Below are 71845 nucleotides of genomic sequence, written 5' to 3'. Positions count from 1 at the left end.
GTGTATTTTTATGTGAACACCAAAACCCAGCCTCTTCTGGTGGTACAGCTGCCTGCAGGTGTTTTTTGTTTTTAAACCAAGACTTTATCATGGGTTCAGAGATTCAGAAATGAGTGTCTTTCCCTCTCATCAGCCCCTGCTGCCAGGGGCTCCCCAGTGTTCCCAGAGCTGTGAGCTTTGTGGGTACTGTCGGCCCTCATGAGGGATGGGTGCTTCCTTCCCAGGGCCTGCCTCTCCTCTGCCCTCCTTTTCCCCTCTGCACGTTGACCTTTGTCATCCTCACCGCTAAGATTCATGCTTAAGCATGTGTGGGGAAAATTGAAGTTCCTGTGCCCAGGATCCTCACCTGACCCTAAACTACTTGATGATGTAACTGGCCTGCTGCTAGGCTACTGCTTCCACACCTGCAGGCAATAATCTAGCATTGACTAAGTCACTATATAAAGAGCTCTGCCCAGGGCTCTGGGTGGAGGCAGAGATAAGGAGGATTTACAGACCTGTAGACTGCTACTTACAGATGTAATTCTAGTGCTTGAACTATCTCTGGGAGAACAAGCTGGGTAATAAACCCTTTTACCCCAAGAATGTTCCATTGTCATTCCTCTGAATCGTAGTGAACTTGCCCAGGGCTGAAACCCATTAGCAAGACAGCATGAAATCTGCTAATGGGTTGGGCTACCAAGGTGGATTTCACCTTGGAAATGCCCAGGTATTTCCAAGGGACGGTGGGGTCTCTGCTTGAACCTTTTTAGAGATAGGAAGCTCACTACTTACCAGGGTTGAGCTAGTACCATCTGAATAACGAAAATGTCTTCCTTGGAATAAACCCAAACCTTCCATTTGTCTATGTCCCCTCATTCCAGTCCACCTAGAATGCATACCCCCTCCTCTTCCGACAACTGTCTGAAGTCAGCTTGCTTCCTTGGCCCAACTCTCTAAGCCAAATACTGCAGGTGTTGAGTCCTCCCCAGGTGGACAAGGGCTCCCCACAGATCACCCCCAGACGCCCTTCCCATCCTCTTCACTCCCCTCTGGGCTTGCCTCAAGGTGGCCCTGTGGCACCTGAACCAGCTAGAGTGCCAATTCTCTAACTCCTCCTCAGGAACTCCACAGAAGAGCCACCTGGGCCTACTGTTTATAGCATGGGCCCTGGAGCGAGACAAACCTGTGTTTAAAATTCAACTTGCGCCACTTCTCAACTATGTCAACCTTCGCAGTTTGATAAATCCCTCTGAGCCTCAGCTTCCTCCCTGGAAAACGGGGAGAGTAATGGTACATGCCTCATAGAGTTGTTGTAACACCCACGACCTGCCACATAGGGTTATCATTTTCAACCGGAAGTGTGTGTGGTGAGGAGAGGTAAGAATAAGAGTCATATGGGAAGTTTTCTAAATTTAGGTGCCCCTCGCTATCCAACTCTTACTCTCTTCCATCACAACTGTACCCATTCAGAGTGCGGGATGCTTTCACATACTGGGTCCCACCCCAAATATCACACCCATGAACTACCAAGTTAGACCCTCTTGGGGGGTGCTTGTAGAAGGCTGCTCTATGTGAATGCAGCCTACAATGTGCTCTGGGTCTTTGGCACCCCTGTGTCCACCCTCTAAGGGCCCAGAGGGAACTATCAGTGGAACCCAAGTCCCCCCACACACCCTGCAATACTGCTGCTAAATCAAGGCTGTCCCACCCCACATTTATACTGGGCACATATTTGTCACAATAACCCAGTTCACACTACTGATCTCGGGGGGGCTGCGGTGGGATTAATGTAGAGCTTGTCAAAGAACAAGTGTTGGGCAAATGTCAACTCAGCTCATGGCCTCACCTAGGATGTAAGCTCCCAGGTACAAGAGACCCTGACAACTATTTACCTCACATCTTCTCAAAGTAGGGAGCACAAGGCTCTGCCCAGGGTTAGCCTAGGTCCTGTCTGCCAGCCCTTTATGAAGTTTGAGGTGGCCTTGTTCACTGAACTACTGACCTGGATCACTTCCTTAGCTGAGGGCTCTGTGTACCTGGAATGTTGTAACCTATAAAATGCAAATGTGTTACCCAGAAGGGAAACCTATTAAAAACGTGTTTAGGGTCCATTAGCCAGTTGGGGCCTCACCTAGTGGGACTCAGGCCAGGGCTGTGCGCTGGGAGAGAAAAGTTGAGGGAAGACAAGTCCAGATGGGGGAGCCCGGGATCCCCAGATCAGAGGCTGCCGACCACTGGTGGCAGATCATAAAGGAGACGCAATCGCAGGGCTTAAAACATTCGCTCCCTTCTGCCCCAGGGTCTGGTCGCCTCTCTGCACTTACTCTTGAGTGAGGTCCCCTCGCCCCCCCCCCGTCCCCCGCTGCCTTTTCCCAGGCCTGGGCGAGGTGGCTGCCCAGCAGCCCCGGTTAGCTGGCTGCCTTCGAAGGCTCTGCGGTTAGTGTGTGAGCTCGGCTCCGGCTGGGACTGAGCAAACAGGAAGCGGGGCACATCCTGCGCGCCGACCTGGGCCGCGCCCCGAAGGTGTAGGCCCGGAAGGTTCTGTGAGGGCTCCTTACCCGGCCGTCCCGCCGCAGGAGCCCCAGATGGCCCGAGGCCTGCAGCCGCGCCAGCGCCCCGCGAGGCTGCCCTCCGCCCCGGTCCGCCGAGCCCAGGCCCTCTGGGTCCCCAGCCGCTGCCCCGCGCCGCCCCGCGCGCCGAGGCCCTGCAGTTACCGCGCTCGGGCCCTGGACCGCCTGGGACGGGCTTTCGGGCCAGGGAGGCGAGCTGGGGACGCGCAGCCTTTCTATGAGTCTGCCTAGCAGGCTGAAGAGGACAGAGCAGCAGTGGGGTTTCAGCGTGGGGGAAAAGACCCGGTCTTTCCTGAGCTCCCCCGACGGACCTACGGGTCGGGTCGGAGGGCGTGGGGCAGGCTGGGGGAAAGGGGAGGAAGTCACAAGAACATCTTGGGAACAGGGGAGGGCCAGCCCAGGGTTTCACAAGTGCCACAGAGTGGAAAGCCTTAAAAAGACTCACGCCTTTTACCCCATGATTCCCCTTCTGGAAATCTATCCTATGGAAAAAATCGTGGATGTGAAAATTTACCTTAAAGTTGTGCCGTGAGGAGTAAACAAATGAAGCCAACCTAAGTTCACCAGTAGGCACTGGGGAAATAATCATTGTACAGTCATGCAATGGGCCACCCCGCAGCCAATACAAATCACACAGTAGAATATTTCAGAGCTGGAGAAAATCTTTACCATAATGTGTTCAGTTTGTGAAATGTGACTTTTTGAATTTTTAAAAATTTAAACACAGATTTATTTAGGTATAATTGACATACAGTAAACTGCACATTTTTAAAGTGTACAATCCTTTGAGTTTTGACATGTGTATACACCCATGAAACCATCACCACAACCCAGGGAGTGAACATGCGCATATGCATCACCCCCAAAAGGGTCCTGTGCCCTTCCTAATCTCTCCCTTCCCTCTCCATCCTCCCAAACCACTGAGCTGCTTTCTGTGCAATATGATTTTTGTAAAAAAAAAGAATTAAAATAAGATATATTTTCTATAGAGAAGCAGTGGGGATGACTACAGGGGTGATGGCTTTAGGGTGATGACTATAAATAGGAGTGACGGTTGAAGGAGTGATGGTAGTGGTAAAGAGGCAGGCAGAGAGATGGTGCAACTTCTGGTTCCTGGATTCTGAGAGAAGAGGCTTGAATAGGCCATAGATTGTCAGTTGAGGGCCACCTCCAGGGAGACAGAAGGGCAGGACTGGTGATGATTGACATGAGATGGCAGGGTAGGGACTTTTCTCTGCATGTTCAACCTAAGAGCCGTCTGCATGAGAATCTCTGGAGACTGAAGCTGGGACTTACTTCCTCCCTAGGGGCCGACAGGGGCTGCGATTGCTGCAAGAGCGGGTCACGTGCCATGGCTTCCTGTATGCCGCTGCTGCCGGGTGTCCATGGCCCGCACCCCCAAGCTGCCACTGCAGCAGTTAGACTGGCAGCCAGAGGCTCAGTCCATGCCGTGCCCCCGGGACAGTGCTGTCAAGGCCTCGGTATCTCGACACCTAGGATTGCAGGGACGGAGTGTCACCAGGGTAGAGGACGATGTTACGCCGCAAGCCATCTAACGCCAGTGAGAAGGAGCCCACTCAGAAGAGAAAGGTGAGAAGCATCTCTGAGAACGCACTTCTTCCTTCCCTCCACTTTCTCCACCCATCCCCTCCAGGACTCTTGGAAGTAGGAAGAGCCAAAGGCCATACTTTGAGTCTGTAGGAGAGGGCCATTCTCCTGAGGGCAATGGGACAGGGACCCAGAGGTTACTAGAGTAACAGAAGTACAGACAACACTTTCAAAATTCTAGACAAATGGAGTTACAGAACAGACTTAGAAGTCTAGAGCTCAAAAATTCAACCCTGCAATTATGGGACAGAGACCTAAAATTAGGGGCTAGAATCTTAGACTAGAAGTTGAGATTTATAAAATGTGATTCTCTAGTTGAATCTTAAGACTCTACTCAGTGCTCGCTCCCCCTCGCTGGTCCTGACACAGCTTCTGGCCCATCATAGCCTGTCAAGAGCCTTCTCCCTCTAACAGCCCCACTGGGCCGCCCAGTGAGGAGCCATGATGCTCCCAGGGCCCCCACCCTTTGGTTGTAGCCCGGACTCTGCCCACTTGGTTCAGCGATGTTGCAGCTCCTCACTGGAGAGGAGGCCAACCTGAGATGGGGCCTAAGGAGGTTTCCAGACTCACAAGAGGGGAATACAGTGGAATGGCAGTGGAATGCAGGGGGCATATAGGTTGTTCTCAGGCAGGGAGAAAGTATTTGTGAAGAAGGAGAGATGAAGCTGGTGAGATGGGGAGGAGGTGAGGGCTGAGGAAAAATCCAGTGGGGGGATTTTAAAGGCCAGGAAGAAAAGCAGCTGTCATGGACAGCTGAGGTATTCATCTTCCTGGAGCAGCAGCCAGACTGGAAGATTCCTTGAAGGCTCTGGCAGATTTAGGTTTCTTTAGTTGAATTTGAGGATTTCTAGACTTAATTCTCTGTTTCAACTGTTGGATTCTCCCAGCCAATCAGCAAGTACATTCTGCACACCCAGCAGGTTCCTAGGGCCCAAAGCAGGTCTGAACCAGGCCCAAGTGGCACAGGCGTAGCCCCAGGCCATGGTCCAGGGCCTCCAGGCTGTTGCTGCGCCCTGCAAGTTTCCCCTGGACCTCAGCCAGGTACCCTACGGGGGAGCCCCTTGTCAGGAGAGCTGTTCCCAGGCAGAGGCTGAACCTGCTGAGAAGCTGAGCCAAAGGGTACTGGGGTGTGCATCCTGCCTCATCTCAGGTCTTGGGGTGGCTGCCACTTCCCGCTCCACTCTCCCCTCACCCCAGCTGCTTCTCTAAGGTCTCAGTGGATGTGGGTAGTGGGGGTGGGAGGAGATTCTCAAGTCTTCACCCAAGTGCCGTCACCCCCATCCAAGCCCCACTCGGTGCTAGGCCCAGCACACTTGCCATTGGCTGCCACTCCTCAGCGGGCAGGTCCACTTCCCCTTGCTGCTGGGGGTGGGAAGAGATACTGCTCTAGACACTGCTGGGCCCCAAACCACAGGGGAGCTGAGCTAGAGGAAGGAGTCTGAGAAAGAGCTGACACTGACACTGGGACCCTGTGTCACCTCAGGCAGAGGTGCCCAGGGGCACACAGAGGCCAGAAACCCCCATTTTCTTTCCCAGCTTCCATCATGAAGATTTTGGTGGCTGGGCCTCTGGGATTTCCCCCAGACCTCACCCAGGAGAAGTAAAGCCCATATGGCACTCTGAGGTCCACGTCCTCTAGGGGAAGGTCATCCAGGCAAACCCCATCCCACCCCTGCCAGAGCCTGGGCCAACTTCCAGAGCCACTCCCCAAGCTCCATTCAGTGGAAATGCCCTTAGAAAAGCCAACCTTGCAGAAGGTGGAGGAGTGGAGACAGCACCTCCTCCAAGCCCGCAGGAAGCAGCCCAGCTGCAGGACTGGGACCTGTGGCAAGTCCCTTCTGTCAGGGGCCACAGTGACATGGTGGAGGGGAAAGCCCAAAAGCAAGTGAGGCCTCTCTTTCCCACCCCTGCTCCTCCTCCCAGGCCTGCCAAGTAGAGAGTGTGTGGAGCAGGGAGCAAGGAAGCAGAGTGGGAATCCTACCGGCTCTAGCTGTAGGACCTTGGACAGTTCATTGACCTTCTTTGGCCTTTAGTTTCCTCATCTTGAAAAAGGGGGATAGCCCTTATCTGCCCATCTCAGGCAGTTGTACTGATTGCCTGGAACAAGAAACGTGAGAGGTTCTGTCGCATGTGTACATGTGCCCACGAGGGGGTACATGCTGTAAGTGTGGGTTGGGTGGGGGGCATGCTGCAAAGAAGAGCTAGCTAGCCTCAGTCTCAGCCCTGAAGTGGAAGAAACAAGACTTAAGAGCACTAAGAGCCAGTGCTGCTTGAGGACGCATCAGATGCCAGCCACCATGCTGTGCATACCACCCACCTCTTAGCTCATTGGTTCCTCATGGCAACTTTGTGACGTAGGGGCAGATATTGTCCATCTCCAGTCTTAACCCTTTCTCCCTCTACTTCTTTGTCCCCTTAATGATCTCAAACGTGCTAGAAGAATCTGATGGGCGTAAAAGATTCAACCCATCAGGACAGGAGCTCTGCAGGGCAGACTGTGGCCACGGAATAGAGGGCTCTCCAGGTAGCAGAGCAAAGGTGGGAGCAGGCCCTCTAGGGTGGTGGGGTCACTTGTTGTGCATCATGAAGGATTAGGGGGTCCTCCAGGTGGGGGTGGACATACCCTTGGCTGCTCTTTAGAGACTCTGTCTCCTTCAAGGTTTCTGTCTGCATTCCCTTTAATCTGTTGGGGTACAGGAAGTGGAAAGGGATTTGTCCTGGGACCTGCCTCCCCTAAAGATGGTTGTACCCCACTACATCCCTTTCTATCACACCTCAGACCTCCCACCAGGGGAAATGGAGAGGAATCTAGGCACCCATACTGTCCCCTCCTTCTGGTCTCTTCCTGCCCCTATCTCACCCAGCCCCAGGACACTACTTCTTTGGCATGACTGGCCAGGACATTCCACAGCCTTTTTTGCTCCACCTCCCACTATGCTTGCCATGTTCAGAAGGTCCCTAACTCTCATTCTTATTTAAACCCTCCCCAGCTCCTCTTGGCAAAATCCTGGCTTCCCTCCATGGCCCAATGTGCCGCCTCCTCCGTGAAGCCCTCCTGAACACTTCCTTCTCCACATTCCCACCTGCTTTCCTGGTGGGAAACACCCCCTGTAGTCATCACTGCACTTAATCCATTCCCATACTGGAGCATGACTTTGTGAGCTCTGAGCACAGCAACATGCACAAGCTTCCAGAGTCACAGACCTGGGTTCAAATTCCTATTCTTGCTGCTACCAGCTGCATAACTCTTCCTAAGACACTTCATTTCCCTGAGTCTCAGTCTTCTCAGCTGGTAAGTGGAGCTGTGGGATGGGCTGTGGTGATGCTGGAGTGAGCCAGCACACACCAAGTGCTTGGCAGGTTATCAGGCACATGGGAAGTGTGTAACCCCTTGTAATTGGATTCCCGCACATGCACAGGCCAGTGCCAGCAGCCCAGAGGGAGCTTGGTACATGACTGGCACACTGAAGGAGCCAAGGTAGTTGCAGAGACACCTGAGGAAAGCCAAGCTTGCTTAGGAAGCAGGGGAAGAAGATGGCAGCAGGGGTGTTGTGCTGCTCTGAGGGGATGATCAAGGGAGGCTTCCTGCAGGAGGCAGTGCCTTTGAAACTCAATTTGAAAAACCTTTTTATTAAAGCATAAAAAATACACAAAGTACAGAAATCATGTGTTCCACTCAATGAATTTCCATAAAGTGAACACCCCCCTATAGGCAGATCAAAAAACAAAGCACTTCCAACACTCCAGAAGCTTCCCTCATGACCCTGCCAGTCATTACAATGCACCCTTTCCTCAAAGGTAACCACTATCCTGACTTCCAAAAGCATACATGAGTTTTGCCAGGTCTTGACCTTTCTGTATGAGGAACCATATGGCATACTCTGGTGGCTGGCCCCTTCCACTCAGCAGTGGATCTGTGAGATTCACCCATGTGGGAAAGAGCTGTACTAACTCAGTGCCATGTCCTCTTCCCTTGGATGATCCTGCCGCAGTCAAGTAGCCATTCCACAGTTGAAGGGCAGGCGGGTTGTTTTCAGTTACATTGGATTTTGAAGGCAGGAGAAACTTTGACAAGGATAAGGATGGAGTGTTCCAGGTGGGCACGCCCTGGGTAAGAGCCTACAGGGGGTCACAGGAAAGGCTAAGCGCGCTTGGAGGTTCGACCAGTGTTGCTGGGTCACAACATGCACCTTTCGTCCTCAAGACAACTAATGAGGTTGGTGCTCTCATCTTCATTTTACCCATTGCTGGCTGACAGAGACTGAGGTTCTGGGAGGTTAAATAACTTGCTGAAGATCACACATCCCAGAGTTGAACTCAGCAACATCTCATGCCAGAAAAGTAGTTCTTTCCAGGAGGCCCACATATGCCCATTGGGCATGGAAAAGGGGGCCAACACAGTACAGTACTTCTGCCCCCCTGGATAGGACTCCCAAGAAGGCCTCACCCCAAAGGGAGGCCAGGTGGAAAATTCAAAAAGACTCAAGAATTTCAACTCATACCTGGGTGAGAGGTCACTACAGGGTCACCAAAAGGCATTCCAGATATTTCTAATTATATCTGTCCCTGGGATTGCTGGTAGGCCAGACAAAAGGCCACTCTGGCTGGCCCCCACTCTGAGTTTCCCAAAGAACTTTTCTAGTCCCTTCTATGTCCCTGGGCTGAGGAGTGGCCATCTGGGCTCAGGTCCCAGCGCCAACCCCACAGCCCTTCTGAATTGTTTCCTCCCACTTTGGACTAAAGCTGGGACAGAGGGGCCCTGACACAAGGTCCCAGGAGCCAAAGGCCCCCCTCCCAGCCCCCAGCCTGTAGATTAATGACAGGAAAAGGAAAGAACTGCAATTAGAGGGCAGCCTGGTGGGGAGTTTACTCTTCCCTAACAAAGCCCACTTCTGGCCCCCAGCAGCCCGCCTGCTTGCTTTCCAGGCTTGCCAGTCCCTGGGGCTTTAGGGGCGACTTTCAGCCTCCCAGACTGCAGAATGGCTGAGCAGTGGTGGAGGGAAGGCCACAATAGGTCCCACTGGCCTATAAATAGCAGTGAGCCTGCCCTCCTTGGGCTTAAGCCAGCTCAGTGCCCACCCTCTCTCTGTTCCGTCTTTTCCAGGCAATAAGAGGAGGAAGTTACTCAGGCAGCTGCATCCTTGCCATACAAGGGAAGGAAATAAATGGAAGGTGGAGGAGAGAAGGTGAAAGAAGAGGAGAAAAAGAGGAAAGAATAGTGGGTGGGGAAAACCAACGATGGAGGAGATGCATGGGAACCAGAGTGGCCACACTGCAGCCATGCTTTCCGCTCCCTACGCCCACTCGCAGTCCCCTTTTCCAGCTCCCCAGTATAGCACAGAACAGGCTTTCTGACCATGGCTGCAGGTAGCCCACTCAGGGGGCCCTCATGGTGGTGGCATCTGCTTGGCGTGACCACCGACCTGGTTTCTGGTCGGCTAGCTCATCACGACCTCTAGAAAGGTGTGCAGCCCCTGACCCTGATTGCTTATTTGCCTTTGATCAAGACCCACTAAGAGAATCAAAGAGCTCCTGGCAGTCCCTGGGAGTTGGGACCAATTGCGTGTGTGTTGGGGCAGGTGGTATTTCCCTGCCCGGGAGGATTGTCACTGGATCCCCCCTTACATAGGAAAGAGGATGTGAAACTTTCAGCTTTGTGAGGGTTTGGGGCTTCAGTTCTTCAAGCCCTTATCTTTGGTGTCTGCAGTCCTGCTCTATCTGTCTGGTCATTTGTGAACCTTGGTTCCTGTGTGTAGCTCTGGTCTTGACTGTTAATCTTGATGCAGGCTCAGCCCTCTCTTCTGGAATCTAAAGCCTGTCCTCCTTACCTGCCTGGCCCTGGCTGCTGGCTGCTATCTTGATATGGGCATGCATATGCATGTACACAGTTAAGAAAGCTCATTTCCTGAAAACAGTCTCACCAGGGCAAACAATAGGTCAGGACTAAAAGTGGGAACACCAGCACAGATCAACAGTAACCAGCTCATCACATTTCTGGCTAAGGTCAAAGGCTGAGTTGAAGAAAGAAAATGACAGCTTTCTTTTACTAAATTAGCCCTTATCATTTGTGCCCCAAATCTGTGGGCACCTTCTCTGAATAAGCCTCTACTGTGGTTTTTCCAGAAACGTAATGCCAGATCTAAGTGACCCTTGGGGGGGATTGTCTTGCTCTTTCTGAGACATGGATTCATCAGGCTGGAGGCCCCAGTGTGTTGGCTGCCTGGAGACCATGCTTGGAGCAGGCCCAAAGTGCGGACGCTTGGGCTGCGGGCCTTGCGGGCGGGTGTGAAGGTTTTGCTCTGTAATGTAAAGGTGATGGCGTTTACTCAGACTCCTTTAGTCTTTCACTCCGGGGTTCTGGGGACCAAACTTCAGGTACTGGTAGAAATGTGGGCTGAGTCTGAAGCCCGACTGAAGTCAGAGCATCCTGAGGTCAGGAGCTTGCGCTGCAGCCAGCATTAGGGACTGTTCTGTAAAGAGCAGAGGGAAGCCACGGAGCTCCAAGGACATCTTGGCACATCAGCTCATTATCCCCAGGCTCTCAGGGCACATGTGACGCGGCCCAGCCCTGGGGTATGTGCTCTTATGTTGGCAGTGGGAACAGCAACTTGCCCCTTACCTGGCCGGCCATTTCCACGTGGCCACCACCACCAAGCGCAACACCTCTGCTTCTTCCAGCTATCGCTTCAGCGCTCCAGCAGCTTCAAGGATTTTGCCAAATCTAAACCCAGCTCCCCCGTGGTGAGCGAGAAGGAATTTAATCTGGATGATAATGTGAGTTTCAAAGCCCCCTTGGGGAATCTGGCAGCAGGCTGTGGGTGGGGGAGTGGAAGGGAAGGAGGGAGGAGGGGAAAGAGGAGACTTTAGGGTTACTGAGGTAAAGCCTTCTTCAGTACAGAAGGCCCAACTCTCCGCCCACCAAAATTCTGGGCCCCAACAAGTCACCTACATTCTTTTCAATTACAGATTAATTACAAATTAATAGAGCTGAGGCCAGAACCAGGGCTAGGAGGGAGGAGCGAACAGGGCCTCTCATTCCCACCCCTCCATTCCCTGCCAGGGCCCGAGGGCCTCCTTCTGATTTAGGCAGAGTCACCAGGGTCCCTGAATCTCCTCCTTTGTTGTCACAGATTCCAGAAGATGACTCAGGTGTCCCTACCCCAGAGGATGCTGGGAAGAGTGGCAAAAAGCTGGGGAAGAAGTGGAGGGCTGTGATTTCCCGAACCATGAACAGGAAGATGGGCAAGATGATGGTGAAGGCCCTGTCAGAGGAGATGGTGAGGCCTGGGATCCAGGGGAGGGGCTGGGGACAGGGGAAACAGGTGCCACTCTGACAGAGTTATGCGCGGGGCCCCTTTGACAGCCACTGCTCAGGTACCATGCCTGAAGGACCAATTCAACATGAGATGGAAGGTCACATGGGACGGGAGCTCATTCGGCCATGGACATGGCAGGGAGGGAGGTTCCTGGGGGAACAGGGGTGGGGTCTGAGAAGGGATGAAAGTCAGGATAACAGAAGCTTCCTGAGAAGACAGACCTAAGGAGAGGGGGCAGCTGAAAAGGAGATGAGATCTCTTGAGGCAAATCCATCCACCTCAAAATTTTACTTGGAACTAGCCCCCTGAGATTGAGAAAGCTTGATTCCAAGAAAAGCCCTTTATGAGAGAAAATAGAGAAGGCTGGCTTTGGCCCAGGGAGGCAGAGAGGGGCAGACAGCTGTGGAGCAGGCACATCCAAGTGGTCCCCCAGTGAGGCTGGTGTGCTCACAGCTCTTACAGGGGGCTCCTTGGCCATGGTGTGCCAGAGTCTGTGTGCACCACTTCATACCAGCTCAGGACAGCACTTGGTCAAACTTCAGAAATTTGTGAGCCAGATGTGAAACACAAACATTATTGAAAATTGTCAAATTTAGAATTAAGCAAATTATATTAAAAATAAAGAGACTATAGGCCAATCTGTAAAACTAGTTTCCTAATTCCTGCACTACCTTCACTGTTGTCTCCATCCTTGAGGTGATTGGTGTCTATAGTCTCTGTGGTGGAAGTGGCCCATGCCAGGGTGCTGCTTGTTCTGTGACATCGCCATGGTAGGTTGACACTGGCCGGCTGGCTGGGGTGAGGAGTGTTTACAGCACAGGAAGTGACAACTGCTACCAATCAGGGCTTTTATCCCTAGAGAGCCAGCCATGAAAGGGTTACCACGGGCTGAGGTGTGGTGAGGCTGGGGGAGCTCCAGACTCAGGCCTACTTGGCTGTGGGCTCCCCTGTGGCCTTGGGAACTACCGTTCCTATCCTCCATAACTTCTCACAGGTAAACTTGGGATGATCACAGCACTTGCCTTCAAGTGTTACTGTGAGCATTAAGTGAAATGACAGGCATGCCTGGCACACAGGAACACACTCAAAAGTCGTGCCACTGTCAGCTTGACTCTCCCTGTCTAGGCAACAGCCCCATGTCCAGGCTCTGGCTCTGCAGCCTCTTCTGCATGTGCCTCAGCCCTCTCAGCTGACAAAGCACACTCACACAGCACCCCAACTGAGCCTTGTTCCATGGGGCAGGCAGGGCAAGGATTATTGTTCACACTTTAAAAAAGCAGAAACTAGGGCTCAGAGAGTGCCATGCGGCCTGTAAGTGGCAGAGCCGGGGCTAGAGCCAGGCCCTGGTTCTCCACTGAGCCCAGGTTCATTTCCTTTGCATCCAAAGCTGCCTCATGGGTACTTCAGCCAAGGCTTCTCAGAGCTTCCCACCCCCCTCTCCTGCAGGGAGACACTCTGGAGGAGGGTTCAGCCTCTCCGACATCTCCAGACTGCACCCTGGACAGCCCCAGCCCTGAGAAGATGGCACTAGCCTTTTTGGAGCAGGAGGAGCGTGAGCTCCCAGCACTCAGCCGCCAGGCATCCACGGGTGAGTAGGGGAGGTGGGGGTACACCTGCTGCATCTGGACAGAAGGACCGTGCTGGTGGCTATCTGGGGTGGGTGGTGTAGGAGAAATGAACCTTTACAGTTTGCCTAATGGGAACTTCCCCAGGCCTCTTCATGTTGAATCTTCACAACAACCTCACAGGCCCAGTACTATTACTACCCCCACTTCATTGGTGTGAAACTGAAGCCCAGGGAGGTTAAGTAACTTGCCCAAGGCAACCTGGTCTTGAATTATTCAGGTCTACTGTAGAGGAGTTGCCACTTGCTGTCCCCAGGCCCCAGAGGGGCCTGAGGGTAGAGGAGGAGCCCCATTGCCCTGGTGCAGCAGCCCACCCCACCCTCCCACGGGGAGCCAGAGGCTACAGCGGCCTGGGCCTCTGACGTGCCAGGCTCAGGGTGGCGGTATAGGATCTTTGAAGACAGCCTCTTGGAACCCAGATTTTTGTCTGCTGGGCTTTAGGGCACCACTTGGCATCTTCCAGATGTCCATGGGATGGGACAGGAGCTTCTTGGCAGTCTGCCTGAAGGAGGGGCTGTGGGCTCTGGGCTGCAAACCCACAGAGGCACTGCCTTTTTCTCCCCTTGGACTCGTTCCAAGTTCCCCACTCTTTCTCTGGCTGCACAGACATCTCCCTGCCCCCACGGAAAACCGCTTATAATGCCCTTCACCCCGCCCTCCCCAGAGAGAAATTGCCCATCTGGGTTTCCGTACTGTGCCATAACTAGACACTGAGTCTTATTAAGTAGAGAAAGTAAGATATTAATGCAGTGTGTGGCTTGCTGAGTAGAAGGTGGCTTTCAGGAACACTGGAGTAGGAGTCAGGAGACCCCAAGTCTAGTGGACTCAGTGCTGCCAATTATAGGGTGAGAGGCCCTGGGCAGGTCACTTGGCCTGGCTAGCCTCAGTTTGCCTCATCTGTTCATTGGGTTATTGGCCCAGTTGGTCTCCAGAGGCCCTCCCAATTTGCCCTTTCTTTGAGCCGGTCTTTGAGCCATTTCTCCTTTGTGATCAACTATTTTCATGTCTGAGGCTGCAGAGGTGAAGCTGTGCTCCTGCAGAGTGGCTGAGGGGGTGGGTCACAACATCTTTTGTACTGTGAGACTTGCCAGAACCCAGCTCTCTTTTCCAGCATGCTTCCTTGGGATTTCTAGCCAGACCCCCAGAAGGCACCTGCTGGGTACGGCTCCAGTTGTCCTGGGACACAGGTGATCTTCTTCCCTGCCCCATCTCCTGCAGGCAGTGAGCTCTGCAGCCCCAGCCCAGGCTCTCGCAGCAGCGGGGAGGAACCACCTGCCCCCCAGTACACGGGTCCCTTCTGTGGCCGGGCACGGGTCCACACCGACTTCACTCCCAGCCCCTATGACCACGACTCATTGAAACTGCAGGTAAGGTTGGCATCTGGGCCCCTCATGAGCCTGGCAGGCTACATCCATAAAGGAGGCTGGACTGAGCCAGGGTAGGACAGTTTCAGTGAAGGCCAAGGGACCACCCCTCCCCTTTCTCCTGCTCTGCTCTGCTCTCCTTTCCTCCCACAGAAAGGAGATGTGATCCAGATCATTGAAAAGCCGCCTGTGGGCACGTGGCTGGGCCTGCTCAATGGCAAGCTGGGCTCTTTCAAGTTCATCTATGTGGACGTGCTACCTGAGGAGGCTGTGGGGCCTGCCCGCCCCAGCCGCCGACAGAGCAAGGGCAAGAGGCCCAAGCCCAAGACTCTGCATGAGCTGCTGGAGCGCATTGGCCTAGAGGTTTGCCCTGGGAGCTGCACTCGGGTCTAGGCTCAAGGGAGGTGCACTTGCCCCAGGGATGGGGATCAGGCCATGTAAGCTATGCAGGGAAGGAGGGATCCCAGGTGTGGGTGGCTTGTAAGCAGCCACACTGGTGGCCTTGCCTCTGCCCACAGGAGCACACTTCCACCCTGCTGCTCAACGGCTACCAGACACTGGAGGACTTCAAAGAGCTGCGCGAAACACACCTCAATGAGCTGAACATCACAGACCCGCAGCACCGGGCCAAGCTGCTCACAGCCGCCGAGCTGCTGCTGGACTATGACAGTGAGTAGATTTAGGAGCCGGGTTGGGCAGGGGTTGCCCACTGGTATTCCAGGGAGGGGTGGTCTGTGCTGGTGCTGCCCCTGACCACACTCTGCCCCTCTGCAGTGGGAAGGCACTTTCCACACTGGAACTGCAGTCTCAGGCAAAGTTTGTGGGGAGAAGGGGTTTTAGGGATAATTGGGTCTAATGTTGGGATCAAAGGGGAGATTTAAGGTCAGAGAAAGTCAGGCATGTGCTTGAGGCCTCAAAGCGGAGTAATAACAGAGCCAGGATTCAAGCCCAGATTTCCTGGCTCTGCTTAGTGCTGAAGAAGTTTGAGCTCCTGGGCTGGGGAGCTGATCTGGAAACCACTCTCAGCTGCTTCTAAGCCAGAAGGGGGCAAGAAGGGCCAGAGTGGTGGTGGGTGCCCAGTGGGAGAGACTGCCCTATCCCCACATGGGGGCTCCCTGGGGCTTCTGAATTCCCTCCCAGCTAGGGCCCAAGACCCCCATATTTGTCTCCCTCCCTTGCCCCTGGCAGCTGGCAGCGAGGAGGCAGAAGAGGGTGCCGAGAGCAGCCAGGAGCCTGTGGCGCACACAGTGTCTGAACCCAAGGTGGACATCCCACGTGACTCCGGCTGCTTCGAGGGCTCAGAGAGCGGGCGCGATGAGGCAGAGCTGGCGGGCGCTGAGGAGCAGCTGCACGGCCTCTCCCTGGCCGGGGCACCTTGAGGAAGAGGTGGCAGCACAGGCCAAGGCTGGGCCCAAGCACCAAAGGCCACAGGGACGGGTCAGGCCTCCTGTGGCAGTCCAGGCCCAGAGGACTGGCGCCAAGCCTGGCCCTGCCCTCCCAGGGGTATTAGGACCACAGAGGCTGGCCAGGGCCCTACAGGCTTGGCTGGAGTGGATGAGGAGCCACTGAGGCACATCGCACCTGCCTGGCCCCCTCCCTCCACCAGCTACTGACAGCACAGCCCTTCCAGGCACGACCTGCTCCTGGCCTTGGCCACAGCAGTGGGACAACAAGGGGCCACCCTACCCATGTCCCTCACTACCAAGGCCCACAAACCTTCCTTGCCCCCATACCAACTTCCCCTGTGACCCTGCTCCTGAAAAAAGGAGTGGAAGTCAATGTTTCAGGTCAGTCTCAAAACTCTGGGGAAGCTGGCCATTTAAAAAGACACTGACTGATCACAGGTAGATCCAGATTTCCCCAAAGCTTGGGGAAAGCACATGTACCTTCCCCACTTTCCTTCTTAACTCTTACAGGTTTGGCCACTAAATCACTGTGTGACTTGAACCAAGTGCTTTTCCCGGTCAGGGCCTAGGACTCCTCAGGATTAGAATCATTAGTCACTGAGGGCCTTGCCAGCTCTGACATTCTGTGACATTACATGCCTATTCTGCTACCTGTGGCTTAGGACACCAGTGGGGTTTACTGAGGGGACAGAAGAGGCCTTGGCTCCCAAATAAACTGACTCCTCCTGCTCATTCATCCCATACCTCCCCATGTAATTCAAGCCAAGCTGCAATTTCCGTCAGCTTAAAATAATGCCCATCCTTCATACAGTACACAGCCTCCCCTTCCACCCCTGGCCCCTCCAATAACGCTTCCCCCAAGGCCAAGGGCAGATAGTCAGACCTAGCTTCCAAGGACGGAACTGCCCCTCAGAAGCCGGATGCAGGTCTGGGTCCAGACTTGGCCACTTGTGTGGATCCTTACAAGCAAAGAAAGTGTGGAGCTTAACACTGGGGAGTCCACAAACCCAACTTTGCTAAAGATTTTGATGGACCCTGAGCTCTGGAAGGGAAATATCTGTTGGTGGGTACCTCCCTTGACCCCAGTACCAAGTGTGTGCCCTGAATTCCCAGAGTAACCCTTCCCTGGGGCCCAACTGGCCCAGGGACAAAAAGTGCCCACTATGTCTATGACCGCCTGCTTAGTGGACACACTTCTGGACCTACTACCAGGAACTTTTGTAAAAGTTAGCTTGGGGGAAGGGTTTTGGATGTAAATATTGGTGGGGGCAGAGGGGGAGATAGGTTGGCAGCAATAAACATAAGTAGAACTATATTACTGTCTCCAGTTATCTTCCCTATGGAGAGAAGGTTGGGAGGAGAGACAGACCAGTCTCCTTCAAAGCTGGATTTAGCAAAATGTCCTTCACTGTCCTTTCAGGGCCATCTGTCCATTCCCTAAAGATTCTCAGTGCCCTTGACCCTGCTGGCCTAAAGCTCCATTTGAAGCCCTTGCGGGCTCTGCCCTTCCCACTAACCACCCTTCCTCAGACCTCAGGCTCCCAGGGCCACAGCCCTTGCTGGAGTCTGAGAGTGTGGATAGTTAGTTCCCTCTTTCTAGAACTATTCACTTAACAAGAGCCTTGAAGACCTCCAGCAGTGAGGAATAGCCTGCACTGGGGCCTATCCAGGATCCAAGATGGGGAGATTTGGATTCAGCAGGGCCTTCCCTCTCAGGCCACCTCTTCCCGGGCCCCAGCCTGTGCTCACTGAAGCTGCACCATCTCCACGGAGGTGGGATATAGACGCAGATGAAGACCCCCGGTTTCCTTTATTCCTGCCTGCATTAACTGCATTAGGGAGGGCAAACCGGAGTGACAGCTGCCACTAGAGTGTCACTATTTTTCCAGGCTTTGCTCTCAGCTGCACTCGTCCCACTGCCCTCAGCGACTGTGGGTGTCAGGAAGCTACGAGCATTACGCTCACCAAAGAAACAAGGAGCCCAAACAGCCTCACAGCCCCAGTGGGAGCACCAACACATGCACCAGGCACCAAGCACTTTGCATTTTATTCTCTCATATACTCCTCCCAGAATCCCACCTTCAGGGAAGTACCGTCATCTTCCCTACTTACAGGGGAGCAAACTGAGGCTCCGACAGGTTCAAGAAGTTGAGTAGGAAGCCCAACAAGCTTTCAGAGGTCCCGGCCCTTTGGAGGGCAATCTGGCCCTCTGCAACGTGCCTTTGACACCCTTTAATCCAGCCATTGCCCTCCTAGGACTCGAGCCACAGAAAGTGCCACACAAGTGTGCTCTAATAGGTGGACAAAGATATTCACCACAGCTTTAGCTATAATAAACTGGAAACAACACAAATGGGGAATTGGATACATTAATGTTTCATTCACACAATACCATGCAGCCAATAAACATGATGCAGAAAAATATTTAATCATACAGGGAAATGACTTCAGGAATTTTTATTGTTTGATTTTAAATTTTAAAATTATACAAACAATGTACAAACATTATTGTTGTAAAAGAAGTCCATGCTATATCATGGGGAAAAACAAGTACTAAAACATTATTTGTAGGGTGATTCCATTTTTAAGAAAAGACAAACATACACAAGAATAAAGACTGGAATGATGTGTACCAAATGGTTACCAGTGAGGTGAGTGGGATGAGATTGGGGGAATGACGGAGAGAAGTGTTCACGCGCTATATTCTTGTTTTATTTGAATTTCAAAAGTATCTATTATTTCTATTAAAAAAGGAACTATATTTTAATTTAAAAAAAAATAAGTAAATAAATAGACCCAAGCCTCTGGCCTCCAATGTGGGGTAGTATCAAAGTCATTATCCTGCTGCCTTTTGGCATAGACTTCTGGGAAGATAGGGAGTGGGGGATGAAAAATGCCCAAAGTGCTTCAAATCCTCACACATCAAGGGGACCTTATTAGAGGAGATTACTAAACCTTTAAAACCCTTGGGTAATACCTATCTATTAGGTCTAAGCTGGGGAAAGGAAAATATCAGAAAAAGAGAAATCAGACTGAGGAAAAGATGTTTTGAACTCTTCCTCTGCCCTGGAGATTGGGCGGGGGTTTGGGGGGAATGTCTCAGAATTATCGGGATCCAGTTTGGCCTATAGGCTGAACACAGGCTGAAAGAAAGTAGTTGTGCAAGGACTCCAATAATCACAGGACTTTGGGAGGGGCAAGTGAGGGGGGCAACAGGGAGATACAGACTACGGGCCAGGGACTGAGGGGTGAGACCAGGTGCACCTGTAGCCCAGGTCCCAAAGCAACTCCTCCAGGCAGGCATGACAGAAGCTCCTATCCCATCCCATGGACATCTAGAAGATGCCAAGTGGTGCCCTAAAGCCCAGCAAACCAAGGTCTGGTTTCCAGGAGGCCGTCTTCACAGATTCTATACCCCCACCCTGAGCCTGGTACATCAGAGGCCCAGGCAGCTGTAGCCTCTTGCTCCCTGTGGGAGGGTGGGGTGGCTGGTGCACCAGGGCAATGGGGCTCCTCCTCTGCCCTCAGGCCCCACCAGGGCCTGGGGACAGCAAACGGCAGGTCCTCTAGGGCAGGCGAGGACTAGCAGTTAGGAGTTAGGGCTCACCTGAATTCAAGTGTTGGCTTTGTCACTCACTTAGCTGGGTCACCTTGGAGAAGTCACTTAACCTCCTTGAGCCTCACCTTCTGCATCAATAAATTGGGAATATTAGTACCAGCCCCATGGGTTGTCACAAAGATTGAATGAAGTAGTATGTAAAATACTTAGCACAGTGTCCAGCACAAAAATCAATGCTCAGCAAATGAGAACATGTCCGATCCTCCAAACCCACACCACCCTGCTGTGTCTGTTTCCCTGTGGACCCCTAGTTAGTGGAGTGACAAAGAGCAAAGGCTCTGGAGGTAAACAAGAGTGTCTTCAGATCCTGGCTCCACCACTTACTAGTTACATGACTTTAGGTAATTAGATACTTTTTCTCTGCAAAATAAGAATAACAATCTATATTGCAATATATAAGTGTATCAAGTAAAATGCATTGCATACCTTACACTTTAACAGTTTTATGTTCATTTTATCTCAGTAAAAATTTTTTTAATGAAATTAAATTTTAAAAAGAATAATGATCTAATAATCCACTTCTTTGGGTTGTTAGAGAAATAAATGAGATAATTTATATAAACTTCTTGGCATACAGTGACAATAAATAGTGGCTTTTTTATCTTTTTGTAACCTCCAGGGTACTGAGCTCAAGACTGGGTACAAAGGCCATGTCAATATGTGCTTGTCTGCAAACTAACTGCTATATAGTCCAGAGACAAACTGATATCCAAGTTTCCAGGTGTTGGGATACAGGGTCGAGGGTGCCACCTCAGGTGCTCCCAGAGCCTGGTGATGGAGACAAGTTCCCCCTGAGGATCCTGGGGCAGCTCTGGCTGACCCCTTTCACAGTACAATGATCAGCCCTGGGCATGAGATTTATTTTGGGAAACTCCCTTGGACATCCATGGACTACTAGCAGGAAGAGGCTAAAGGCCAGATTCAAGAAGAAAGAGTAGAGTCCAGCCAGTTCCTCCCCCACTCAGGGTTAGAGCCACCTTCCTCCTCCCTGTCCCATCAGGGGAAGCAGCTGGGGGTGTCAGGCACAACCAGCTGAACTATCTCCCCTCTCACTCGCTGCCGCTATTTCTCACAACCTTACTTAGACTTCCCCAGGTAGGCTCTGATCAGCTCCCTCAAAACCCAGCAATGAAGGCTGTCACCTCCACAAATTCCCTCTCCTACCCCCAAACCCTATAGCAGTACGGTCTGACACTAGCCCCAGCTGCTGCTTCCAACTCTCACTGATACAGAGCCACACCCAGGTTTTTCACACAGTGGAGGCTGAAGCAGGGCCACCAGAGACCAAGGGCATTAAAACAAAAGCTGAAAGAAGTTTTTAAGGGGGAAAAGGCCATTGATCACAGTAGTTGCAATGAGGTCCAACACCTTCCCCCCTCCCAAGTCAGGAAATTCAGGATGAGGTATTATGAGGTTTCCCAGCTGGGAAAAAGAAGTGGCTCTCCCACCTCTCCTTCACAATAGAGACTACCTTAGCTTCTCACACAACGTGGGCCACATTCTATATTAATTCAGCCAGCAACACAATCAAGTGGGAAGGAACTGCCTCCCCTCTAGACCCAGCCAAGACTCCTCCTCCAGGAAGGCCCTAAATAAATGGAATTCTATAGCACTTGATATGTAGGCTTCACCTTTTCCTATAACTTCACAGTTACCAATATAGCATTTGTATACCATTGCCTCTGGGACCTGCCAGGGATAGAGTCAGAAAGAGCCCAGGGCAACGGCCCTCACAAAGGACAGCCAACTTGACTGTGGGAACCCTGCAAGGCAACTTCCTGACTTTCTGTGGTAAAGAAACCCTACCATCCGTTCAACCTATGGGCAGGGGTCTGCAGAGACATTTAACAGATTTAAGTTTGAAGCAAAAACTCAACAACCACCCCCATTATCAGCCCAACTCAATATAGTCAGCCCTCAGTATACCTAAAATGTAGAGATCATTGGTAAAATTAGTCCAAAAGGGCACCAAAAATATACTAAAATTACTGCTAGCTCTCGATTCACTTATAAAAATTGGGGTCAGCAATGCAATCTCTCCTACAGTTGACCCTTGCACATGGTCAGTTTTCAACAAGAATTCATTGAATGTTAAATAAATTAAAGGATCATTTCACTCAAGTGACACTTGGAGTTATTCAAACTCCTTTATGTGTGTACACCTGGGTTATGCCAGGAAGCTCTATGGACTGGGAGTCAGAACATTTGGGTTCTGGTCTCAGTTCTGCCTGTAACTGTCTTTGTGACCTTAGATAAGTCACCATACTTAATTTGGTGAGAGAGGGAGCAAGAGCAAGTGCAAGTGGCATGGACTACAGGATCGATATGTTTCTTTCAGTGATGTTTTCTGACAGAGCCCAGGTTTTACAACAAATCATCATCATGTCCCTAATTTGGGTCCCAAACCACAATCCTTTTAGCCACATCAGAACAGCCAGATAGCTGAAGATGGGCAGTGGCTGGCAGAAAAGACAGTGGGAGGGGGGCTTGAAGTAAGAAAGGGGCATGGAATGTTAGGGAGGTAATTCTACACCATGTTCCAGAGCTGTAAACCCACTTATAAACCAAGGCCCCCTCACTTCTCAGCCCATGGGGGAGTGTGAGCTCCAAGCATCAAGTAGAAAACCCCCTAATATCAGAAGAAAAATAAACAAAGGACTTGGACAGCCAATTCATGGAATACAAATGGCAAAAAACATAAGGCAGAGGGGAGGTGTGGAAAGTGTTTAACCTCATTCTTAATAGAATAAACAGAAATGAAGTGACACTGAGATACCAGTTTCCAACTACCTAATTGCCAAATGTTAACATGAGGTGTGTTGAAGCAGGCTCTCTGATACACTGCTGGCAGGACAAATGGCAACAGCCTTTCGGTAAGGTGATTTAGTCGTATTTACCAAGAGCCTTGAGCACTCCTTTGACTCAGTAATTCCACTTCTAGGAATCTATACTGAGGAAACAAGCACAGATATGCCCATAGATGAAGAAGTTCATCACAGCATTATTTGTAGTAATGAAAAAGTCAGGAACTCCTAAATGTCTGATAATAGGGGATGACTTACATACCTATTATGGGGTCATTAAGAAGTATTTTCAAATAATTTCTAATGATACAGAAAACACTAAGTAAAAAAAGCAGGATTGCAAACTGTATTTGTAGTTGAATTCCATTTATGTTTAAAAAACACACATGCATAGAAAAAAGACTGGGAAGAAATACACCAAAATATTAACAATAATTATTTCCTTGGTGATGACTTTATGACTGATTTTTAAAATCATATTTTCCTGTACTTCCCCAATTTTCAACAATGAGCATTTGTCACTTTTAAAATTAATAGCACATTAAAGGTGTGAGGGGAAGGGGATATTTGTTTATTTTCTCTCTAAGTTTTCCAAATACTTCAGGTAGAAAGGGACCTTTACAATAATCTAGTCCAATGGTTCTCAACCCTGTCAGCCCCAATCCTCCCTTGGTATATACAATATTTTGTAATGTACCTTTGCCACCCTGAAATGAATTTCATAGTTAATATAACCTGCTTATACACATAATTTCCAGAATAGCAATGTAATACACTAATTATAATGTAAAGGAGAAGTAAAAGGAAAGTAGGTCATAAGATAAGTCATTCAATGTACAAATTCTGGGCAAGACTGTACCGAAAAATATACTAAAGTCATCAGATGCTTCCACTTACTTATGCAGATTCACCATGAAGGCAACTGCTACAAAGGAAGGCTGATACAGGGACACTGTACTGGCAACTCAAAAATCCATGAATGGTACGACATTGCTGTTGGGGACATGACTTTCAAAAGTCACAACTCTTGGTAAAGTTTTGAACAAAAAAAGTACCATTTTCCCCCAGTTTACACAATTGTTGCATTCTTGGAAATTCAGTGTATACATTAAAACTGTAAAAACACATTTTGTTTATTTGTAAAATAATTAGGCCCAGCTAATTACACTGGGTTTTTTGACCTACAATGACATCCTATAGGACATTCAAAAGTTCACAGATGCAGAGTGGTAGTTTCCATTACCCTTTCATATTTACCCAAAACAAGAAAGCCACAATGAATCCTTTTTTTGTGAGTTGGGCTTGCATCTTTTAAAACTAATGATATGCATAGTTTTAGCCTTTGATACTAATTCTAAGATTTATTGCCTAAGAATAGCAAGCAACTCCTAGAATGTATTCACAAAACTGACACAAATGCTTTTTGAATTATTAGAAGCACAGCTCTTCTTTATTAGCACCAAGGCACAAGAGCAAATTATCAATTTTTAAAACCATTTACTGTGATCCCTTGGTGATTTTTCCCTAGGCTGGCCCCAACCTCAGGAGTATAAAATGAACAGAGCTGGAAGAAAAGAACTCACAGGTCCAGGCTATGGGGAGAGGGAGGGGGCTAAGTTGCTAGGTTACTACTTGAGCCAATCCAAGTGGTCCCAGAGGGGTACCAAAACACAGGACAGGTCCCTCTCTCTGCCCCACTAAGCTGAAGGCCCTCTCAAAATAAGGGGGTCAAAAGGTGGGGGAGGGGCTGGTCACTCACACTAGGCACAAGTAAAGAAATGAGGCAGAAGCACAAAGGAATAGACACCCCTGTATTTCTAAAACCATTCAAGTCTCCTTCATTAGCTGGCTTCCCCTCAAAGAGAAAGATTTCTTTATTAAGAAATACCAGAGAGTGAAAAACCCACCACCCACACACATCTATAGGCTCACGCAAAAGTGCAGAAATTTACATATTAAATTGCATTTAAGTTAGAAAATAGATTTAAAAACAAAATACTTTTTTTCCCCCAAAAGGTAAAGAGATTTGGTCAGTAGGAAAAGGAGCATTAGGGATAAAGGCAGGAAGGTCAGGGCAGGAAGAAAGGAATTCAGCTGCTCTAGAATTAGAACCCACCTCTGTCACTGAGGAAAAAGCAAAGGGGGATACGATGCTCTCTGCTAGGACAAGGAGGGCCCCAGAGCTGAATGAACATGCAAAAATGGCCCCAAATAGTGCAACCACGTCCCTCCCAATCCAACCAGAGGTTTTGGATCCATGCCAATCATCCTGGCCTGGGGAAGTGGGGTGCATAGGAAACTTGAGGAATGGAGAGGAAGAGGAGAGGTGGAAAGAATGTCAGCCATTGAAAAGAGCAAACAATTTAAGGCCTATTCCCCTGGGAAGGACAAATTCTTCAATCTCCCCTCTGATCAGAACTCAGAATAGGAACAGTCCCAGCACATAATATAAATGGGACAGATCTTCAGGCCAAGGTCTTAAATACAGAAGATTTATAAAGGAAAAGAAGAAGGGCAGGGAGTATGGAAAAGCATAAACTTGATAAAATTACTTCATACTAGAGATTAGGGATTTTCCATTTTGGCCCTTCACCTCAGAAAGAGAAAGTGTCTCTGACTGACCAAAGGGTCAAAAGAAGAGAGGTTGAGGTAAGCTGAGGGAGAAGAGAAATCTGTCCTAACCCAAGAGAGATGGGCTGAGACAGGATAGACTGAGACTGACTAAAAAGAGGTTCATCTGACTGGCAGGATAACCAGAAAAATCTAATAAACTTCTAAACTCTCCAGGCTTGGCCTTATTTTGAACTAACTAAAAATCCAACTACAAGGACAAACCTGAGAGAGCCAGAAAAAGAATGGGCAAGCAGAAGCAGATAGGAGAGGATCTGAGTCGGGCAGAGTTGGTGTTTCTGCCTCTGTCTCTCCTTTCTCAGGACTACTAAACTGCAATTGGCTACAAGAAAAAAAGGAAGGCATAGAGGAAAATCTGGAAGCAGTCAAATTTCATTAATTCTGATTAACTGGGAAGACTGATATATGCATTGACTGGTCAGGAGTCTTGATTACAGACCATTTAAAAAGAAAGATACTCCATCACTTTTAAAAGATCACTAAAAAAATATTTCCAAGAGGAGGCCCTGATGAGCTTGCTTTAATAACCAAGACTCATTTTCAGTTAACAGCATCCCTCTGCATAAAAACAATATCCTAATAAGACCTTGTTTTCGTAAGTAAATATAACCCACCCCCAGCCCTCCCAATCTTACTAGCACTGAATACTGCCTTGAGAATTCTTTCTTCATAGTCCAGAATAAGGTAAAACTTCAGCCCAGAATGTAGTATAGATCAGTGGAGAGTTTGGGAGCTATCTCTCCAACCCAAGGGTGTCCTGGAAAATGGACGTATGCGTAATAACAAGCAACCCCTTCAACAAACCCCCACCCCACCCCCAAACAAAGGCATTCACACCCTAATGGTGATTCTTGAAATGGAAGGGGGAAGGAGGAGGCAGGCAGTTTGCATTAGATACAGTTTAATCACCTTCAAATAGAGTAAAAGTTCTGGTTTACACTTCCCCCCACCCATAAGTCCACCAGATAGGACCCTGGCTTTGAAAGAGAAAAACACAGGTGCTCTAGGAAATATAGCCACATATAATACATAAATCTTCTTCCCTGAAATAGAGCAGGTCCTGAGCAGAGCTGACTGGGGGCCACAGCCCACCCCCAGGGTGAAGTGGCTCTGGGACTCTGCCGGTGGAAGTGCTGGAAGAGTGGGGCTTGGAGGAAACCCCAGTGTGGTTACCAAGCCCGAGGTGGGCCAAGGCCTTGGAGTGGGTTTACCCGGGAGGGCCGCAGTGCTGGGCTTTCCCTCCTCACTCAGCCGAGGCCTAAAGGAAGTACTGGTTATCCTTTTTTTTTTACTTTTTTGAGGGGACATAAGGGGAGAGGAAAGGAGAGGAGAGCCTCTCTGTGCCTTGGTTTCCCCATTTGTGCATTCAGGGCCTTGACAGGCCTCACACAGGGAGTCTGAGGGGATAGTGTTTAAGTGAGCACTTGGGCTTCCTCTGAGGAAAAGGAACCACCAAAGTGCAGACTTTTATTACTGCCATTCCTGCTCTGAATGGGAGCAAGAGTCAAAAGGAAAACAAATTAAAAGGGGCTAATGAGCAAGGAGGAGAGATAAGACAAAGAGTGTGAGGGGCCATGCCATTGGCATCTCATAAATTCTTATTGAGAATGGCACAGGTATTAACAAGTTTCTGGTAGTCTACAAGAAATGTAAATTGTTATCGCTACTGCAATTACTTACATACATCCAATTGGAAAAGAGTAGGGCTGGGGTGTAAGAGAGTGGACAGGGGACAAAGGAGAAGTTACACGAATAAAAACAACAAGTGGAAGGTACCTGCCCCATTCCTGAAAGGATTTGCTGGCAATGTTGGCACTGTGTAGCCAGGAGAATCCCTGATCCCACTCTCTACCCTCGTTGGTTCTGAAACCCCAAGAATTCAGGTAGGGTTGCCTGGCCTGAGTTCTCTGTGATTACGTCTGCACTTGTGACACACAGTGGCTTGAAAGGATGTGAGCCAGTCTCAAGAACCTTTAACCCCATAAGTGGACCAGTGACCCCAAGCAGGAGAGCTGAGATCTGGAGAGTAGAGAGGGGAGTCCAAGGAGACTCTGTGGCTGAGGCCATGGGAAACCAGGGCCCGGGCCCAAGAGACCCATTTGTCCAGTTACCAGAGGTGACTGACATCTTGCGTCGTGCCTTAAGTCCAGAAATAAAAAAGCTTGCAGCAAGAAAATGCCAGTGTGTCATGAATATACTTAGTGCCACTGAATTATACATTTAAGACCAAATGAAAACAATAAAAAGGACATCTTACTTGCTCTCTGTCTCAGGCTTATCTTCTCCCCTTAAATCTCTCACAGCCCTAATTAAATGCAAACAAAAGTCTCTTCCATCGATAGGCTACTTCTCAGCTTCAGTCATCTCCTGTGGTGGCTCTGGGGGTTCTGGGGGTGGCATCTCTTCAGGAGTGCTGGTGTCCTCTGGCATCTCATTTGAGCTCAGATGTTCTGTTGGGGCCTAAGAAGGAAAAGATGTCAAGTTCAATTCAAAGCTCTCCCTCAAAATCCAAATGGAGATAATCCATAGAACCCATCAACCACACTGATGTCACAGTTATGTAGCCACCAACACCAAATTCAGAACCAAGACCAGACTATCATCTACTCAGCATAATGGAACTGAAGTTTGAGTTCTGCTCTTAATTGTCTGTGTGGACAGATGTTTCCATTATTATTCATGATAATAATAAAAAGGACCACAAATAATTATACAGACTCCTCTCCTTCACAACAGAATATTATAATGTACTTGTCTAACAAGGCCTGACCCAATGGTTCTCAATCTTCTTTCTGCCTTAACGCACGGCTCACTAGAACAGTGATTCTAAGCCAAAAACAGTGGGATGGCAAAATCTCCAGATGATACATATGGTTTGAAAATGTCCCTAGTGATTCTAAAATACCACCCTTCCCCACATTCAAGTGAGAATCACTAACCTAGGCTGTTATGATTTAAAGCCAGACTCATCAGAAAAATTATATACAAAGTAATGATAATATATAAATATGAGTTTGCTGTACATCAAGAAATAAAATTCAAAATTTAGGAAGAGAAAAGTAGAGAACAATTATCTACCTTACAAAAAGCATCCAACTAAAAGTGGATTCTTTTTTTTCCAATTAAAGTTGTACTTTGTTATTATAAAATAAATGTTATTGCTATAATTTATTTGCATATTTTTAAAAATTAAAGTATCATTGATATACAATCTTATATTGGTTTTAAGTGTACAACACAGTGGTTCAACAGTTACCCATATTATTAAATGTTCACCCCCTCTAGTGCAGTCACTATCTATCAATGTAGTAAGATGTTACCGAAGTAGATTGTATCTTAAAAGAAGTTCAGATCTACTAAACATTTATTGGAACTAATAAACAACTTCAGCAAGGTTTCAGGACATAAGTATACAAAAATCAACTGTATTTCTATATACTCCCAATGAAGAACCAGAAAATGAAATTAGAAAAATAATTTCATTTATAGAAACAGCAAAAAGAGTAAAATACTTATGAATAAAAATAACAAAAGAAGTATAAAACTTATACTCTGAAAACTAGGACATTGTTAAAAGATATTAAAGACTAAATAAATGAAAAGATAGTTCATGTTAATGGCTCAGAAAAGTTAATCTTGGTAGAATGACAATACTCCCCAAACTGACCTACAGATTCAATGCAATCACCATCAAAATTCCAGCTGTCTTTATTGCAGAAATTGAAAGCTAGTCTTGGGATTCATATGGAAATTTAAGGGACCCAGAACAGCCAAATAATTGAATAAATAAAGAATAAAGTTGGAGGACCCAACACTTCCTAATTTCGAAACTTACCACAACTCTACAGTAACCGAGACAGTGTATGTGACACTGGTGTAAGAACAAACAAACTGATTGATGGAATAGGATTCAGAGTCCAGAAACAAACTCACATTTAGTCAATTGATTTTTGACAAGGGTGCCAAGACAATTCAATGGAGAAAGAATAGTCTTTATTTATTAATCTCTTACTGAAGTATAGTTGACAAAATATATTTAGTTTTAGGTAAACAACATAATTATTTGACATTTATATATGTTACAAAATGCTCACCACAATAAGCATAGTTACCATCTTCCACCACACAAAATTATTACATTACTGCCTATTTCCCTATACTGTACTTTTCATCCCCATAATGTTTATTTTATAGTTGCAAGTTTGTACCTCTTGATCCCTTTTACCTATTTCCACACGTCTTTCCCTTCTAGCAACCATCAGTTTGTTCTCTGAATTTATGAGTGTTTCTGGGTGGTTTTGGTTTTTGGTTGTTTGTTCATTTGTTTTGTCTTTTGGATTCCACACACAAGTGAATCATATGGTGTTTGTTTTTCTCTGTCTTATTTCACTTAGCATAACACCCTCTAGGTCCATCCATGTTGTTGCAAATGGCAAGATTTCATTCTTTTTTACAGCTCTATAATATTCCTGTGTGAGTGTGTACATCTTTATCCATTCATCTCTTAATAGATACTTAGGTTGCTTCCATACTTTGGCTATTGTAAATAATGCTTCAATCAATATAGGGGTGTGTATATCTTTTTGAATTAGTGTTTCTGTCTTCCTCTGGTAAATACCCAGAAGTGGGATTACTATACTGTACAGCACTTTTATTTTTAATTTTTTGAGGAACCTCCATATTGTTTCCCACAGTGTTTACAGTCCACTAGTTTACAGTCCCACTAATGGTGCACAAGGGTTCCCTTTTCTCCACATTCTTGCCAACACTTATTATTTCTTGTCTTTTTGATACTAGCCATTCTGTGAGATTAATCTTTTCAACAAATGGTGCTGAGACAACTGGATATTCACATGCAAAAGAAAGAATTTGAACCTCCTACCTCATATCATATATAAAAATTAACTCAATGGATTAAAGATCTCAAATGTAAGAGCCAAAACTATAAAACTCTTAGAAGAATACACAGGCATAAATCTTCACGACCTTGGATTAGGCAATAGTTTCTTAGATATGACAACAGAGGCACATGCAACAAAAAACAAAATAGAAAAATTGAACTACATCAAAATTTAAACCTTTAGTGCTTCAAAGGATACCATCAAGAAAATGAAAAGACAACCCCCAGAATGGCAGAAAATATTTGCAAATCATATATATGATAAGGGACTAATAAACAGAATATATAAAGAACTCTTACAACTCAACAGTAAAAAAAACAATTGAAAAATGGACAAAAGATCTGAACAGACACTTCCCGCAAAATATATAAATGGCTAATAAGCTCATGAAAAGATGCTTAACATCATTATTCATCAGGGAAATACAAATAAAAGCCACAATGAGATACCATTTCACACCAACTAGGATGGCTAGAATCAAAACATCAGATAATAGCAAGTGTTGCCAAGGACTTTGGCAAACCTCCTACACTGGTGGAGATGTAAAAGGGTGCAACCACTTCGGAAAACAGTCCAGCAGTTCCTCAAAAAGTTAAACATAGAGTTACTAAATGACTCAGCAATTTTACTAACAGGTATACAGCCATGAGAAATGATAACATTTATGTCCACACAAAAAATTGCACACAAATGTTCATATCAGCACTATTCATAATAGCCAAAAGGTGGGAACAACCCAAATACCTATCAGTTGATGAAAAGCTAAACAAAATGTGATATATTCATATAATGGAATATTATTCAGCCATATAAAGGAACGAAGTACTGTTACATGCTGTCACATGGATGAACCTCAAAAATATTATGCTAAGTGAAGGAAGCCAGTCATAAAAGACCACATATTACACAATTCTATTTATATGAAATGTACAGAAGAGGCAAATCTATAGCAAAAGAAAATAGATTAATAGTTACCTGGGGACAGGGCTGGGGGACCTTGAGGAAAGGGGAAGTGACTGCTAATGGGTACAGGGGTTTTGATTGTTGCAATGATTGCACAAATTTGTGAATACAATACAAGCCAGTGTATTGTACATTTTAAATAGGGATTTTATGGTATGTGAATTATAGCTCAGAAAGCTATTATTTTTAAAAGTACAAATAATAATATTTTAGGGCGGTGCCAAGATGGCGGCATGAGTAGGACAGTGGGAATCTCTTCCCAAAAACATATATATTTTTGAAAATGCAACAAATACAACTATCCCTAAAAGAGAGACCAGAAGATGCAGGACAACAGCCAGACCACATCCACATCCATGAGAACCCAGCACCTCGCGAAGGGGGTAAGATACAAGCCCCAGCCCAGCGGGACCTGAGCGCCCCTCACCCCAGCGCCCAGCAGAAGGAGAGGAGTCAGAGCGGGGAGGGAGAGGGAACCCAGGACTGCTAAATAGCAAGCCCTAGCCATCCACACCCAGGCGTGGTGTGCTGGATACTAGGGAAACAGGACAGTAAGACCTGTGAGCGGGTCCCCGCAGTCGGCGCCCCTGGGACAAAGAAAAGCAAGTGCTTTTTGAAAGTCATAAAGGGACAGGGACCCCATAGCTGGACGGAAGCGTCCCGGGACACTTAGCCCAGCAGCTGGAAATCCTGGGAAACTCCGGGCACCCTAACCCCCTGGGCAGCAACTCTGAGACCCCTCATGGCAATAAACAGCACCGCCCTGTCTGTTCCCACTCCGGCATCCTGCCATAGCAGAGCAGCAGCCTGAGGCTGGCCACGCCCACAGCAAGGGAGCTTCCTCCACAGCGGCTGGGCAAGAAACAGACCCAGTTTACGTGCAATTGCCCAACACAAGCCGCTAGGGGTCGTAGTTGTCCCAGTAAAGAAAGGCCAGGAGCAAGTGGAAAAGGTCTTGGCTCTCCCAGCTGACAGACAAGTCAATAGCATACCACAGCATCTATCAACATGAAAAGGCAAAAAAATTTGATCCAGACCAGGCTAACCCAGACACCTTCAACATCCTCTCCTGAGAAGGAATCTGGGGAGGTAGATTTAACTAATCTTCCTGAAAAAGAATTCAAAACAAAGGTCATAACCATGCTGATGGACTTGCAGAGAAATATGCAAGAGCTAAGGAGGGAGAATACAGAAATAAAACAATCTCTGGAAGGACTTAAAAGCAGAATGGACGAGATGCAAGAGACCATTAATGGACTAGAAAACAGAGAACAGGAATGCAGAGAAGCTGATGCAGAGAGAGATATAAGGATCTTCAAGAATGAAAGAATATTAAGAGAACTGTGTGACCAACCCAAAAGGAACAATATTTGCATCATAGGAGTACCAGAAGAAGAAGAGAGAGAAAGGGGGTAGAAAGTGTCTTTGAAGAAATAATTGCTGAAAACTTCCCCAAACTAGGGGAGGAAATGGCCTCTCAGACCACAGAAACACACAGAACTCCCATGACAAGGGACCCAAGGAGGGCAACACCAAGACACATAATAATTAAAATGGCAAAGATCAAAGACAAGGACAGAGTATTAAAGGCAGCCAGAGAGAGAGGAAAAAGGTCACCTACAAAGGAAAACCCATCAGGCTATGATCAGACTGCTCAACAGAAACCTTACAGGCCAGAAGAGAATGGCATGACATATTTAATGCAATGAAACAGAAGGGCCTTGAACCAAGGATACTGTATCCAGCACGATTATTATTTAAATATGAAGGAGGGATTAAACAAATCCCAGACAAGCAAAAGTTGAGGGAATTTGCCTCCCACAAACCACCTCTACAGGGTATCTTAGAGGGACTGCTCTAGATGGGAACACTCCTAAAAAGAGTACAGAACAAAACACCCAATGTATAAAGAATGGAGGAGGAAAAATAAGAAGGGAGAGAAATAAAGAATCACCAGACAGTGTTTATAATAGCTCCATAAGCGAGTTAAATTAGACAGTAAGATAGTAAAGAAGCTAACCTTGAACCTTTGGTAACCACAAACTTAAAGATTGCAATGGCAATAAGTACATATCTTTCAATAATCACCCTAAATGTAAATGGACTGAATGCACCAATCAAAAGACACAGAGTCATAGAATGGACAAAAAAGCAAGACCCATCTATATGCTGCTTACAAGAGACTCACCTCAAACCCAAAGACATGCACAGATTAAAAGTCAACGGATGGAAAAAGATATTTCATGCAAACAACAGCGAGAAAAAAGCAGGTGTTGCAATACTAGTATCAGACAAAATAGACTTCAAAACAAAGAAAGTAATAAGAGATAAAGAAGGGCATTACATAATGATAAAGGGCTCAGTGCAACAAGAGGATATAACCATTATAAATATATATGCACCCAATACAGGAGCATCAACATATGTGAAACAAACACTAACAGAATTAAAGGAGGAAATAGAATGTAATGCATGCATTTTGGGAGACTTCAACACACCACTCACTCCAAAGGACAGATCCACCAGACAGAAAACAAGTAAGGACACAGAGGCACTGAACAACACACTAGAACAGATGGACCTAATAGACATCTATAGAACTCTACATCCAAAAGCAACAGGATACACATTTTTCTCAAGTGCACATGGAACATTCTCCAGAATACACCACATACTAGGCCACAAAAAGAGCCTCAGCAAATTCAGACAGATTGAAATCCTACCAACCAACTTCTCGGACCACAAAGGTATAAAACTAGAAATAAATTGTACAAAGAAAGCAAAAAGGCTCACAAACACATGGAGGCTTAACAACATGCTCCTAAATAATCAATGGATCAAGGACCAAATTAAAATGGAGATCCAGCAAATACATGGAAACAAATGACAACAACAACACAAAGCCCCAACTACTGTGGGACGCAGCGAAGGCAGTCTTAAGAGGAAAGTATATAGCAATCCAGGCATATTTAAAGAAGGAAGAACAATCCCAAATGAATAGTCTAATGTCACAATTATCGAAATTGGAAAAAGAAGAACAAATGAGGCCTAAGGTCAGCAGACAAGGGACATAATAAAGATCAGAGAAGAAATAAATAAAATTGAGAAGAATAAAACAATAGAAAAAATCAATGAAACCAAGAGCTGGTTCTTTGAGAAAATAAAGAAAGTAGATAAGCCTCTAGCCAGACTTATTAAGAGAAAAAGAGAATCAACACACATCAACAGAATCAGAAACGAGAAAGGAAAAATCACGACAGACCCCACAGAAATACAAAGAATTATTAGAGAATACTATGAAAACCTATATGCTAACAAGCTGGGAAACCTAGGAGAAATGGACAACTTCCTAGAAAAATACAACCTTCCAAGACTGACCCAGAAAGAAACAGAAAATCTAAACAGACCAATTACCCACAACAAAATTGAAGCAGTAATCAAAAAACTACCCAAGAACAAAACCCCCGGGCCAGATGGATTTACCTCAGAATTTTATCAGACATACAGAGAAGACATAATACCCATTCTCCTTAAAGTTTTCCAAAAAATAGAAGAGAAGGGAATACTCCCAAACTCATTCTATGAAGCCAACATCACCCTAATACCAAAACCAGGCAAAGACCGCACCAAAAAAGAAAACTACAGACCAATATCCCTGATGAACGTAGACTGAAAAATACTCAACAAAATATTAGCAAACCAAATTCAAAAATACATCAAAAGGATCATACACCATGACCAAGTGGGATTCATCCCAGGAATGCAAGGATGGTACAACATTCGAAAATCCGTCAACATCACATCAACAAAAAGAAAGACAAAAACCACATGATCATCTCCACAGATGCTGAAAAAGCATTCGACAAAATTCAACATCCATTCGTGATAAAAACTCTCAACAAAATGGGCATAGAGGGCAAGTACCTCAACATAATAAAGGCCATATATGATAAATCCACAGCCAACATCATACTGAACAGCAAGAAGCTGAAAGCTTTTCCTGTGAGATCGGGAACAAGACAGGGATGCCCACTCTCCCCACTGTTATTTAACATAATAATGGAGGTCCTAGCCATGGCAATTAGACAAAACAAAGAAATACAAGGAACCCAGATTGGCAAAGAAGAAGTTAAATTGTCACTATTTGCAGATGATATGATATTGTACATAAAAAACCCTAAAGACTCCACTCCAAAATTACTAGAACTAATATCAGAATTCAGCAAAGTTGCAGGATACAAAATTAACACACAGAAATCTGTGGCTTTCCTATACACTAACAATGAACTAATAGAAAGAGAAATCAGGAAAACAATTCCGTTCACAATAGCATCAAAAAGAATAAAATACCTAGGAATAAACCTAACCAAGGAAGTGAAAGACCTATACCCTGAAAACTATAAGACACTCTTAAGAGAAACTAAACAGGTCGCTAACAAATGGAAACTCATCCCATGCTCCTGGCTAGGAAGAATTAATATTGTCAAAATGGCCATCCTGCCCAAAACAATATACAAATTCGATGCAACCCCTATCAAATTACCAACAGCATTCTTCAATGAACTGGAACAAATAGTTCAAAAATTCATATGGAAACACCAAAGACCCCGAATAGCAAAAGCAATCCTGAGAAGGAATAATAAAGTGGGTAGTATCTCGCTCCCCAACTTCAAGCTCTACTACAAAGTCACAGTAATCAAGACAATTTGGTACTGGCACAAGAACAGAGCCGCAGACCAGTGGAACAGAATAGAGACTCCAGAAATTAACCCAAACATTTATGGCCAATTAATATACGATAAAGGAGCCATGGACATACAATGGGGAAATGACAGTCTCTTCTACAGATGGTGCTGGCAAAACTGGACAGCTACATGTAAGAGAATGAAACTGGATGACTGTCTAACCCCATACACAAAAGTAAACTCCAAATGGATCAAAGACCTGAATGTAAGTCATGAAACCACAAAACTCTTAGAAAAAAACATAGGCAAAAATCTCATGGACATAAACATGAGTGACTTCTTCATGAACACATCTCCCCGGGCAAGGGAAACAAAGGCAAAAATGAACAAGTGGGACTATATCAAGCTGAAAAGCTTCTGTACAGCAAAGGACACCATCAATAGAACAAAAGGTATCCTACAGTATGGGAGAACATATTCATAAATGACAGATCTGATAAAGGATTGACATCCAAAATATATAAAGAGCTCACATGCCTCAACAAACAAAAAGCAACTAATCCAATTAAAAAATGGGCAGAGGAGCTGAATAGACAGTTCTCTAAAGAAGAAATCCAGATGGCCAACAGGCACATGAAAAGATGCTCCACATTGCTAATCATCAGAGAAATGCAAATTAAAACCATAATGAGATATCACCTCACACCAGTAAGGATCGCCATCATCGAAAAGACAAACAACAACAAATGTTGGCGAGGTTGTGGAGAAAGGGGAACCCTCCTACACTGCTGGTGGGAATGTAAACTAGTTCAACCATTGTGGAAAGCAGTATGGAGGTTCCTCAGAATGCTCAAAATAGACTTACCATTTGACCCAGGAATTCCACTTCTAGGAATTTACCCTAAGAATGCAGCACTCCAGGTTGAAAAAGACAGATGCACCCCTATGTTTATCGCTGCACTGTTTACAATAGCCAAGATATGGAAGCAACCTAAATGTCCATCAGTAGATGAATGGATAAAGAAGATGTGGTACATATACACAATGGAATATTACACAGTCATAAGAAAAAACAGATCCTACCATTCGCAACAACATGGATGGAGCTAGAGGGTATTATGCTCAGTGAAATAAGCCAGGTGGAGAAGGACAAGTACCAAATGATTTCACTCATATGTGGAGTATAAGAACAAAGGAAAACTGAAGGAACAAAACAGCAGCAGAATCACAGAACCCAAGAATGGACTAATAGTTACCAAAGGGAAAGGGACTGGGGAGGATGGGTGGGAAGGGAGGGATAAGGGCCGGGAAAAAGAAAGAGGGCATTACGATTAGCATGTATAGTGCGTGGGGGGCACGGGGAGGGCGCGCAACACAGAGAAGACAAGTGGTGATTTTACAGCATCTTACTACGCAGATGGACAGTGACTGTGAAGGGATATGTGGGGGGGACTTGGTCAAGGGGGGAACCTAGTAAACAATGTTCTTTCTGTAATTGTAGATTAATGATACCAAAATAAAAAAAAAACTCTTAGAAAAAGACATAGGCAAAAATCTCTTAGACATAAACATGAGTGACCTCTTCTTGAACATATCTCCCCGGGCAAGGGAAACAAAAGCAAAAATCAACAAGTGGGACTATATCAAGCTGAAAAGCTTCTGTACAGCAAAGGACACCATGAATAGTACAAAAAGGTACCCTACAGTATGGGAGAATATATTCATAAATGACAGATCCGATAAAGGGTTGACATCCAAAATATATAAAGAGCTCATGCACCTCAACAAACAAAAAGCAAATAATCCAATTAAAAAATGGGCAGAGGAGCTGAATAGACAGTTCTCTAAAGAAGAAATTCAGATGGCCAACAGACACATGAAAAGATGCTCCACATTGCTTGTCATCAGAGAAATGCAAATTAAAACCACAATGAGATATCACCTCACACCAGTAAGGATGGCTACCATCCAAAAGACCAACAACAACAAATGTTGGTGAAGTTGTGGAGAAAGGGGAACCCTCCTACACTGCTGGTGGGAATGTAAATTAGTTCAACCATTGTGGGAAGCAGTATGGAGGTTCCTCAAAATGCTCAAAATAGACTTACCATTTGTCCCAGGAATTCCACTTCTAGGAATTTACCCTAAGAATGCAGCACTCCAGGTTGAAAAAGACAGATGCACCCCTATGTCTATCACTGCACTATTTACAATAGCCAAGATACGGAAGCAACCTAAGTGTCCATCAGTAGATGAATGGATAAAGAAGATGTGGTACATATACACAATGGAATATTACTCAGGTATAAGAAAAAAACAGATTCTACCATTTGCAACAACATGGATGGAGCTAGAGGGTATTATGCTCAGTGAAATAAGCCAGGCGGAGAAAGACAAGTACTAAATGATTTCACTCATATGTGGAATATAAGAAAAAAGGAAAACTGAAGGAACAAAACAGCAGCAGAATCACAGAACCCAAGAATGGACTAACAGTTACCAAAGGGAAAGGGACTGGGGAGGATGGGTGGGAAGGGAGGGATAGGGGGGGGAAAAAAGAAAGGGGGCATTATGATTAGCATGTATAGTGTGGGGGGGCACAGGGAGGGCTGTGCAACACAGAGAAGACAAGTTGTGATTTTACAGCATCTTACTACGCTGATGGACAGTGACTGTGATGGGGTATGTTGGGGGGACTTGGTGAAGGGGGGAGCCTAGTAAACATAATGTCTTTCATGTAATTGTAGATTAATGATACCAAAATTTTTAAAAAAACAATATTTTAGAAACATACTTTGTAAAGTGTATCTTGAGCAGGACAGCTGGCAGATTTCCCACATCTGCATCTTCGAGTGAGCAAGCCCCCTTCTACCAAGGTAACTACACCACTAACTCCAACCCACTCCCCTGACCCTTATCTTTGCTCCTATGGCATTTTATGCTTTCTTCATCAAGGTACTTTTCACAACATTGAGCAATGGCCTGTTTTGTTTTCTCTCATCCCCATGAGACAATGAGTTCCTTGAGAACAGGGACATTTGCCTTCTTCACTGGCATATCCCTAACACCTACCACAGTGGCTGGCACAGAATGTCAAAGAAATGTCTAGATCTCAATCTGACACAAGGGCACAAAAATCTCAAGGCAATATCAGGGCAGAAATAGAGGCAGAGAGGCTGGAGCGACTGGACACAAAACTGCCTTACCTCTAAGGTGTAAATTCAGCTAACACCCTCTATCACCAACTCAGCCTTAAAAGTCCTGAAGTCTTCCAAGAACGGACTAGTGATAACCAAAGGGAAGAGGTTGGGGAGGGTGGGTGGGGAGGGAGGGAAAAGGGGATTAAGGGATATTATGATTAGCACACATAATATAGGGGGGTCACAATGAAGGCAATATAGCACAGAGAAGACAAGTAGTGACTGTATAGAATTTTACTATGCTGATGGACAGTGACTGCAATGCGGTGTCGGGGGGGAGACTTGATAATATGGGTGAATGTTGTAACCACATGTTGCTCATGTGAAACCTTCATAAGATTGTATATCAATGATACCTTAATAAAAAAAAGTCCTAAAGTCTTAAAGTTGGAAACACTTACTGGGTTCTGTGGCAAGAGGCTACTACTAGTCTCTTGAGTACTGGGAGGTCGACTTCCGCTCTCCTCCAGTGGCAAAATACCCCTTCGATCCAGCACACTGAGGAGACAGGACAGTTAATAAAGTGCTTCACATTTACCCCTCCACCCACACACCACCCAGTAGAACTCTGCTGTGTGTACTGGAAAACATAGACCTGCCGTTTGGCAGTCTAGCCTTATCCTAACGCACATCTCCTGTCTCCCATTCACTTTTTCTTCCACAAACCAGGGAGCACTACATTAACCAGGGAATAAATAAATGAGGAATGAAAAGTCATCCATTCAAAACAACCAGCCCATGGTCTATAGTCCATGTAGATACGGTACCAAGGGACAATCCCTGGGAAGACCTATTTAACACCAGGAGGCCACATTCTTCGAATGAATCAGAGTAGGTAAAAGAAATGGTCCCAACACTTGTCCCAAGAGTCCCAGAACTTTCTAGTCCCCTGAGTACCTGGGGGGCAAGGGGCCACACAGCACTTCACAGCAGTTCTTCACAATGTTGCCATGGCTATAGGGATTCTGGACACGATTCTTCCCTGTCCATGAGCCTTTGATCTGCAAGATAAAAGCCAAGGCTTACATGAAAAATTATGCTGAAGAAATACATGCAGCATGGGAAGATGAAAGAGTTCTGGAGATGGAAGGTAGTGATGGTTGCACAACATGAATATACTTAGTGCCACTGAATTATACACTTAAGTTGGTACATTTTATGTTATATTTTTAGCATAACAGGAAAAAAAGAAATACTTGCATAGCCATGGAAAGATGTTTACAATAGAGGGAAAAATCAGGTAACCAAATAATACGTATTATTTTCACTTAAAAATACAAAATGTATATTCACATAAACAAAGATGGAAACAAGTCTAGACAAGTCTAGAAGACTATAAATCATACCATTAACAATGGTGATACCTAGGAGGTAAAGTTAAAGGGCCTTATTTTCTATTTTTTGCTCACCTGTATTTTCTAATTTTCTACAACAAACATGGTTAACCGGTAACTTTTGAAAAGCAGGGATTTATTCAATGCAACCGTCTTTCTCCATTCCAAATCCAGAGGCACTAATGAGACTTTAAGGACCTATGAACAGTTGAAGACCTTGTACCCACCCAGCCATTTAACCTCTTCTTCCTAATTCTCTACAGGCATTCAGCTGCAATCTAACTGTATCCCAGCACACGCGCTCTCTTCCACACATTGGATGTAACAATCTCCCACACCAGGTTTCTGCCTGCCTTGAGCTCCCAAACCCTGGAGACTCAGTTCTCTAGCAGGTAATGAGAGAATAGGCTTTGAGGAGAACACGTGATGAGGAGAAGGGAACGTTGACTCACATCTTCATTGGTTGTCTGGTTGAGAGCCACGAGGAAAGTGTGAAATCCAGTCAGTCCCACAACGGACCAGAGTGTGAAGAAGCAAATGAGCACTTCTAGAACGGTGCGGTGACGTTAAGGAATGTTGAGTAAGCCACATCAGGGGACTCGATGCCTCAGCCCGTACTCATGGCACCAGTGACACCATCTTTACCTCTCAGAATGTGTATCACAAAGGGCCAAGTATCCATGTGGGGATCACAACAGATGAATTCTAAACTCACTGGATATATCCCTTATGAAAAGTAAAGGGCTTCTGTTTATATACTACGAGTAGCTCTCTATAAACTCTAGTGTATTTAAGTGTTTGTCTATTTATTCATCATTAGCTCTATGAAGGGGACATTTAGGAGGGGGCCAAAGCTAAACAACATTGGCTATCACTGCCAGTGGAAAATCCATAAAAAAATAAACTTCATAAATGAAAAATTGGTGGGAAAAACAGGATGTGATTTATAGAAATCCCATCTAAATCTCCCTTTCAGAAATGCAACTGCTGTACAAAGTAAGCCTTAGCTATAACAGGAAAGTGGGGCTTCTAGCCAGCAACATAAAAGGTATAGTGAAGCAAAGACAGCCCACTAAAGCAGGCAGGGCTAAGCCTGGGGTCAGAAGAACTTGGGAAGGAGGCAGTAGAGAAGGAGGTGAGGGAAAGACCTCCTTTAATCTCCAGCCATCTTCCATTCTGGTTGCTACCACTAAGACTACATGTTTTTATTTTAGACTTTGGCACTCTGATGCCTGAAAACTGAGATGGTGAAAGACGTGCAGAGAAAAAGCATGCTGGAAAGTAGTTTAAGAGTGCTTCACAGGGACATACTGCCAGGGGAGGATATGTTCCAGGAGTTTCTTTCAATGTCTCCAGGAAGCCAATTTTCAAGGATTCTGTGAAATTGGGAGGAGGAGTAAAGAGAAAAATTAGTGACTTTAGTAAAAAATGCACACTTACCCTAGTACCTAATCATACCTACTCACTTCCTTCTCTCCCTATCCCTTGTTACAAGCTGGAAAGAGATAAGCCCTCACTCAGGCAAGGGACTCTCACCTTCAATCCAGTCATCTCTTAACTAAAGGGTTCACATGTCCAATGCGGGACCCAGGAGTGGACTAGAGTCAGGCAGAAGCCAAGAATCCAGCTCCCCTCCCTTTTCCCTAGTCCCCAGCAATGGGCATGGAGGGGGGGTATTCATTCATAGATTTAAAAAATCAGAAACATTCAAGAAATATCCTCTCTCCTCACCAATCCACGTCCTTCCCTCATTCAAAGTCCAGCTGAGAATTCATCTCTTCCCAGGAAGCTGTCTTGGCCAAGACCACTCCTTCAACTTCACATCCCATCTGTCTGCACACTGATTTATGTGTGTGTGTGCACATGCATATGTATGAGTGTGTATTTTTTATCCCCCAAAGTAGACCATGAGCTACTAAAATGCATTTCTCTGGTACATCCCCTTCTACCACCTGGCATAGGGCAGGTCCTACAAGGCAGAAGAATAGAGGACACAGACAGCCAAAATGCATCCCCAATCTCTGGCATCACCTCAGCAAGGCCCAGTACTCTGGGTACAGACTAGCAGTTGTGGCCCCAGTCGCCAGCACAGGCCAGTGAGGAGGCCAACACACTCAGTGAATACCGACTGATGTGAGATGACACTGGAGCCCTGCTCAAGAGTGGGGAGTAGTGCTCATTTCTAATTAGTCCTAGAGCACCTTCGAAATGGCAAAGTTCCACCAGGAAACCTAGCCACTCCCCTAAGCTGTCCTCAAGTCTTCTTCCACTCCCGACCCTCATTCCAACAACAGACACTGCCCTGTGTACTCACTGAGGGCCACATAGACGATGTTGAAGGCGAAGACATAGATGGTGAGGAGGGAGAGAGAAAGGATGAAGAGGTAGAAGTAGCGGTAGTTCCTCTTTCCAACACAATTCCCCACCCAGGGGCAGTGATGGTCGAAGCGCTCTGTGGGAGAAAGAGAAAGTCCAGTGCCAAAAAGCCTCCAAAGCCAGCACAAGCCCCCCGCCCATGTTAAATACCTCATCCAGAGGCCCCCCCAGTTTGTTGCCTATTTCACTTGCAAAATATCACTGCTTTCTATTTTTCATTTTTTCACTGTTTTCACATCTTCTCACTTGATCCTCACAATTACCCTGGAAGTTAGGCAAAAGAAGAAATTCTTCTCCCCATTTTACATATGAGGAAACTAAGGTGCTGAGGGGTTAAGTGGTCTGCCTCGCTGCCAGTTGACAGAAGAGACTTTGCTTTTCCAAAGAAAAAATCTTAGTAGGTGGCCTAAGTTCAGGAAGAATAAGTAGGTGAAAATTGCCAAGGAAATTTTGAAAAATGAGTAGTGTAGTTTTTCTTAACCTCCAGTTATTAAAAAATTATAAAACGACCAGACTTAAAATGGTGCTGCTTAGCTCAGTGGAGTGGAAAGCACTCAGACACAGATTCTAGAATGTATAAGAATTTACTGTCTAATAAAGGTAGCATTAAAAAATTGGTGGTAAAAGGAACTATTTATTATTCCATAAACAACTCTGAGACAACTGGTTATTTGATGGAAAATAAGGTTAGGTTTTTTTCCCTCATACCATTTATCAAAATTAATTCCATATGAATTAAAGAGTTATGTGAAAAAAACAAAGTGAAACCATAAAATAACCATAAAGAATAAATGAACATTTATCCCTTGTTATGGAGGACTTCCTAAGCATAAAAGTAATAAAAGAAAACACAGATGTCAAAGAAAAATAGATTTGAACCCATAAACTTTGAAGAAACTATTTTATATATGTTGAGAATACATTAAAAATGCTAAAGAGGGAAAAAAAACAACAGGAATGTATGTAAATTTTGTACCTGAGTATATAAAAAGTCCTTACAAATGAATAACAAAATACAAATACTCCTTCAAGAAAACGGTCAAAAGACAAAAACAGACAGTTAATAAATGCCATATAAACATATATTTTAAGGTTTTCAGATTCACTAATAACTCAGTGTGATACTAGTACAAAAAGACACTTTTTTGCCTATCAAAATAAGAATATAAAAATATGCAGCACTAGTGAGAATTGGGCAATATGGACTATATACTAATATACTGTTTGTGGGGAGTATATAAATTGAGAGAACTTTTCTGGGAAGCAATTTGGCAGTATATATCAAGAGCCTTAATAATGCTCACATCCCTTTGGCAGAATAAGTCCATTTTCAGTAATTTCTCATAAGGAAAGAGAGATGTGTACAGATATTTAGGTTCAATAATTTTTTCTTAAATTTTCTATTGTGGTAAAATACATATAACATACCATTTGCCATTTTAACCATTTTAAGTGTATGATTCAGTGGCATTGATTATATTCACAGTGTTGTGCAACTATCACCACCACTACCTATTCCCAAAAATTTTCATCACCCCCAAAGAGAAACTCTGTACCCATTAAACAGTAACTCTCTATTTTCACCTTCCCCCGGCCCTTGATAACTTCTATGAATTTGCCTATTCTAAGTATTTTATATAAGTGGAATCATACAATTTATGACTTTTTGTGTTTGGCTTCTTTCATGTAGCATGTTTTCAAGGTTAATCCAAGTTGTAGCATGTATCAGCACTTCATTCCTCCTTATGGATGAATAATATTCCATTGTATGGATATACCACATTTTATTTATCCACTCATCTGTTGATAACAGTTGGATTGTTTCCATCTTTTGGCTATTGTGAACAATGCTGCCATGAATAGTGATGTACAAAAATGTTTGGGCCTCAGTTTTCAATTCTTTTTGGTATTGCTATGGACAGAATTGTGTCCCTCTCCAAACTTTGTATGTTGAAGCTCTAACCCCCAATGTGACTGTATTTGGAGACAGGGTTTCTAAGGAGGTAACTAAGGTTAAATGAGGTCATAAGGGTAGGACCCTAATCCTATTAGACTAGTACCCTTATAAGAAGAGGATGAGATACCAAGAGTGCATAAATACAGAAAAAAGACTATCTGAAGACACAGCAAGAAGGTGGCCACCTGTAAGCCCAGAGACAGGCCTCACCAGAAATAAACTCTGCCAGCACCTTGATCTTGGACTTAAAACCTCCAGAACTATGAGAAAATTAATTTCTGTTGTATAAGTCACTCAGTCCATTGTATTTTGTTATGGCAGCTGAGCAGGCTAATACAGGGTTAATACATATACACATATACCCAGGAGTGGAATTGCTGGGTCATATGATAAATTCTATGTTTTAACTTTCTGAGGACGCACCAAACTGCCACAGCAACTGCACCATTTTCTATTCCCACCAGAAATGTATGAAGGTTCCAATTTCTTTACATTCTTAAATTTTAATAATTTTGGTTGCAGTGTTACAATAATGAATTAAATGGAATAGTGAATACTATCTAATGATAGGAAACTACCTAAAAAAACTAGACTATAGCCATAAGATGGATTATGTAGTCATTAAAATAATATACTCAAAAACATTTATTAAAGATATAGGAAAATGCTCAGGATATAATGTTAAGTGACAAAGGCAAGATTAAAAACACTATCATGTGAGATCTAATTTTGCAAACAATGGAAGGAAATACAGCAAAATGGAGAGTGAGTTTGAGATTAAGGTTTATCTTACACTTTCTGTACTTCTCATATTTTCTATAATTAATATATATTATTTTAATGAATCAAAAGCACAAAGAATCAAATACATCCTTTTTAAAGAACAATGAGCTGTGTACTGATAAAAAAATTAAACTGTAAGAACTGGTCCACCTCCCGGTTAAAGCGTTACAATATATCTTTTCAGAAAAGAAAAGCAACATGTAAAGAAGAATGATATGTCCAAGTAGTTAGGGTTATATCTGGATCAAGAATTATAGGTACAGCCACACCTTAAGCAAACCTGCCATATAAAAACATGGGAAAATACAGATTTATACAGATATATTTTTACTGTATTTCAAATCACACATTTTCTGATAAGATAATAAATACATGCTCATTGTAGAAAACTTGAAAAAAGAAGAAGTAAAATGAAGGAAACAAAATCATTCATATTCCACAGCCTGTAGATAACGAACTATAAACATTCTGGTATACTTCCTTGCATATATCTTTACAAATACTTATATTTTCTTAAATGTATAATTGCAATCCCACTAGAAATGTAGCTTATTTCCTGTTTAATTCAGCTTTCTGATATGAGCTTTTCCCATAAAAGTCTATTGTATGAATGTCCCACAATCTATCCAACCACTTATCTACTGATGGGCAATTAATTTTCCAATTTTTTTAGCATTATAGTAGCCCTGAGGTAAATATTTCCATACCTATATCTTTTAGAACACCCCTGATTATTTTGGGATAGATCCCTAGAGAGGAAATCACTGGTACCAAAGGGTATGTATGTTTTAAGGCTTTAATAATTTACTAGGTTGCCTTCCAAGAAGTTTGTTCCAATTTACACTCCTACCAGTGTAGGAATAAGCATTATCAGGTTTTTCTTGCTAATTTTCTAGATTAAAAAAGATCTTTTTTAAACTTTCTCTGATTTTTAGTAGGGATGAATTTCTCTTCATGTATGTCAACTATCTAATCATATTTCCTGTTCTGTGAACTGTGTATACTTCTACTGGAACATAAGTGCTTCTTTTGTAAAAACATTAATATGTATGAATTTTATATTTAAGAATATTAATGAGCAGAGGGAATTCTATACGAAAACCTTCACATCAGACCTTCTTGAAATACCAAGTTTTCTAGCTCATTTAAATGAGTTTCAATTTCTAAAAATCTGTGCACATATAGCTTTTTACCATATAAAATAAGATATATTTTCCCAACTTGTAGGCTAATAAGAGGAAAGCAATGTACTCAGGCATGTTCCATGGCATAGATAAAGAATACTGGAACTATGCTGATAGTATAAAGAGTTGCACATATATGCCTATCAGTAGACATATTTACTGCCTGTTTCTGATCTTTCCCAGGGTCCAGCACACACTCGGTAGTGATTAAAGCTAAGCCACATATATGTAGATAGAAGCACAGACCCATGTATTACAGACACATACACCACCACACTTGCAGCACCAGCAAAGAAAGAAAAAATGAGGGTTTGGGAATCAGAACTGTTCCAGCCTCATCTCACACTAGTTATTTGAACTTTCACAAAGGTGTTTCACCTATTTCCTCAACTGTAAGATGGGATATTACCTATCTCATGTGATTCTTACAAGTTTTAAATGAGAGAAAGGGAAAGAAGCAGCACAATGCTTAGTATATAGTAGGAACCCAATAAATGCTAGCAACTTTCTTCTAAGGAACATTACTTCTAACATAGCCCTTCCTTCCCCAATGCTGCCCTCCAGTGGACTAGGGTCCTCCTCCCCCTATATTAGGTGGGTTCCACTTGAAACAGATCCAGTACAGGAAAATCTGGACTCAAAAAACAGGTAAAGCTGATTTCCCATTTATCAAAGAGGGTTTTTTAATCTTAATATAGAGAATATTTAAATTATGATTTGATCTGCAGATGTATAGTTGATTTACAGTGGTTCAGAAGCCTGTTTCCTATCTAAAGTTTCTTAACTAAATCTAGCTTGTTTACTATCTAAATCTATCTTCAACTCAGCTTTTTCTCCAGACAAAGCCCCTTTGGTTTTACTCACCCACACAGTTGTCACAGATGCTGCAATGGGAGGCCCGGGGAGGCCGGAAGATCTTGCATGTATAACAGTATTTCAGCTTCACAATCTGGTTGTTTATCTGGAAATTCTTGATACGAGGGGGTGGTCGCTGGCCTTGGGGCACCGCACCATTAGTAGCTTCTGTAGATCAGTAAAGACAGTTAACATCACTGCTAGCCATTACTGGAGCCCAAAAGTAATGGGAGTAATCAAAGATTCCTCAGGCCCACTCTCTTCTCCAGACTAGCATTTCTAGAATAGACTCTCCACATCACACAGAGTATCCCCCCAAAATCCCCGAGTGCCATGCAATTCTTTTGTGCACATGTGAAAAAGAATTTTTTTCAAACTTTCTGGCTGATTACAAAGAAAAACATTCATAAAAGAAATAAAATAGCTTAAACAAAACATGTGAAATAAAAACATCCAACTTCACAATAAGCAAAGAAGTAAAAATTAACACAAACATATAGTTCCACCTACTATATTAACAAATATTAAAAAGAATAAAAATACCCAATGTTGGCAAGGATGGGGAGAAGGCATTTTTATACAGTACCAATAGGCAATTATGGCAGTGGCTACCAAAATTTTAAGCATGTATACATTTTGACCCAGCAGTCCTACTAGGAACTTATCAAAATTACAAAGAGATGTACAGAAATGTTGACACAAGGGTATTTGTTACAGAATCCCTTTTAATGGTGAAAAACTGAACATAACCTCAGTGTCACAACAAGAGGTCGGTTAAATAAAGTATGATACATACATAGGATGGATGTTATGCAACCATTTAAAATGATGTAGACAAGTGAAAGATGACACAGGAAAGCACACTGCAAATGAAAATGTACCCTAAAAAGCAATATATATAAAAGGATATTATCTTGAAAAAATAAAATATACACATGAAAAAAGACTGATGATACTTTGAATTAAAAAAGAACTATATGAAAATAAGTAATCCAAGCTTATTGCAAAAATTTGGAAAAAAACAAAATATAAATAAAAAATAAATATCACTGACTGGTCTCTCAACTCAGGGATATTCATATATTTTTATGTATTTCCTTCTTTGCTTTACAGATAGATCAATAAACATTCATGATTTTTTAAAACATGAGATCATAGTATAAATATAATTTTGTACCCTGTATTTTCTTACTTAACATTATACAGGGAGCATTTTTCCATGGTTGTTCATTTTTTTTCCTGAAAACATCATTATTGGCAATAAAACATTCCCTCATATACATGCACCAGAATTTTATTTAACCATTCCATAATGTTGGGCATTTGAGTTGCTTCTGGTTTTTTTTTACCATTTAAATGATGCTGCATGCAAAAACTTAAAATATTGCAGATAAAGTTTAAATCGCCTTTGATCACCAACCAAATCCCAATCCCTTCCTCCCTTCCTCAAGAACATATTCATGTGTTAAAATTAATTTCTAAAACAGAAGGAAAAAAGAAAAGCATGTTGAAGTCTGAGCAGTAATATATGAAGTTGCTGGCATTAAAATAGCTAGGCCCATATTAACAAGAAAAAAATGATCCACTAAAAATCCTTCCACAGTAATTTGTGTAAATCTCTGATTATTCCCTTTAGCAAACCCTAAGAGAAACAGAATTACTGAGTTAAAGGGTAGGACCCTTAAAGCCCATAGTACTTTTTGCCAAACTGCTTCCCAGACGGAGTGTTTCAATCTGCATGACCACCCACCCACCTGCAGTATCTGAGATGCCTGTCTCATTGCAGCCTCACTATGCAGGCTAATTCTAAAAACAGAGTATGTTTTTCAATTCACTTTGATTTTTAAAATATCTGCCATATGGAACTTTTTTTCCTTTTTTTGTGGAGTGGGGTAGATGCTGTGAAATCAAACAATAACAGTGGATCACAAGTCTTAAAGAATGGGGGGATGGCTATTCATTAGAGGATAAGTACCAGAATGTCACCTTAATATTCCTTTGCATACATTTTACATGAGGGCACTTGGGAAGCCGAGTTCATGTTCATCCTCCCCATGAGGCACCATGATGCAAGGGAATCTCACACAGTCTTCTTTCCACTCCCCCAGCCCCCACCCACAGCAGACCCAGTACAGGGTGGAATGTAAATTGACAAAAACTTGCTAACACAAACATACACATGAACTCAAGAGCACACTCTTCCACTGAGAGAAACATGCTAAATGCAAAGGTCATGACATGACAGCTCAAGCCTGGGCTTCAGGCTCAGGGATCTGGCAAAACAGAGGTGACCTTGCTAACAACCTGCTGTGAGATGCAAGAGACAAGTCAAGGCAATACCTTGACCTTCGGTTTCTCCTTATGTGAATGGAAAGGAGATGATAAAAGAATACCCCAAAGGAGAAAAGATGGCACTCACATCTCTCCCTCTCTATCTTGCTCCTAAGTACCCCAGCCCTACCAGGTCTCCCCCAAATTCCAGCTGTGCCCACACATCTTGCTTCTGCTTTCCTCCCACCATTCCCACCCCCACCCCATCCCTAAGTCCCCTCAGCTCAATTAAAATCTTTCAAAAAGAAATTCACTAAGAAGCTAGAGGGAAACACAGCTAAAATAAACAAAACAAATACAAAAGCTTGGAAGCTCTCAAAGCACCCAAAAAGAATATCAAATCAACACATTGTGCACTTTAAATTCATACAGTGTTATATGTCAATTATATTTCAATAAAACTAGAGTAAAAATAATAAATTAAGTGGAAATGGGAGAAAATATTTCATTGATAATAGCATGCATATAAACATTAGGAACAAACTCAATATGAGAATAGAAACTAGAAGAAGAAAACTAAAAATTTATTAAAGGGCATAAACATCAACCTGAAAATATAGAAAGATGTACTATTTTCTTGGATAGGCAGATAATATAGTAAACATGTAAATCTCCCAAAAATAATATGTAAATACAATCTAATACCTATTAGGAACCTAAATAGGTCTGTGTATTTTTTATTAAATAAAATAATATTAAAATTCAAAAAGCAAAAAAAGGCAACACCCTAAAAGAACAAAAGGCTAACCAGACTGGTACTCCAGTGGCATAGCTTTTAGTCTTATAAATCCTGGGACCCCTTTTTCTACTTATCTGGCTTGGATGTTGACTCAAGCTACTTGGGTACCAGACTTGAGAACAGTTTAGGGCAGGCACTGCTCTTAGGTCCGATGAGCTTGCAGCCCCTGCTAGTACTGTCATCATGGCCTTCTTTCCCAGTGTGAGCTCCCAGGATATCCCCCGCTCAAGCCACCCTGGCTCCTGGGTAGTGGAGCATTTAACCTTTGTCCCAAAGAGTCCTATCCTGAGCTGCAGACTGTGCTATAATGAGCCTGTAAATGCTTCCTTTACCACTCCTAGGATTCTCAGCAGCTCCTGACACCTAGCTGTCCCCTCTCACCTTCAGTATTCCCCTAAAAGTGGGGATTCTTGATCAGAGGCCCATGAATGTGCTTCAAAAGATCTATGAAACCCTGAAATTATATCCGAAATTGTATGTGCACACATATAAGAATATTTTTATGAAAATAAGGCTTATAGTTTTCATCAAAAAATAAAATGAGTTGATAAGCCCCCAAAAGTAAAAAAGCCCATCCTCTTGGGAACAGTGCAGCAGGGCCTTGGTAACAAATCCCTCCTAAAAGGCACTCCACAAAAAGGAAGAATGAAGCACATAACTTTCAAATCTTGCTACTCCTGCCTTACCAAATGTATAGGGTGGTCATGACCTCAGATTCAGAATCTCAGAGAGAAAAAGCTAGAAGTGATTCTGCAACTGCTATTACCACTCCATTCCCTTGCTGATTAAGCCACCCACTGTACAGTGTCTTGACAGCTGGTTAGAAAACTCACCTATCTCCATTTCTATGAAAGCTGCTTCATCTGGTAGGGCCCGAGGAATCACTCCAGGGTCACTGAAGCTGGTCCTCAACAGTGTAGCCATGGAGAAAAGGAAAAGCATGGCAGCAAACACAGGGATGGCAGGAGACAGCTGGACAGCCAGGTAGCGGCATCTGAAGAAAGCAGGCAATTGAATATTTCATTATACCTACCCTATAATGACCTCAAATTGTTACCAGTATGTCAATCTGGTCTCTACAGCAGAATCAGCGGTACCTCAAGGGCTGGCACCATACTTCTTCCTTCTCCTGAATTACTCAAAACTCCTAATTTATGGTCTGTACATAGGAGCTGACCAGATAGCTGATTGATGCCTCCTATAGCATATAGAAGATAGTCTCAAGGGCCTGCCCCTCCCTATGCATAAGCCCAGTCCCTCCTGCCAGCCTGCTGGCAGCCACTCCTCTCTGTACCTCAGGAAAGGCTCACACCTGTTAAGGTCAGGGAAGCAAATAAGCCTGAACTTGTAAGCGCCCAAGGTTGCTCACTCTGGGAAGGTATAGAACTTTTCATAAACACTCATCTGGCTTTAGGCCTGAGTTCGAGAAGCAGGAAGGAAAGATGAGGGTCAGTCAGGAAGCAAGGTCCCAGCGGCAGGCAGACCATATGCCCAATGTGCTTCAAGACCAGGGAAGAGCTCCAGGGCTGCCAACTGACTTTGCCACACTATTCCTCTTCTCCCCTCCAGTACTCAGGTAGTAGGTGACCAGTGACCATAAGCAAGGGAATAAGGAAACTGTATTTCCTTAGCACCCCTTCCAACATCATGTTTGCAAACCTCTTTCTTCATCATTCACCTGGAAGGCCATTCCTCTTCCTTTCTAGATATCCCAGCTCTCCTCATCTTCCAGGTCCAGAGACATCAATGCTACCACTGTCATCACTACCATGATTTACAGAGCACTCACCATATGCCAGGCACTGCACTATGCACTTTATATGCACCATCTCATCCAATTCTCACAGTAAATCCATGAGGCAGAGTCTATTATGCCCATTTGATAAATGAAGAATCTGGAGTTTAGAGGTCTTGCCTCCTCCAAAAGGCCTAACCTAAGCTGCACTGATCTCTCCCTTCTCTACCCTGTCATCCTCACTGCCAGAGCCTTGTACTATTCACAGCTGTTTTTTACTATGTTGCCCTCATCTCCCCTAAGTGGACTTCCTAAGAGCAGGAACCTTGTCTCTCTGAAGTGGGAATGCTTGGGCTGGAATTCTGGGTCTACCAGCTTCTGGTTGGGTGACTTAGTTAACTTCAGTCTCCTCATCTGCGAGATGAGAATAATAATAGTGCTCATGGGTCATTGTGTGGATCAAATGCATGAATATTAATAAAGTCCTTAGAACTGCACTTGACACATAGTAAATGCTAAATAAATAAATGTCTGCTATTAACATCATCATGGTTCTATATCTCCCAGAGCCTAACACAAGTATGGAAACAAAGCTATCAACAAACACTTGCTGAGTTGCTCTGAATTTCAAACCAAATAAATGGAAATATGTGATGAGAGTCATCACTGACCTATTTTTATTCCCCTCCCCCGAGACACATTTACTCCTTCAACACAGAGCTCTTCTCTTAGAGGCAGACTGTAAGTGGATGAGCAAGGACCACAGGGAGAGCAGAGAAAGTAAGCTAAGGAAAAAGGCTTACCTCATCGGCATGGGGATTAAGCAAGCCGCTGTCCACTTGGAACAAACGGTTAACCCCAGGTTGTACATTCGCTGCGGTTTTGGAACAATCCCCAGGAGAGCCTCTCCCCACCTCCCCACCACACACACGACTGCATGGTGGGGGTGCCAACCAACTGCTACATTAGGCTGAGCAGTTTGTCATGAAGGTGAACATATGTAGTGAACTTGTAAAATGATGTTTGTCGCTTTTTGTTTGCTTGCCTGCTTGTTTGCTTTTAACAAAATTCTTGGTCTTAGCTGGCCTTTATATGACTTATTTCCTTCTCCTAAAATCCAAAGTAGGGGGAAATTTTTGGAGAACTGAAGGATCTGGCTGAGTTCAGGATAATTAAGGTCTTTGGTGATCACTAGCTTGTGGGTTACCCCTTTTTCCACTGTTCCCCTTCACTGGTACAGCTACTCAAGCAGTGAGCTCAGAAATGAAAGTCACCTCCACTTACCAGGGACCTGACGAAGGACACAGGAGAAACCCAAGGCTGCGTCTCATGAACCCACCGAATGAAATCACCACACTAACAGAATATAGCCATCTTCCTAGTCACTGCCCAGCTCTAACATAACTCTTGAAAACAAAGAAGTAATGTCTCCAGAACTCAAACTGCCCTGGGTGTACAGTGTCCAATCAAAAAGAAAAATCAGAGTCATCTGATTGGTCACCAAAGGGGCTTTAAATTGTTTTATTATAGGGAAAAGATATAGAGAGAGTAGAACAACCATACACATACACGCACACACAAAATTAATGTTGCCCCCATAATGTTGCCTGACAGAAGGACCCAAGCTTAACTAAGTCCCATTCCAACACCTGCTTGTTGACTGGACAAAGGACAACTTAGATTTGAATTACACTACACCATCTAGGATAAAGGTCTCTGTAATCTCCAAACAGACTATCTTCTGCACCTGCTAAAACAATCCACTCTGTATGTCAACAAGTACACAACAGGACCATTGTATTGTTCTCCAGAGATGAGGCTATGGCAGCCAGTTGTCACTAGTGAGTGGGTGTGGCTGGGAAGGCAGATATGAGACCAGCAGGCCTTTCCACTCTGAGTAAGAGGGAACTGAGAGAGCCAGTGGCTAAGACTGTTGTGAACTTACAACCCATTGTGTTCTCTCTTTAATAGTTTTCATCAAAAAGATCCCCCCTAGGTTTGTCCCTTAATTGCAGTAAGTTAGAGATCAGTCTCTGACAGGAATAAGCTATGTGAAGATTTGGTAGTAATTCCCAGTATCGATGTCAAAAGTCAGAAGTATCCCCAAATACCACCAATTTATCTTAGTGAGACTGGATCTGTCATCCACAAATATAAGCTGTTTTTGAAACCCCTTAGTACTTTCCATCTATGCCACTTCTTGGAATAATGATATCTATATACTTCTTGAAACAGAACTCTCCTTTATCTTCAATGTACCAGGAAGCATTCCCCATTACAGGGGCTTAGAAGTTGCTTTTCTCCCTTGTGAATTTTATAAACGTAACCATGTCCCCACTAAGTCTTCATTTTTGCCACTTAAAGAGATGCCATAATTTTAAACCATCTTCTTGATTGGCCTCAGGCTTCCATAGCTGAGCTAGACAACTGGTCTCCCATATATTCCATGGGCCACATGGTGGTACTGACCAGCAGTAACCAGCAGTGCCAGGCTGAGCTCGTGTGTCATGGCCCATCCCCCACCCCCAGCTTGCTAGTTCACTACAAGGACAATGATAATGACACAGACTTCAATTCACATGAAAAACTCAAAAGAGATTCATGAGTGGATCTGGTAAGAAACCAGACAGATTCCAAGGCAGGGCTCTGCCTCACAGACCGACAGCATAGATTGGTGTTCTATACAATACTCTGCTTCTAAGTCTTCCTAATAGCTTCCTTGCTGTTTTCTGTTGTTGTTTTATCAGTGCAATTGATCAGCCAACAAGTATTTATGGGTCTAATGAAGAAGAAGAGAAATAGAAGTTTTGTTGGGGAAAACATAACCAACATATGAAACAGCTAAAGAATAAGATAAGATCAATAATCAAGTATAAGGATGATGATTCAGACTCTAAGGACTATAAGTGGTCAAAGAAGGACTCTCTTGGGAAGCTAGTGGCTGCTTGAAACTGCTCCCACAGCAGCCATTAAAGGTGGCTTCAAAGAAGAGCTGTGCTTGGAACAGCAGGAAGGGCTCAAGGATTAGAGCCTCATGAAGACCCTTGGTCCCACATAACAGAAATAAGCCTTTGCTCTAAGTCCTCCCTGATGTGGACAGTTGTCTGTCCTCTTACATACTACTACCTTTACAGCACATTAAACAAGGAGAACCACCCATAAAACTGGTTCAAGATTCTTCTGATGACACTCAAGAGTCTGCTGAGAGGGAAAAAGTGTCCACGGACACTAAAAACATAACTTAAAATCAACCTCCAGATTTACTGCTATGTGAAGATCAGAGGTCAAATGCATAACCCTGTTTTGCTCCAGTAGCAATGGGGAAAATTAACTAAACAGGGATATTTTCAATTCTGAGGTGTTGAGCCACCTTCTCACCAAAGAGGGACAAAAATCTCTATCCAGGCAAACCTGCAGAGTAGTTGGCAAATTTCAAATGATAACGAATGCCAAATGATAACAAACTCCACATTTCAATGATAGCAAATATAACAAGTAGCAAATTTCAGTTGTAATATACTCCTGCTCAAGAACTCAGAACAATTTTCTGTTACCTATTACAGTAAGCCCTGAATTCCACAGGCCAGTGTTACGGAGGCCCTCCATGAACTGACCCTATCTAATCATCATCATAAGGTTCTTGTTTTCTCATTGCTCCATTCCAGAAACATCCCCCTAATTACCCTGAATTCATTAGCTTCTTGCTGTTGCAAGAGGCATAAGGTGCCTCCTTTGTTCTTAAACACAATACCAGCTCTGACATCTCTGAGGAGGAAGATTTAGGAGGTCTCTTCTCTCCTTCAATGAACATCTCAACTGATGTCAGCATGCTGGAGGCGATCCCTTTTCTTTGTGTTCACTTTTCCCAGAATAAAAGATCACTATACTCAATTAAGATTAATTCTCAAAAGATGGGATATGCATTCAGTGAAGACTGACAGTGTGAAACTCATTACCACAAAAGGTAGTAGAGGCTGAAAACACACAAATTCTGAATGACAGAACCATAAAAAATTATTAAAAGAAAACACTGTTCAGGAGACATAACCGATAACCGAACCTTTCTCCAGGGAATGTGCTTTATCAGGAAGTTTGAGCTTAGTTAAATACCATAACAAATTGATATCAAAGAGGGAACTATGCCTTTCTAAAACTGTCATTTGTCTGGCCAAGTCACAGACAGAATATTGGGTTAAATGAAGCACAAGACTGAACCTGCACAGAACAATTCTCCAGAGAATGATTCTGAGTTAGAGATCATGGTAAAATCACATTTTCCTCTCCCCAATCTCACCTAAAGAACATCAGGAACTTGGGCCTTGTCACTAGCATGGATATTCTGCCATGACAGAGTTTGGCCTTGGCCTACACAGCCTTGTGTACCCTCAAACCTGGTAACTGTGCATTGTCAGATTGCCTTTTCTCATCCATCTGTCCACCCAGACATACGCCCCTTTCATCTGGATCACCTACGGAGTAACAAGATAGGGAGTACACATTGCTTAACTTTTCTCCAAGCTGTTCTTACCAAGGCAGTATGGACTAGATGTTGCCACAGAGGTGATGATCCCTCAAAACTCCCAAAGTTTCCTTTCTAGGTCACACTTAAAGATAGGCTTCCCTGTTCCCGCAAGGCTACCAGAATGCCATGTCAGAATGCTGTCAGTTTTCCACAAAGATCCCTTCTTTTTCTAGGAACATGAGCTAAGGAGGTCCAAATAACCTGAATGCTACTTGGTACAATCACTAGCTGGCAAGAACCCAGAATATGCTGGTCTAGCACTCAGCCCTATGCACAGCTTTAGTTATCTGAATGTCTTCAGGATGCCATATTCAAATGATAACCAAGAGATCAAAGATAGTGTCATATAGAGGCACTGGCTGGCTAACTGACCTTGATGAAATAACCTTACTTCTCTGGACCTGGTTTCCTCACCTGCAAAAGGAAAGGGATAGCTTCCAAGGACCCTTTCAGCTCTACCATTCTATGATTCTGTGAATCAAGGCTGTTACATTTTAAGTGCATCCAGAATGTATTAATTCAGCAACATTTATTGACCACTTGATGCTATGTAAAGCCTGGTGGAGGGCACTGCAGGGTGGCCATATAGACATAAGAGGTAGTCCCTGACATTGAAAGAGCTCAAAGTGTTAAAAATCATAAAAATCATAAAACAGTACAAAAAAATCATATGCTTATGTGTTAAATGAATTTTATGTACAATTGGTCCTATGAATGCAGAAATTACTGGAAAGGTTTCATGAAAGAAGACTCAAGAAAAGACTTGAAAGAGAAGTATAATTTGGGTGGGCTAGAAGTGGGACAATTACTAAGCCATGCTACGAAGTTTTTTTTTCCAGTTCATCCAATTCAGTGACTCCTCTGTACATCAAAAGCACCCATGAGGGTCAGTCCAACAAGATTTGATAGCACCTTGATATGATTCCTCAGTGCTTATGCCTCGCACTGATCATAGCAGCAAACTGCTTCTGCTTCAGCGGTCAAGAGTCAGAGTCATTCTTGCCACAAACAGAAGTCTAGAGACCTTGACCCCACTAGTGATCTGGTCACAAGGTTAAAAGAGACAGCTAAGAAGCCAATTCCAGAGACAGTGCACAATCATTCTACCGTGTCGTGACATTCCAAGCCAAGTTGGTGGCTATGTCATCACACAAGCAGGATAGGGTTTAGGCAGAAAGGACGGAAAATGGTTCATGTACTCAACGCTGAAACTGGCATACGCACTCGCATTTCCTAAATGCCTCACCCTAAGAATAAATTAGGAAATTCTTTTTTAAGCACCATACAATTTTCACTCTGCTTTTAAATTCCAATAGATACAATAACATTTAAATACATAAATTTATTTAAATACAGCTACATACTGGTAATCTTCTATCTTCTCTTTTTCTGTATGTGCATTTGATTCTTCCAGACAAATATAAGAGTTATATAGAATTTCAGATTTTCAGAGTTGCAAGAGGCTTAGTGATAATCTAGCCCAATTCCCCATGCCAGGCAGGAATCTACTGTGTGACAGCAGCCCTGAGAGATGGCCACGCAGCTTCTTTGGAAATATTTCTATCTACCCTGGATGAACAACCTTTCTTCATTTTATGTGTTCAACACTCTGTCCACTGAAAATTACAGGTCCCTCCTTTGGGAAGTCTAAATGTGCAAAGGCAAAATTCAAAAATAAAAAGATGTGCACTGGCACTACTAAGACAGCATGTTTTTCATCAAGGGGCGCCCACATGCCTGACCAGATTTCTCAAGCCATCTGGCCAACCCGGGGCTGTGCCACAGGCAGCTATAAATCAACTTGCACTTGTTTCCAAGCACCTGCTGCAAGCAGAACCCTGTTACTAAAATGCAATTCCAGATGTGCCTCAAGATGTGCCTTGACTCTCTTCCCCAAGGCAAAAACACAGCAGCCAGAGGATGTGCAGTTTATGCTCCTAGGCAATTTGAAGATGACAATAGACAGTTCCGTGTCACTGGTAGTTCAGACACCCTCACCTGCCTGAAGGCAGGGGGTCAGACCAGCTGATTTCCTGAGGTCTCCCTAAGTTCTCATACTAATAAAGGAGCCTATATTTGACCCCCTAAACCCTATCCTCCACTGTGGTGTTGGCAGTAAATTATATACTCCAAAGACAAAGGTCGACCAGAAAGAGACTTCATTCCTTTGAGGCATGCTAGTGTCCTTTGCATGGCCTGTCATTGGCTAGGCACAAGGCAGCCACCACGTAGAATGTCTGGGTGTCTATAGAGTATATGACACACACACACACACACTTTCACAAACACGGATTCCACCACTGTAAGTAGTACAAAGGATTAATTGTCAGGGTCCTCTCCCCTTTGATCAAATTTATGCTTCCCAATCCCATTCCTCAGCTAACACATTCACTTTCTTTTCCCTTGCTCCTCTCCCTTCTCCCTCCCTGAGCCCTAGCCTCAAAAATATTTACTCTATCACACAGACAGCTGGAACTCAGAACAGTTTACAAACACCCTCATCTTTCATATCTGAGGGCAAAGCGTAAGAAATAACTCGGGGGAAAAAGTCATCTTGGTAGAAAACTCAGCCTGACTCTGCCAGAAGTAACTTGGCTAATTATAAGCTTCACCTTACAGGCACTTTTCTTCAGAGGCCTTCAGAGCCCAAGGAGGGCAGATCCAAATCAGACTCTGTCTGGCTCCCAGATACAAAAAGGGCCCAATGCCAATAACTCCAAATTTCAAGTTCCCCTGGCCAGTCAAGCCAGAGGTTTCCTGGGCCCAGAATTACCAGCTCACTCAGGGCCTGGAAACAAATCTCATTTCTGTTTTGAATGGTTCCAACCACAAAAATTTAACTCCAAGGAGGGGGTGGGGAGTGGGGCAGTGGCAGAAAGAGCTATGATTCAGCAGGGGAAAGAATGAAAGAGGGAGAATGATAGACAGCAGAGTTCAGCTCTGCACTTCCCAAAAAGAAGCAAGGCAGAAATAGAGCAAAGAAAACCTGAAGAGAGGGGAGAAAAAAACTGCATGTTGTGCATATTCTTGCCTGACTTCACATGTGCACTTGTATTACACATAGGTACAATACACACACATGCTCAGCCAAGAAACTCACACTGGAAAGCAGCTAAGAAGCCATCATCAACCTGCCTGACTTTGCAAAATACTTAACCAAGTTGGAGGCTGCAGCAGCAACAAAAGTGTCTTGGACAAAGATTTACTCTGACCTTACTTTCTTAGCCCTGTTGTAAACTGTGTCCCTCTCCTCCCCTGCTGTTACTCAAGCCAGCAGCAACCATCAAAGAGTCTGGCAAAGAAGCCTGAAAAATCACTCTTGATGCACTGGGAAAGCCTGAAGCTCTTACAGGAGAAGGACAAAAATGGGCCCCAAGAGACCAGGGCTCATTTTAATTACTCACAAAGGCTGGCCAAGGAGCCCCATCCTCCCTCCCCTGGCCACACCCCAGCATGGGAGCTCCATTTCCAGGTCATCTATGTACATGAACTATAGCAGGCTCGTATCAGGTGTGGTTCGAAGTCTACACACATACCTCTCAGCTCTCAAGGCCCTCCTCATAATAATCCCAAACCAATTAGCATTGCTCCCATCCCTAGAGTGCACAACATTCTCAAAACAGCCCGTGGTCATGCCATCGTACCCTGGAATCCAACTGGCCACCTCCCTGGAATGGTGACCTACACAGGTACTTCACACAGTGGCTCTCATACTAGCTCTTATTACATCACAGAAAAAATAATTCCAAGGCTGGTATCAGGCATACGCAGAATAGAGTTGTTCATGTTGAGCGATTTTGAGTGCAAGAAAGAGCAACACATTTAATACCACATACGTGCCATGCACGCAGCTAATTTGTGGCACAGCTGAGGCTGGAACCAATCTGCAGGTTTCCAATTCAACTAGCTTTTCAATATAACAGCTAGCTGAGAGCTGTTAAATAGGACCCAGAATGGCAGAAGAGGGAAGCATTGTGGGGTGTAGTTATGACCAGGAGAGGTACCTCTAGAGGGGTACCCGGAGTGGGAGGGGTAGGGAAGGGGCAGTCTGTCACTAAGCACCTAAGGAGACCACTGAAAAGGGGAGGTGACTCCCTTATTTCCTAATTGTGCCAGGGACAGCCCCAAATCAGTACTACAAAATTGGTGTCAAAGGTCTTGGTCTTTTCAGGAAACATGTACTTTGCTGTAAACACAAAGCAATGAATTCAGTTGACATGATCTATAGTCACTGCTCAAGAGGACAGTGACAGCCATCCAAGGACCATCTACAAACTCCCCAGAAAGAAGGTTCTTCCCTTGGACCCAGAGTAACCATAATCAGGCAAGTCTATGTAATGGAAACTCACTCGAAGGCGAAGAAGAGTGTACACGTTCCCAGGATAAGGAAGAGGGTCAAATAGAAGATGCCCTTTTGCCGGGCCATCATGACTCGGCCATCACAGCAGAAGGTGTTCCTGCCTGGGAGTTTCTCCCATTTCCGTGTCACCTTCTTTCTCACCACCATCACAGACATGATTGGAACTCCTGGTCCAAAATGGGCTCTCTGATTACAAGAGGGAAGGAAGAGAAGCTGAGCCCAGCTTTGAAGTCACGTTGCCTGCTATTGCTGCTGCTGGGTCAAACATCATCAAAAGTCCAATTTCTAGCCCTAAGGAAAAGCACAAAAAGAAAAAAATGAGGCAGGAACAAGAAATGCAATTCAATCCTCCTTTCCCAGAGGCAGAAAGATGAGCACTGCCTGAAGGGGGTGGGGGGAGTGGGAAAAGTTTATTTCCAATCTGTGTTTGTCCTCTAAAAGAAGAAATGGTTAAAGTTTCTCAGAAAAAGAAGGGGGATAGTATATCTTCCTAAATAAACTCTAATGCTTCTAATATAATACTGATGATGTGACCATCAAAAAACCTTGGAACTAGAAGGGATTTTATAGGTGACAGCCTCAATTACTTTCCTTTGGAAATGAGTAAAGCAAAGACCAGAGAGAAGAAATAACTTATTCAGGGTCACAAAGGCACAAAGCTAAGCCAAGAAAACATATCTGCTGACTTTCAGTCCAGGGGCACTTTCCATCATTGTTCTACAATTATCATTATCGAGGACTCTAAAAATGCTAGAATTTCTGTCCTTAAGGAGCCATTCTCTCCCCTTCTCCCTTTCTTCACCTTCCTTCTTCAATTAGCGACTCAAACATGAATCACACCAGAGAACAATCACCCTCTGGCAGGGTTATGAGGTTGTGGACACTCTGTACACATATCCAGGTTGTATTTACTCAAAACAGATTTCCCCTAATCAAACCCACAGTAACTTCCTGAGTCCAGGAAATGAACCAATCTTGCTGGTCTAGCCTAACATTTGTGGGAATCTTAATAAAACCACAGCACAGACCTGTGTGTGAAAGGTTGACTTAATAAGCAAGAGAGATTCTGGAATGGTTGGGGGCCAGGAGGAGATTGCAGCAGTTAAGAAAAGTCATAAAGGTGCTTTCTGGGACAAATCATCTACTTGGCATCCTGAATCCCCAGGCCCAGCCTCTCTCAGCCATTAACACCCTTCTCTGTCGCTCAGGTGTGGTGCTGTGGCCTCTATTTACTGACACCACATGCCCCACACTGGCACGAATGAGGCGGAAGCCTGCAGGCAGCCTGACTGATGAGAAACAACCAACTCAAAATCATTCCCGGACTGGAGAGGGCAAGGGACCAAATAGACACTAGGAGATGAGCAGGGAAATGAGAAGGTGGAAGGCTTGGCAAAGGGGAGGGGGCACCAGAGGTGAAGAGAACACTTCCTTTGTGTAAAACTAACCTGGAAAACCATCTCCTCCTGACAGACCGGCCCTGCGGGAGAAGGGAGACCAGGAAGGGGAGCCGGGCCTGGGAGAACAAAGATCAAAATCCGTTGGGAACCAGCGACCGACCCACCAGCTGGGAGCCCCAGGCCCCAGTTGAGGGCCGCGCGCAGTGCGCGGCCTCAGGAGGCCAACCCAGCCTCCGCCACGCAGTGGACCACCGCCCCAGGCAGGTTGGGACGCGCGCCACCTCCACACGCTCGTACACACACACACACACACACACACACACACACACGCCACCTCCACACGCTCGTACACACACACACACACACACACACACACACACACACACACACACGCCCCGCCACGTGTAGTCACCCTCCGCCAGGGGCTCGGCGGCTGCCCAGCAGCAAAGGGCAATGCCAACGTCCGCGCGTACCGGCGAAGCAGTGGGGTTGGCAGCCCACCATGCGGCTGAGCCCAGGAGACCCCCCCACCCCCACCCCCACCCCTTGTTACCTGAACCCGGGAGACAGAACTCGGCCGGGAACTGAGGGCAGGAAGTGGACTGTCCCAGGGAACCACGTCAGCCGCCAGAAGTGGCAGCGACTTCTCCCCAGCCCGGAGGCTGCCTCCTCCTGACAAGGGGCCCCACTGGTCCGGGCCCTGAACCAGCTGTGGCTACCGCCCACCGCTGGCCAAATGGAACGCTCCTCACGTCACCAGGTCGTTCCAGTGGTTGCTCGTCCCCCATTGGCTAATCGGCTCGGCGCTTCCGCCCCTGCCATTCTTGCCCCTAACTACCATTGGCTACCCCAACGCCACTCGACGATGCCTCCGCCCCACTCCCCCACCCATCTCCCGGCTTCATGCCCACCTGCCAAGCCGCTGCCAGCCTCCCTTTGGGGTCCGAACGCCAATTTGCGAAGTGCCGCCTCCTACTGATACAGTTACGCGGAGACTGAAGTGAAGGGTTATGCCGATGGGTCAAGGAGGGACGAGGGACCAGCCGCACCCAGCACACACGGTGAGACGCTGAAGCAACACTGGCTCACAGATCCGGGTGCTCACCCCAAACTAGGTCCGCCCTTGGCCTCTCCAGCCCTACTTGCATGAAATCAACTGCGACTCAGGATTTTACTTTTTATCTGCACAAAAACAAGTCTCCTGCCTCCCGTGTCCCATTCACTAGTTAGGGACCCCACCTCTGTCCCAGTCACCCTGGTCTGCACCTCTACCACTTTCAGAACAAAACAAACAAGCATAAAGAGGAACTTGAAAGAACACATAATGAGTTCCCCAAGAACACATAATCATTTTGCAGTACTGTAAACAAATAATTGACAGTGATGATGTTAGGAAAACTGATGACAGGACATAAATTCTTTCAGGTAGTCAATGAGTAAAGATTGCCAGAAAGGTTGTAAAAACTTAATGCTAGCTTTAGAAAGCTTATAATTGGCGTGGGGGGCGCGGGGGCTGAGATCCAAGCAGAATCTCCACCCCCAAGTACACCGGTTCTTTCCTTCTGCTACCCCCCTCTGCAGTTGCTGCCACAACAAGCCACTGCTACTGATTCCAGTGAGTTTCACCCTGAAGTTCAAGATTGGAGTGGGGAAAACAGTTGAGAACCAGGGCATTAACATTATGTGGCTGGCTTTAAAAGGCACTAAATCTGTTCCCACTAGTATGACTCTTGGCTTCCAAATATAAGGAGAAATAGGAGAAAGGGCTGAAAGTGGCCTCTCCTTACCTGTCACACAGCTGGGGAGAGTGCCTAGATTGCCAGCTATCTTTCAGAGCTTCAATAGTGGCCCTAGGGTCAGGATATTTGCAATTAATACAGAAGAGACTGCCAAAGCCCTTCCCCAGGCAGTTTTTTATGTTAACAAGGCAGTTTTTGAAGGACCAAGTGCATGGTCAAGAACTATTTCTCCTTTACAGTGTTTAGGTCCCACATGATATGAAGCAAAAAAACTACCTAACGCTAATTATATTTGACACTTTCATGACACCCTTCAATCAAAAATTTAAGGAGATTTTTAAAATCTCTAGGTAATTCTCTTATGAGAGCAATGTGTTATAATTAATTTTAGGGGAAAGTGTGTCTTTATAAAGCTTCTGTTGTTCCCCAGCACTCATACTGATTATAATCATTGGTTTATTCCTCATAAATTATATAATCAGTATCATTGTCTCCAGTTCTCCCCTTTGAATCTTGAAGGGTGCTGGTATTGCACATGCTTGGTTTGGAAGGGAGAGGAACTTCCCTCAGCACCATCAGACCCTTGGATTCCCAATCCTGTGTACACCAGATGCCCTTAGGAATAGCGTGGTCACACCAGCTGCCATCCTCCTGACTGTGGAGCAGTCAAAAACAAACCTCAGCACCCAAGCATACTTTGTGCATATCTCAGGTGCAGGCGAAGCCCAGGGAATCCTGGAATCAATGTGTCATGGCAACACATTCCTAAGCTCTGCCTCTCCCTGCTCTGCGTGACATTCTCTTTGGGATTAAGTGGCTGTGTAAGTCAGGCTTGTTTTTTTAATTTTATTTTTTATTTTTTATTAAGGTATCATTGATATATACTCTTATGACAGTTTCACATGAAAAGCATTGTGGTTACTACATTCACCCATATTATCAAGTTCCCCCCACACCCCACTGCAGTCACTGCTCATCAGTGTAGTAAGATGTAGGTCAGGCTTGTTTTATTGCAATATGTTATATATGTGTTCACTGATAAGAGAAAAATAAGAAAAACTTATATGAACAAACATTCCATAGCACTTACTTCTATGTAATTACATCATTTTATGTAATCCTGAAAATCTTAATACACACACACAACTGAATTGTGACTACAAAGTGACATTAGTTTTTTTCTCTTTCTCTTTTCAACAAACCTCGGAGACTTTGTGCATCCACATCAGTGCTGGCTCCTTTGAAGGGGAGTCACAGGCATATGGAGAGCACTAGAAACACCGGGGAAGAAAGGTATAGGCTTCCATTGTGAGGTGACATACATTCTGGTGTACTTGTTAAAAATACCTGTCTCCATATATATGATTCCTGCGTGAGTGTGTGTGTGTGTGTGTGGGCATGTAGGGGCAAAGTGCAGTTTGAATGGCCTCAGGTCCTCAGTGCCACCACTAGGTTGCAGCTCACCTGCTAGTGTTGCTCCAGATATCCCTTCTGCAAACACTCAGCTACCCATTCAGTACTGCGTGCAAGACTAGACTCAAAATATCAGCCCCTATCCTGCATTCAAGCTCACAATTATCTTTCTTTTCTCTAATTACTCGAGCCTCAACCTTCCCATGTCCCCTTGCCCTCCTTCCTACACACATGTTGCTTCCCACCCCCACCTGCCTGCATGCCTTTCCCTACTTTCTGGCTATAAATAAATATATATTTGTAGAATGAATTAATGAGGAAAAGAAAGAACTGCAGGACACCCTGCCTACATATGACCAACTAGTATTCTTAAGCAACAGCTGTTTCCCTGAGGCCTGGGCTGTTATCACTGACATAGAAGAGGCAGGATAGTATGCATAGTTGAAAGCACAAAGCTTTCTGACCAGAGAGACCTAGGTTTAAATACCGACTTTGCTGCATAGCAGCATGTGTAAACTTTGGCTAGTAATTTATCCTTTCTGAGCCATTTCCTCATCTGTAGAATAGAACTAATACCTACTTCATAAAGTTGTAAAGGGAATTAGAGATAATGTACACCAAATGTCTGGCATGTAAGAGAAACTCAATCAGCATTGTATGTTATGATGGCATCTGTATGTAACTGCCCTCTCCTTCCTCCCTCTTTTGTCCCCCACTGCCGACCGGGTAAAGAGGCATGAAGAAGGAAACCCATTCTTTGTCGAACTCGTGTCATCCATGTGCCACCATGTTTTCATGACCTCTAAATTCATCACTGAAGTTAATCCTTACCTGACTAACCACTTGGTTTCCCAATCCCAGAGATACCTCATTTCCTGATTGGGCAAAGCTTGAGCTGTAATCTTTTTTGGGTCAAATGGCTATTCTCTAGTACCATCATCTCAAGTGAAACCTCAACATTACTGCCACATTATCTGCTTCAACAGGGGGGAGATCAATGGAGTCTTTCATTACATACCTCCTCTGCTCACAGAACTGTGCTGGGATTGTTGGCTCATGTCAGAGACTAAAAATCACTTTATAATGCCACTGTGTGAAGGCCAAACATACAGAAATTGCAATAAAACTGCCTGGAATGGGAGGGAAGGTGATACCAGAATACAACTGAACAGCTCAAAGTAAGCCTCTGTTTCTGCCTCTGACACCTGTCTGCTCCTCCTGGTTCTTAATTTTGTTTTGTCTCTAGACTGTGGATTTCTGACTCCACTGTAAGTGATTTTAGGTGCTGTGCTTGAGTCCTCAGCACCTTCTCTCTAAACAAGCATAAAAACATCAATAGAGACCATATATTGAGGACCTCCTCTGAGCCAGGGATTGTGCTAGGTGCTTTATATAAGTTAGGTTCTTAGATGGTCTAAACTTGATGTCCAAGACAGAGCATCTGTTGCTGACCGAGCTTAGCCCTAGTCTCTGACTCTGCCCAGCCCTCTCATTCCAAAAGCTGACCTCAAGGAATTTTGTAGCCCCAAAATAGAAACTGGTTTATCAGTCAATCATTAAGTACATATTGAGCACCCACAGTTTGCCCAGCCTGTGCTAGGCACTATGGGAAATACCAAAGAAGCATATGACATGATCCCAGTCTCTAAGGAACTTAAAATATTCTAAAGGAGAAAAGGCCAGCTCATGTGAAGTCATTAAAGATAAATTAAAAAATAGTGCCAAGTCCATTTCTCACCTCTGTGCATGAGTCTCCAACCTTTCAATAAAAACTTGCTTTAAAAGGTGTACCCTCTCAAATACTTTTGGTAAAAGAATACATTGGTAAAATCTTTCAGTAGGGCCATTTAATAGTATCTCTTAATGCTTTTACAGTACATAACCATTAACCCAACAGTTTTACTTCTATCAAGAAATACTAGTACAAATGTTCAAAGTACATGTTCAAAGATGTTCACTATAAAATTGCTTGGAGTTACAAAAGTTAGCAAAGTTGTTTAATCATTGCACATATGCATAGTAGAGTGCTATGCAGCTATTAAGAATAATGAGACACAGCATATATACAGAAAATAACAGACCCTCACTCTTCTGTATGTGTATCTATTTCACTAAAAATTTCACATTAAAAATTTGAGTATTATGTGCTGGCATGCAAGTATGCCTGATACATATTTCATTTAAAAACTAAGTATCTAAACATTTATAAAATCCAACTTCTAGAAAATAAAATAACTAATTTTGGAAGGATACTTACCAAACAGTGGTTACCTCTTGGGAGTGAGGTGAAACAAACTTTAAAGTTTTGCTTTATATACTTCTTTGATGTCTGAATTAGTTACAAGGAACATTATTAATTTTAGGACTTAAAAAAATAAAGATTTAAAAATTATTATAAGGTTCTATATACCTCTTGTTCAGTGTGGCCATATGCTTTTATCTCTTCTCTCTCCTAATACACAATGAGAATTCCAGTAAAGGGATTAAAAAGGTATAAGCCCACAACAAAGAAAAGAAGAGGGACATCAGGTGACAATATATTTCACAAATGCATAGAAGATAGAAATGGGAGAGAAGGGTGTTGACTGAGCAAACAAGAGGTAAGGACAATTTTGGAGATGACCAGCCCAGAAAAACATCATAGAGAACATAGAAGGAAGATTCCAGGAAAAAGGGAAGTCAGTAAAGGTCTTGGCATGTTCAGAGCTAGGAAAATTGTGGATACAATGAAGGCACAGAATGCAAAAAAGAAACCAAAAGGATATAATAAAGAAATGCCAGGGGGAAAAAGCTGTACAGGAACTCCAATTAGTTCAAATTAACATGGAAAGTGGGCCTCAAGAAGAACAGAATTTATTCTAAGCAATAGACAAAATGAGAAAGAAGCTGGAAAATAGCAAAGATACGGTAAAGAAGGCGCATATATGTTCAGTCTACCCTCAGCAGAAAAAGAAAGGCAATCAGAAATTCAAGGAAAATACAAAACTGTTAAAAAATGCCATTTTCCAATAATGAAGGCATCCAGAAATAGAACATGGAATGATACAGAGCAACTGATGGAGGTTGTAATATTGGAACTATAAAGAAGAAAATGTAATCAAGGCCCATCCCTTGGCTTTATACTGAAAAATATTTGTATAATTATAGTAATATAAACTCTATTGGTTTTCAACTTTTGGAATCCAACCTAGAGACAAATCACAGGAAACTTAATTATGATTTCAAAGTATAAAGTAAATGTTAACAAACTTAATATAAAAGCATAGCATACAGAAATTGGAAAGTAGACAAAGTTAGGGGAGGTGGAAAAATATGTAGAGGCACTAATATTCTAATTTTAGAAAGTGTAGAATCAAGAGATACTACCTATAGATGATGGAACAAGAAATAGAGATTTATGTGTCTTATATAAAGGCTCATAGAGAGCCAAAAACATACAAACAAAAAGATACACGTTAGAATGGTTGTCTGCGAGGAGGGGAACTAAATAGAAGAACTAAAAAAAAGAGCTATATTAGGATGAAGAGAGGAGTAGCGCTGCAGTGGAAGTGAGCAAATCCCCGTCTCTTAGAGCAGGACGTGACTGGAGCTTAGAGCTGGTCAATGAAAGAAGGGCGTTATATGCATAGCACTTAGAGGAAAGGGATTATTGCCATACTCCCCTTACTGGTCTCCCTGCCTCCCCTTAGCCCCGTTTCAGTCTATTAATACAACAGCTAGAGAGATTCTTTTAAAGGTTAACTCAGACCTTGCCACCCACAGCTTGTCCAGTGGGTTTCCATCTGTGAAAAATAGAAAAAAAATATATATAAATATATATTGGTTTCTGCTTCCCAGTTCATGCACGGGCTCCTAAAAATCCTTGTAAATTCCTAAGTGATAAGAGTACTAGGACCATCTTTTGTTCTAATATTTTGTCTTTAATCCCGGTTCCTGACACAGGGTTCCTAAAACCCTTGTAATTTCCTGGGCAATAGGAGCGTCTTTTGTTCTAATGAGGAGATTCTGGGTGGGCTCCTGGCTCACTCCTGACTGGGGGCTGGTCACCAGAAAGATCAAGTCATGATTAGAAGTTTGGGATTTTCAACTCCACCTCCCATTCTCTTGAGAAAGGAGAAGGGCTGGAAATGGAGTTAATGATCAATCATGCCTACATGATTAAGCCTCCACAAAATTCCAGAAGTATGGGGTTCAGAGAGCTTCTGTGTTTGCTGAACACATACACATACCCAGAGGATGACACACCCCAATTCCGGGAACAGAAGCTCCTGCACTCGGGACCCTCCCAGATCTCACCTTATGTAACTCTTCATTTAGCTGTTTATCTGTACCCTTTATCATATCCTATAATAAACTAAGTAAGGGTTTCACTGAGTTCTGTGAGCTACCCTAGCAAATGAATCAAACCCAAGGAGGGGGTCATGGGAATATTAGGTTTTTAGCAGATGGGTCAGAAGCACAGGTGATAACCTAGACTTGCCATTGGCATCTGAATTCGGGGGGAATAGTCTTGTGGTACTTAGCCCTGAACCTGTGAGATCTGATACTATCTCCAGGTAGATAGATTCAGAATTGAATTAAATCATAGGATACCCAGCTAGTGTCACAGAGAATTTCTTGTTGTAGGAAAAAAAACCCACACATCTGGTGTCAGAAGTGTTGCAAGTGTGAAGCAGTATGAAAGTAAAGGAGAAGCACAGGAGTGAAGAATGAGTTTTTTCTAAGACATCTCAGAACAAAAGCCAGAGTCATTATAATGGCTTACTAGACCTTACACAATGATCTGCCTCACCATTTCCCAACCCTTGCATCTCCTGGTAGTCCCTCTTGCTCATTCCACACGAGCCCCAGGGCTCCTTGCTATACCTTGAACAAACTAGACATGTTCTACCACAGGACCTTTGCACCAGCTGTTCTGCCTAGAATGATCTTTCCTCAGATATTTTCATGGCTTGCTCTATTACTCTTTCAGGTCCTTACTCAAATGTCCCCTTTTTAAAGAGGTTTTCTCTAGCTACACTATTTGAAGAAAAAAAGAGCTTTCCTATCTCCTTTCTGTTTCATTTTTCTCCGTGGCACTTATTATCCTTTAACATACTATATATATATTAATTATTTATCTTGTTCATTTTTGCTCTCCTGCACTAGAATGTAAACATCAGTAAAAACAGGGATTTTTGTGTTTTGCTCACCGCTCTATTTCCAGTACTAAGAGCAATGACTGGGACATTATAGGTGCTTGATACGGACTGAATTGCATGACCCCCCAATTCATATGTTGAAGTCCCAACCCCCAGTATTTCAGAATGTAACCATATTTGGAGTTAAAGGCTTTAAAGAGGTGATTAAGTTAAAATGAGACCTTTAGGATAAAGTCCTAACCCAGTATGACTGGTATCCTTATAAGAAGAGGAAGAGACACCAGGGGTGCTGGTGCACAGAGGGACAACCATATGAAGAGGTAGCAAGAGTGTCGCCATCTGCAAGCCAAGGAGAGAGGCCTGGAACAGATCCTTCCCAGATGGCCCTCAGAGGAAATCAAGCCTGCCAGAATCTTGATCTTGGACCTCCAGGCTTCAGAACTGTAAGAGAATCCATTTGTGCTGCTTAAGTCTCAGTCTGTGGTATTTTGTAATGGCAGCCCTAGCAAACTAACAGTGCTCAATAAATGTGTGGTTTGAATAAGTGTATAAACAGGTAGATGGATATAGCAGGAACATTAGAAAAACCCAAACCAGAAGCAGTTAAAAGTGGTAGCCCTCAGAGGATGGGACCACGGGGAACAAGGGGGGAGGAGATAATTACTTTTTATTATAAGTCCTTTGGCACTAATTAATTTTTATCCATATTGTTACCAGCTGAGAACACTGCTGTTTTTCCCAGGATTATGTCTCAGAGGTGATGAAGAACGAAGCCAGCAGACAAGAGCACTGAGCAACCAGCGAAGCTCTTTTAATGAGTGAAAGGAGAACACTCCTACTACTCAGGATGGCTCGGCAGATGCGTGAGGGTTGTGGGGTCTGGAGTTTATATTGCCTAGGGAGAAGAGGAAGTCCCACCTCCCCGGTCCAAACAGAGAGCTGAACTAATGACATCACAACCCACTCTTGATTGGCTGAAAGTACAATGCTTCATTTGCATAGGGCATAACCAATCAGAACTGAAGTCTATCTAAATAAGCGTCCTTTTGAATGGCTGAGTTTGATTGGAGGGTATTTTTTTTTAACTTACAAGGGTTTTGAAAATTACAAGGGCCCTGAAGCTTCTTGAAACTTATAAAGACCTTGAAACATACAGAAACCCTGAACTCTGCCTACATTCCTCTATCACCTGCCTCAATATGAATGTATTACTTTAATAAACATTTAAAAAATAATATTAAAAATTAAAAATAAAAATTGTATTTTTTAATATTATAGGTTAGTCTGCTCTGATTAAAGCTA

At 44.3% G+C, this 71845-nt stretch overlaps 2 protein-coding genes across 3 annotated transcripts; one reads left to right on the top strand and one right to left on the bottom strand.

Annotated features, from left to right (window-relative positions):
- Positions 1-3905: 3905 nt before the first annotated feature.
- SASH3 (SAM and SH3 domain containing 3) lies at positions 3906-18171 on the top strand. The gene is made up of 8 exons (XM_017663850.3): positions 3906-4142; positions 10839-10934; positions 11291-11437; positions 12923-13064; positions 14320-14468; positions 14619-14828; positions 14984-15134; positions 15654-18171. The coding sequence occupies exons 1-8, from the start codon at positions 4086-4088 to the stop codon at positions 15842-15844; spliced, it is 1143 nt and encodes a 380-aa protein (XP_017519339.3). The 5' UTR covers positions 3906-4085; the 3' UTR covers positions 15845-18171.
- A 7638-nt stretch (positions 18172-25809) lies between these two features.
- ZDHHC9 (zDHHC palmitoyltransferase 9) lies at positions 25810-62996 on the bottom strand. Of its 2 annotated transcripts, XM_073228040.1 has the most exons (11): positions 62804-62996; positions 62299-62366; positions 60840-61141; positions 51067-51227; positions 47173-47331; positions 42323-42460; positions 41338-41384; positions 40461-40565; positions 39572-39675; positions 39076-39172; positions 25810-27385 (listed from the first exon to the last, which is right to left on the bottom strand). In XM_073228040.1, the coding sequence occupies exons 3-11, from the start codon at positions 61004-61006 to the stop codon at positions 27269-27271; spliced, it is 1095 nt and encodes a 364-aa protein (XP_073084141.1). In that variant the 5' UTR covers positions 61007-61141; positions 62299-62366; positions 62804-62996; the 3' UTR covers positions 25810-27268. The 2 variants fall into 2 exon arrangements, with proteins under 2 accessions (XP_073084141.1, XP_073084142.1); XM_073228041.1 differs by lacking the exon at positions 62299-62366.
- Between the last annotated feature and the right edge of the window lie 8849 nt (positions 62997-71845).

The sequence above is a fragment of the Manis javanica genome, chromosome X (genome assembly GCF_040802235.1).
Source record: "Manis javanica isolate MJ-LG chromosome X, MJ_LKY, whole genome shotgun sequence".
Lineage (NCBI taxonomy): Eukaryota > Metazoa > Chordata > Mammalia > Pholidota > Manidae > Manis > Manis javanica.
Note: the sequence above shows the minus strand (reverse complement) of the source record. Positions and strands in the feature narration are given on the sequence as shown.

What these genes read in the sequence shown, in the direction of transcription:
- SASH3 (XM_017663850.3), top strand. Translation starts at nt 4,086, where the DNA reads ATGTTACGCCGCAAGCCATCTAACGCCAGTGAGAAGGAGCCCACTCAG. An exon ending in CAGCCGCCAGGCATCCACGG is followed by an intron (nt 13,065 to 14,319) that starts GTGAGTAGGGGA and finishes CATCTCCTGCAG; the next exon opens with GCAGTGAGCTCTGCAGCCCC. An exon ending in ACGACTCATTGAAACTGCAG is followed by an intron (nt 14,469 to 14,618) that starts GTAAGGTTGGCA and finishes TTCCTCCCACAG; the next exon opens with AAAGGAGATGTGATCCAGAT.
- ZDHHC9 (XM_073228040.1), bottom strand. Translation starts at nt 61,006, where the DNA reads ATGTCTGTGATGGTGGTGAGAAAGAAGGTGACACGGAAATGGGAGAAA. An exon ending in CATCTGTGACAACTGTGTGG is followed by an intron (nt 42,461 to 47,172) that starts GTGAGTAAAACC and finishes TTTCTCCCACAG; the next exon opens with AGCGCTTCGACCATCACTGC. An exon ending in GCCTCTTGCCACAGAACCCA is followed by an intron (nt 27,386 to 39,075) that starts GTAAGTGTTTCC and finishes TTTCCTTCTTAG; the next exon opens with GCCCCAACAGAACATCTGAG.